The following is a 72,089-nucleotide window of genomic DNA, read 5'->3' on the forward strand; positions in this document are numbered from 1 at the left end:
AAGTTTCTACATTTCCAGTTTGAGACAAATACTTAAATTCATAACTTTTTTTTTTTTGTATTACAGAAAGTGCAAGAGAAGTTTATATAAAGAGACTAATTGCATGACTGGCTGAATTTGGTACTAAGGCTGTCTTCGAGTTGACTTTCTTAGCTCTCCAGTTCAGCAACTGCTTAGGCATTTGATTTAACAATACTATTTCAAGTTACTTAGCATTAACAGAAAAACCTCTGACACATCAGCCATCACCACTGGCCAAGAATGTAGCTGTTACAGTCAGTTATAACCAACTGATTTAGAGATCTGTTAGTAAAGAGGTTCTTTAGAAAAGGCACTGTTTTCAAGAGACTGAGGACTACCTCACATTAATAGCACAGATGCGGTACATCTTTACTCCATGCCTAGATTCCTTGTGAAAAGCCATGATTGTCTTTCTGCTGTCTAACATACTGGAAACATGCCACATTATACCATGTGACAACTCAAACTGAACAACATCAGGGACAATCACTGATATACACATGCAAGAAGCCTATCTGCTTGTTCCATTTGTCTGCCAAGCCACCTTAATAAAAAGGCAATCCTAGTAGATTTCCCTCCCTGAAAAATGCCAGATTAGCACCAAGACAAATTAGTGTCCATGACTACCTCAATGTTCTGCAAGAAGTGTTTCAGCTTATCTGATCCTACAGTGTAGGCCTCTAGTATTCAGGATCCCAGCAGTTCTGTTACAGACTCCACAGTTAATCCCTTTATTACACATTTATGGCAGAATGCTACTTTTACCATTAGTTAAATGGACAAGTATTGGATTTCCCACTACCACCATACAGTTTACATCTTTGTGGCTCAGAGACCAAGTCATATGTCCAGTCACCAATTAGGAGTAGCATCCACTTAACTTTACAACTGGCTGCTGTTGTGATAACATGCAACTGACCTAGTTGTTTAAAGCATGGAGTTTTAGCTACTAATGCAATTCCCTTATGTGAAGGCAGCATTTCTTCCCCAGGTACATTCAGTTCCTATATTTTAGGACAGTAAGTGCCACAGAAAGAGGAATTGTGGTGACCATATTTACAAGACGCACGACTTAATGTTACTAAGCTCTTCTGGGGAAGATTGCTAAGAACTAAAGTAAAATTAACATCCACCAATTTGAATTTGGGTCTTCAGCATGAGTCCAACTTTCCATTTGCTTTGCCCTGAACTATCATCTTCACAGCATGTTCTTTGAGGGTTCATATTTCAATCCACCTGGACATGTTTTAGATTACAGACATCATGGAACAGCAGCAAGAGTGGCAGACAGCAAAATGAAACAAGTAGAAAAGTCATGTTGAGAAGAGGTCCAGTTATTCCATTTGTCATTTTCTGGTTATACCTAGCATAATGAAAAGGACTTAAGGTTAGGATGGCTATAAGTTATAGTTTTATTGCTTAAACTAGCTTAGAGCCACTAAGAGAACAAAACCTAAAGCAATAAACAGCAACACTTGTCTTCTGTTAGAAGCTAGACAGTATTTCAGGGGAAGACTTAGAGGTGTGGCAGAAGAATAGATTTGCTAGTTTGACAGTTCACATTCTCTAGTCAATGGTAAAAAAGTTTGAGTTACATTAGTTTCTAGTGACAAAAGCTCTAATAGTCCTTATCCCGTTTTTAAAGTAATTCACCCAGAGTACAAACCCGTAATATCTAGGGGATTAAACTTCAGAAAGCTGTATAGGGCACTGTGTGCTAACACTCTCCTAAAGAGATATCTGAAAGATTTTAGTCAGCCCCTCTGAGTTTTTCAGCATGTTTACTCATTAACTTTCTTCAAGGAAGGGAAATCTAGATCTATTGTGGCCTTGAGGTTTAAGTCCATGGAAGAATAAAATCTTTATTTCTAAGAAAGCAGCTATATACAACTCTGAATAGAGGTACTCTAGCAGAAGTGTTCTTTTAGGGACTGTTTGCCATACTTCAGAGGAGCATTAAAGTGAAGCCAGTGTAGTTTTTTAGCTAGTTCTTTGCCAAAGGTTTTCCAAATCAATTTTGGAGAATGAAGTAGGTTGTCTTATTAGTGGAAGACTTACCCGATCTATGCAAATGGATTGCCAAAAGGATCACCAAAAGGACCAGAAGGTGGTTTCTGAGATTCCTTTTAAGAAAGGGAGATCATAGACTGTTAGTGGATTTCCAGGTTTCATCATGTTTATTCTGCATGTTTGTATCAGATAGTTCCTGTTCCAAACACCTTCTGGAAAGAGAATACCACAGAGTACCTGCTAAGTATACATTAACTGTGCTGTTTTAACAAGAGAAAAGGGCTCTAAATCCATGTTAGCAGTTATCCTAGTCTGAGGCAAGGTATCTTTCAGAAAAGCCATGTGTACTTAATGAACACTCATTTGGAGTTGAGCCAGTATAGTCATGACGAGGTCTGTTTTAGCCAAGTGCTAGATGTTTAAAGTCAGCATTCCAGAATTGATCCAGAGTTTCCACCAAGGGCTTCAAGTGCTGTGTCCCAAATAGAGTGATGTGGTAAAGCCACTTCCTCCCCCAGGGGGTACTGAATGTGGGAGCCTCCCATTTGTTCAGCTAGAGAGCTGCACAGTCCACACTCAGTCTACTCTGCAGAGAGGTAAGCATAGCCAAAGCAGAAGACTTCTGCAGCTACATTATTTTAGTCTTTTGTAGAAGCTCCCAATACAGGGCTGAAGAACTTCCTGGTAGGGCTTGCAGCTCGGGGAACTGGTTACAGACTCCCCAGGGGGTGTGGGGGGTGGTGGTGGTTGGTTTTTTTTATTACTTACAGATGAGGCACTGAAAAGGTCTGTTTTAGCTTGACTTTCAAACAGGCCATCAGCTGGCAGCACAGTTTGTTGGGGAACAGGCTTTGGTGGTTCTAGGGAAGGGAGAGACATACTGCTATATCACTAAACAGCTTTAACAAGTACCCTGCTCTGTCTGTATAGCAACACCAAAGTTCATCTAATTAGGTGCACAAAAACCCACACAGAAGTTGCTTTGAGTGGCCTCACAATTTTATCTCCTGCTTGCCCCTCAGTACACTTAAGCTAGATGGGACTTCTAGCACTGTACAGACCTAGTTTACCTCAGTCTAGTCAAGTAGTTTAGGCACTAGGTGTCAGTGTTTGGCCACTGACATTGGTCAATTCTTTAACATTATTAGGGGAGATAGTCCTTCAACCCTGTTACAGTAACCATTAAATCACATTTTTTAGTTTCATCAGAAAAGAATAGTGATCAACCATCCCACTGCCTGAGCAGCTATCTAAGCAGACAAAAAGATTTTTTTCAGTCATTTTGGCAGACAGCTTGCTAGCTTCCATGTCATCATGATCTGTACTATCTTGAGGAATGCCTACTTTACTACTAAAATAACTGCCAAAAGATCCAGAAGCACCTGAAAGGCTTTGCTGCTCTCCTCTCCTTGATGGTACTGCAGGTGGCTTTGTCAGCTGGAAATCTTTGAACATTTCCTTGACATCCTTCATCTCTCTATCGCCAAGTGGATCCAGAGCAATAAAAGCATCACTCTCTCTCTTGGATAGCTCCTTCTGAGGTGCAGTTCTAGTTGGTGGCTGAGGTGGGCTAGTTGTTGACATGGAGGGTAGTACAGATGATGTCTGAGCAAGTACTGTTGAAGATGGGAACACACTACTCTGGAAGGGATTTACAGCACTGGATGGCTGTGCCCATGAAGTAGATGGAACTTGTGCTGGCTGTGCCCAGAGACTAGAGGTCTGAGAGGCTGCTGGACCAAAAGATGCAGGCTGGCTCCAGCTTGGCACTGCTTGAGTACCAAAGGCAAGTGGTTGAGTAAATCCTGTAGGCTGAGCAGGCATCATAGACCCAGGAAAGACCGATGCAGCCTGAGTAAAGGGAGGTGTCTGTGCATTCCATGGTGATGAAGTTACTAGCAAGCCACCTGGGGGGAGATTGTTGTTACACAGCACTTCAGTGATCTGAAGACCTCAAGTAGGAACATATAAATTCTACCAAGGGTACCAGCAAAACATTTTTCATGTGCTGTTTGCAAAAGACTGTTGATTTACACTTAAAATTAAGTCATTGGAGGGGGGAGAAGGGAGTTAACATTTTTTACTTGGTTCAATTTTGGTCCTGGAAGAACAGAATTGAGGTTGATAGAACAGGAGTAGGAACATACATCTATCACTTCTGTGCTGGGACTAAGTATTTACCATATAGTTACTTCTGTGTAAATAATTATTAAGACTCTGCAGCAGTGCTACCCTGGCCTCCCAAATTGTGCTTGGCACACTTGAACCTCGTATACCTGATGCAGCAAGCTGCTGTCAAAGTTTAAGCAAAACACCCTGTTCCAGTTAAGGATGCAAAGTTTAGGGCTCTATTCACAGAATTTAATAGTTTAGGGCAGACAGCACATGGGTTAAAGGGCAGGGCACTGCACATGAAGTAAAGGACAAATAGAATCCCTGTGTTGGTGTTAACAGATATCTTAGACTGGGGTGAGCTTCACTTTGTGAACTAACCTAGACCAGCCAATGGAGGTGCTGTGGTAGGACTTGTTTTGAAGAGGTCCAGTGGATTAGTTGGCACAGGTCCTGTCTGTGCCACTGAGGTCAAGCTGAGGCTCTCTGTAGTTGGCACAAACAAGTCTGAGCTAAATAAGTCATTTGATGCAGTCTAGAAAGAAAAAAAGCTGTTGAGATGCATGGCAGAACACATGCTAGCTTGATCAAGACCCTTGTTCAGAGCTACAAGCTTTTATTTCAACTACAGCAGAGCAGGGAACTTTGATGCATCCTTTAGAAACCAAGTATAAGAGTTTCAAACCTCACCATTTTGTTCACACCTACTGAGATGCATGGCATTAAGTAGGTATAATATACAGTAGTTACAAGTCAACAGCAGAATAACAAGTCTTAAAGTGACTGAATTATTTTCTAGCATAATGAGCTCTCTTCCCCCCCCCCCATTCCTGCTCAGTCTGCAGTGACTCCTGCAGTTGTGGCAAGGTCAGCAACTTAGTTTTGCATCATTTCAGTGCAAGACAAATGCAGCTGACCCAGAGCCACCCTGTATCTAATCAGGCAAGTGATTGAGATTGCCCTCAGTAGGCAGGTACTGCAAAACTACATAGGTTTCTGTAAGCTAGTACTAGTACCTCATTGTTATGAAACCACAGGCTGATGGGCATACAACTATCATAACAGGTTCTGACATTATATCAAGTGACAATATACATAGCAGTATACTTACCAGACCTTTACAGAAGTATGGCAGCATTAAGGAAGAAAGTATATAATTTAGTGATCATAGCTACTATGAAGCATTCACAAATGTTAGAATGTACCGTGGCTGCAGAGAAGTTAGAGTAAGCATGGCAGGTGAAAGAGTAGATGTGCTGTGAAGCTGTTTAGCCAGTTACATAGTATAAAGAAAGAAAAAAGAAGCTGGGTGAAGGAAGCTTAAGTAACAACATGCATATCACCATAAATTACTTGAACATTGTTCACCTTGACAGACCTCCTTCCTCTTCCTGGCTTGGTACTTTGTGGTGGTGGGCTAATTGTTATAGACTTGTGTGACACGAGCTGGATATTGCTTTCAGAATCCAGCTTTACTCCATTCTGCAGAGATACTCCTTTGGAAGGACCTTCCACAAACAGGTTTGATGGGGCTTTAAGCAAGCCATTCTGTTCTCTCTCTGGTACCCCATTTGGAGTTCTTGCTGCAGGCAACTTACTCCCAAATGGCCACTGTTTTGTTAGTGCTTCTTGTTTGCCAGTTCTATTAGAAATCTGGTCAAACTGTTTACCAAAGTAGTCAATATCACCATTTGAAGCACCATTACCCACCGGTGGCAAGGTACTCATACTTTCCTTCTTCTGATCAGCAGATTTTAGAGAATCAAATAAAGGCAGTGCAGGTCGGTCTGGCTGTGCAAAAGGATCATCACTGAAAGGGTCTGGATTAGGTGTGGGAAAGAAGCTGAGATTGGTAGAGAAAGAACTCTCAGGCAAGAAGGGTGGCTGTGGCTTTGGTTGTGGAAGAAAGGTTGCGACGCCATTCAAGAAGAGATCCTCTTTTACAAAAGTCTGTTTGGTCTCAATTTCAGAGTTTAGATCCACTAACAGAATCTCTTTAGTTTCCTATTTGTTCAGAAAGAAAAAAGTTAGCTTTATGTATTACTTGCTGCATAGTACACAAGCTCAAGGAAAATAGCTGCAAAAGGAGAGATCCTGGTATCCAACACATCATACCAATAAGTATTCAGTGTCACAATGAAGTTACACTGAAGCTTCATCTTATAAGCCATTAAGACAAGCACCACAAGCTGTGATCAAGTCACAGCTACTTAGTGTCAGAAGCTCAATGTTAAAAGCACCTGTTTTAAGATCCCTTAGTTAAATATCAGATGCTTGTTCTACAGTCTAGAGACTGTAGAGTCATTAAGCACTAATTGTACCTAGGCTTTCACTTGAGTCAAGAAGCCCTGGTTGAATTCTCATCCTTTGTTTTGACAAGTTGAAGTCACACTGCTTTAGCATGACTTCAAATTGCAGTCTCAGCTTTGGAGTAAGATTAGAGAGCTATTTGCAGGTGGAAGAGGTGAACATGCCATCTCTCCACCAAGCTGGCAGCAGAAGGGTAAGACTTGGTCACTAGCTGGACTGACACCTATTGTAGCACCAATTGGATCATGGCTGATGGTGGCTTATAGTGCTAGAACAAACCAGTAGGATTTTTGGGGTCACACTGAACTGTGACAAGCTAAGTGCATACTTTTGTGGAGTTAGGCCACATCTTGAGCTAGGGCCACCCATCTAGAATGGCCAGGAGTCCACTCTGAGGGACTTATTTAAGTATTTGCTTATCCTTAAAATGAGCTTCAGCTTTAAGGGTCTTTAGTTGAGTTTCTGTAATAGCTCTCATAACAGCAGAGGCACGTACTGCTAGTACATATTTCTAAAGGCATCTGACTAACAATACAGGATTATCTGTCACGCAGTCTCAAGTGAACTCTGCTAGATAAGAATGACATTAGCTACTCTAGTTAGTAAGTAGATACTATTATAGCCCTAAGACACTTATACACTGATGATAGCTAAACAGATGTCTCTGTGAAACCAGGACTAACAAAGTAAAAAAAAAAAAAAAAAGAAAACCACAAAACCAAAAAACACCCAAACAAAAAAACCAAAACACACACACACACCCCACAACCCACCAAAACCAAAACAGATCTATTACTAGGATACTAGGACAAAGTTTGCTCTCAAAGCAAGAACCAAGACAGCTAAGCTAGATTCTACTTACTGTGGGACTGCTCACATCAGGAGGCGTTGACATATCCCCAAACAAGTCCATCTGGACAACTCCCTTGAAGCCAGAAATATTGAAAGAATCAGTATCTGTTACGGTTCTTGCAAGAGCAAGAATCAAGCATTATGCAGATCTATTGCAAACACATCTATAAATACCGCATTTCCCACACAATGTGGAGACAGTCAGTTATGAACTCCTTAATGGTATCAGCCTAAAGCTCTAAAATTTAACCTACCCGTTTCAGTTTGTCAGCTTGATCAGCAGATAGTGCTTCACTACCATTCTGTAATAGATGGACAACAGTGTCAATGATAATTGGAATATGAAAACTTGCCTTAAGCAAGCAACTTGCAGGCTTGAAAAAGCAAGTAATGGAAAGAAGTATGAGGGAGATCACTACTTAATATTACTTCTGGACACCCCTTTTACTCCTATTTCCAATGCAATTGGGCATCTGATGTTGCCTCCATAATGCTAGCAGAAAGTCAAAGCTAGTAGCATCACAGCAGCATATCTAATCAAGTGAGGCCGAGTTGGAGTGACTTACCTCAGTCTTGCTTCTTCACTCTAAAGAAGAGAAGGCTTTTAGTACCTAGATATCACATAGAATATCCAAAGCCTCTTTCTTTGGAGAGCTTACCAGATCTAGGAGGTAATCAAACTGCTGGTACAACTACCAACCAATAGCCTCAAATGATCCTGACTCTAGACAGACCTCAGTATCAAGTCTCACAAGAGCCCAAAAACCAAGCCAAAGCTGAAACAAGCTTTATTTCTATGCAAACTAATGCAGTTTCTATAATTTTACTTGCCTTTTTCCCATCTTCCTCTTCCTTCTTCTTCATATTATATATTAGCTGGAAGAGGTCCTTAAGATCAACAACTAGAGGCTCAGCCTGAAAAAGAATGTAGATTTTAGGCCATGTACTACTTCACAGCTTGCTTCAGTAGAAGTCCAGGGAACAGCAAGCCAAACTTTCCTAAATGGTACAACACTAAGGTTGATAACAGGAAAAGTAAGAGTTTAAATGACTGTCTAATCTCTGCGTAAAAGAGCTTATGCAAAATCCAAGGGTAATGGGGCACAACTAGCTTAGAACTGTTGTTAACTCCCCAGGGAAAGTGACTGTACTTGTGCTAAGCCCGCCTTTTTTTTTTTTTTTTTTTTGGTAAAAGCACATAGTACAACATTTCAAAAGTACATAGTAAGTCCTAATCACATTTCCTCAGAAGTGCAAAGGGTATCTGAACCCTCTGGTAGTCTCATGAGAAGAAAAGCAATTTGCATCCCTCTGTTTTCTACCAACTCCAACACTGAACCTGGAGAAAGCTTCTCTAGCTAGTGCTACATTTATTTTAAACACTATGCAAATGGTAAATCAGTGATGCAAGCATAAGGTAAAGATTATCATCACCTCAAATGTGTGGAGCAGACACCAGCTTTAAGTGATATCTGTATCAGGATAGAAATTTAGCGTGAATTAGAAAGGCACTTCATTCCCTGCACACCTGTAGGAGTCAATTATATGGAACTTAGTGACTGGGTCTGAAAGTAGAGTATACGAGAGCATTCCAGACGCCTTTAGGCGGCCTTGAACAGGGTAAACAAGAAGACAAAAAAAGAAAGTTACCAATTAGAAGAACACAGGTGCACATTCCACGATAAAGGGAACTTGGCACAAACAACCTCAACTCGGCAGTTTATCTTGACCAATTAGATTGAGACAAGTCTCGCATGTTTTGATTGATATAACCAATTATGCCTTATGTTTATGCGCGTGTACAGAGTAGTATAACCAATTATGTTTTATGTTTATGCGCGTGGACACTGTATGCTTGCATGCAGCAACCAATCAGAGCTTTTGAGGAACTTAGAGAATTGTATAAGAATGATCTGCTATGCTCAATAAACTGGCGACTTTGATCATCATATTGGTGTGCTGTCATCCGTCCCCGCACGGAATTTCCCTACATCTGGTGACTGCGACGTGATCCGGTAAGGAACAAGAGGGGAACGCTAACGACTGAAAAGGCGGGGGAAAGTGCCGCGGATGCCGGTGGGCTTTTGAGAAAGCGCCGGGCTGCTCAAGAGAGGCAGGAATCGTAAGGTTACGTGATAAAAGGCGGCATGGGTATCGCAGCATCTGCGAAGGAAAAGGCAGCCGTAAAGACATTTATGAGGCTGGCTGAAAAAATGGAGACGGATATTAAAAAGGACCAGTTAGAGGAATTGTTACACTGGGGGCAAAGAAGAGGATTTTTCAAGGATTCTGAGGCTCTCTTTTCGTTGTCTATTTGGGAGAACTTAGGAAGGGAAATATGGGAGTCTGTACAAGGAGGAAACAGAATAGCTGCACGTCTGGCAGCATATTGGAAAAAGTGTTTCCAAATGATACAACAAATAACATCGGAAACTGCTGTGCAGGGTGCGTTAAAACATGCTTTGGCAGCAGAAACTCGAACCATTAATGCTCCTGCTCCTTCGCCGTGTTGTTTGGAGACAGAGACAGTATGCGGAGCACATGAGCCCCCCCGTCACCAACGGCACCCCCATTAGATGAAAAAACACCGATTGCGGCTTTCCCTGTAGAAGAACTGAATTTTGGGGGGGGCGGGAATAACGCCGATGTTCCCATGGCCCCATTGACACCTGAGGAACAGGCAATGGTAAATCCTTCTGCGAAGAAGACAAGTCAACCGCTACTACGAGCGGAGGACATTCCCCTGCCCATGGACTCTGATGATTGGGGGGCCCCACAGGACTTAGAAAATACTGAGGAAACTCAAAATCAGTCACACCCTAATTCAAGTAATGCAAACGAGGATTTGGCCACTATGATACTAGAACAAAAAGAGAAAATGTTAGAATTGCTAGAGGAAATGCGAAAAAGAGACGGGGGTCAGCGTAAGCAACCGTTGACGAAAAAAGCATATGAAAAAGCAGCAAATGCAATTGTAGAAGGTATGGACTCTTTTGCTAAAGTAGTGGGCAAGGCAGAAGAGAAATCCCCCAAGGACAAAATGCAGGAACTGATTGACCTGTGTATACAAAAGGGGGAAGCAATGCCTGAAGAGGGAGAAGGATTTAAGTGGAGATACGAGGGTAAATACAAAGGAATGCGACGTTTAACAGAGCCACCTTCACAAAACACGGAACCAACCCAAACAGGACGTTTACCACCGCCACCCAGCAATCCGTTTTTTTCGCCGGGACAACGATGGCGTGGAATAATTGAGCAAGCCACTATAGAAGGAGTAATACTCCCACCTACTGTCGGATCATTTCCCGTGTTTACTGAACCAGGAGGAAAGCGACAATGGGCGCCTCTGGACTGGAAAATAGTTCGAGAACTGCAAAAGGCCATTATGCAATATGGAATAGACAATAAGTATGTACAACAAATGATACAACAATTTTTTAAGGCACAAACTTTAGTGCCAGCAGATGTAAAGGTCTTAGTGGAGATGTTTTTTGAACCAACTCAGAGGTTGTTGTTTTATGATCGGTGGAGACAGAAAGCAGAAGAAGCCCAGATGAGCCATTTAGACACTGGGGCACAAAATCCGCTTGCATTTGTCAGTGTAGACATGTTACTTGGCACTGGACAGTTCGCCACTGGTCCCGTTCAGGCGGCGTTGAGACCAGAGATCTTACAATTGGCGCAACAATTAGCTCTGGAAGCTATTTCAGAGATACCTCAAGTGGGGAAACCGGCTCCGCCATATTCTAAAATCATACAAGAGGAAGAGGAGCCGTACATGAAATTCCTTGACCGTTTAAAAGCTGCTGTTGATGCATCACCCACCTTAACCCCCGAAGCAAAAGCCGCAGTCAGGAAAGACTTAGCCATTCAAAATGCAAATGCAAAATGCAGACAAATCATCGCATCACTTCCACGAACAGCCACATTAGTAGAAATCATCGAGGCTTGTAATCGCTTACCTATAATACAAGAACAAGAGAAAGCAAAAATACATGCTGAAGCTCATGCTGCAGCACTTGCTGTAGCGTTACGGCCAATGATGCGACAGGGAAAAGGAGTCCGCGGTCCACATAAAGACCTTTTAACGTGTTATCACTGTGGTCAACCGGGGCATTTGAAATGCACATGCCCCCAACGCACAGCAACACAACCCCGATTCATGCCAACACCGGCTGGCAACAGTCAGTCAAACTTTTCCGGGGTCTGCAGCAAGTGCAACAAGTTCGGACACAAAGCCAGTGAGTGTCGATCAAGATTTAAAAAAGACGGAACGCTGTTAGCACTTAACAATCAGGGAAACGGAATGACGAGCGCCAGGATGAGGGGCGCCAAGACATCAAGTGCCTCTCAAACAGGGATGACGGCGTACCTGGCTGTCTTTCAAAATTCAGGGCAGCCACAAGAGGGAGCGCAGGAGTTGACCTGGCCGTAGCTGCCGACACAACAATAGCTAATGATAAAGTTCATATTGTTCCATCGAATGCTACCGGGCCTTTAGGTTTTGGCCTAAAAGTGCGTTGCTTTTAGGACGTTCTTCTGTTTCTAAACAAGGAATATTTGTTTTACCTGGAGTCATCGATGCTGATTACACGGGAAACATTTCAATCATGGTGAAAGTATTCGTTCCTCCTGTGACAATTATGGCTGGAACCTGGATTGCTCAGCTGGTACCATTCAAAGCTAGCGTCCCCCGTATCAGAGACATTGAACGAGGGGACAAAGGATTTGGATCTACTGACACACCATTAGTAGCCTTCACAGAAATAATCGGGACTTCTAAACTCGTTCGTCATTTTAATTTATATGGGCCTTCAGGAAAATCTCTACTCCATAGGTGCATGCTCCTTGACACAGGGTCTGATGTGACCATAATTCCTGAGGAAGAATGGCCCAAGGATTGGGAATTACAAAATATTGACACTGTGGTAACTGGTATTGGAGGCCAGAAGTCCACACAAATCAGTGTGAATTTTATAACAATTGAAGACTGTGAAGACAAAAGAACAGCACATGTAAGGCCTTATGTTTTAAATACTACTGTATGGCTTCTAGGTCGGGACGCTCTAGCACAATGGGGAGTCAGATTATCCACGCATTTTTAGCAGCGGCCATTGACAAGCGACCAACCCTGAGATTGAAATGGTTAACGGATAACCCCGTTAGGGTTGATCAGTGGCCGCTCCCGACAGAAAAGGTCACTGCTTTGGAGCAACTCATAGCTGAACAAGTGGAGGCAGGGCATTTGGTTCCTTCTACAAGCCCCTGGAACACTCCTGTATTTACCATTTTGAAAAAGTCTGGAAAATGGCGTTTACTGCAAGATCTGCGTGCAGTGAACAAAGTAATGCAAGTTATGGGATCTTTACAGCCCGGCATTCTGACCCCTACTATGCTCCCCAGAAACTGGCCTCTGATTGTTGTTGACCTTAAAGACTGTTTCTTCACGATTCCTTTGCATCCGGACGACTGCGAGAAATTTGCTTTTACTGGTCCAACAATAAATCGACATGCACCGGCTAAAAGGTATCACTGGATTGTTTTACCACAAGGCATGAAAAATTCACCGACTATATGTCAATGCTTTGTTGACATCGCTCTCGAACCATTTCGCAAAAAATGGAAAGAGGCTTTGATTTATCATTACATGGACGATCTATTGGTCTGTGCACAACAACTTTCATATGAACAGGTATTATCTGACCTTAAAATGTGCCTTGGGACGTATGGCCTAGTCATAGCTCCAGAAAAAATTCAGCTAACGGCACCACAGAAATATCTGGGTTTGCAAGTTGCAGAAGCCTCTGTTTGTCCACAAAAGTTGTCGCTACACAAAGACATACAAAATGTACATGACGTGCAAAAGCTTGTCGGAGACCTACAGTGGATTCGACCTTATTGTGGTATTACAAATACAGACTTGCAACCACTGCTGGATTTATTGCGGAGTAGCAATAGCTTAACTTCCACAAGACAACTGAGTGTACCGGGACGGCAAGCCTTGGCAGCAATTGAACAAAAAATCACTTCATCCATGTCTGGCAGATACGTTCCTGACTTACCCATAAATTTATATGTATATAATTCAGATAAGGAAGTTGCGGGAATTTTGGGTCAGTGGGATGAACAACAGGAACAAAACCCGTTGATAATAATAGAATGGATATTCTTGCCTGCTAGCATGTCAAAAACGGTAGTCGCTAGAGTTGAAGCCTTGGGGATGTGCATTCAAAAGGCAGGAGCGAGGGCGATACAAATTTCAGGGAAGCAAATGGACAAAATTATTTTGCCTTTATCCCTTGATATTGTGAATAATGCCATGATGAAAAATGATTGCCTTGCAGTAGCTCTGATGGGCTTTAAGGGGGAAGTGGACAATCACTACCCCCCTCACCTATTGTTTAAAACAATGTTGACATTGGAACCACGCTCTATTTGCAGTGAAAACCCATTGGAAGCAATTACTGTTTTTACTGATGCTAGCAGCAGAACAGGTAAAGCAGGATTTGTGTATCTTCAGGATGGATCTTGGAAGTCTGAAGTCATTTTGTCAGAAGTGTCAGTACAGGTGCTTGAGTTATTAGCCGTATGTTCTGTTTTCAAAAAATGGGATAAATCACCTGTCAACATTATTTCGGATTCGCAATATGTCGTTGGGGTAGTCAGACGTATGCACAGATCCTTGCTAAAAACTGTAAGTAACGAGCAGCTATTTATGGCGGTTTTGAAATTATGGACGTTATTAGAAAAACGAACAGACTTATTTTTTATCGATCACATTCGTAGCCATACAACGTTGCCAGGATTTATTGTGGAAGGTAATGCGCGTGCAGATCGGTTGGTAGTAGCCAATGCAGACATTTGCTTAAATACACCCAAACCTGATTTATTTGGACAAGCGCTGTTATCCCATAAATTTTATCATCAGTCAGCAAAAGCACTGAGTAAGCAGTTTGACCTCCCATTGCAGCAAGCCAGAAGTATTATTGCTGCTTGCCCTGACTGCGCGAACATTCCAAACTTACAACCACAAGGGGTAAACCCCCGGGGATTATCATCATTGCAAATTTGGCAAACAGATGTTACGGAGTATCCCAGTTTTGGGAAATATAAATACGTTCATGTATCTATTGACACGTATTCGAACCTTATGTGGGCTTCTGTTCATGTGTCAACTAATGCCAGATCAGTAATTAAGCACCTTTTGGCAGCATTTGCTGCCATGGGAATGCCAACGGAAATTAAAACAGACAATGGCCCGGGATATCGCGCCCAGTCATTAGAAACATTTTTACAGTTATGGGGAATAACTCATACATTTGGCGTACCCCATAATTCTACTGGTCAAGCTATTGTTGAACGCGCACATAGAACCTTAAAGGATCATTTAAATATCTTAAAAACGGGGGAAGACATGCGGCATTGTACCCCCCAAGAATTAATAAGCAAAGCACTATATGTTTTGAATTGGCTACAACCACGCGGTACCGAGGATCAGATCCCAATTACTAGGCATATATGTGGGAACAAAAATATGGATGAAAACCAGCCACAAGTTTCAATATTCAATCCAGTTTTACAACAATGGCAGGGACCTTGCAAGCTATTCATGTGGGGAAGAGGATATGCTTGTGTTTCCACAGGTAACGAGCAGCCCTTTTGGATACCGGCGAAATGGGTCAAGCCATGGATTAAACAATCAGATGTCACAGACAACTCAGGAGATCAAGAGCAGGAGACAGTAGAGACTTCAGCAAATTCTGAAGCCCTGGATAGACTACCTGGACAAACCACGGCGGAGACTGGTAGTCAATACGAAAATCAAGAACGCGTGTGAGAAAAAAAAAAAAAACAAAACAAACAAAAAAACCCAAACCAACCACCACAACAGGGTACGGTGCCAGCCCTGGATATGCATCTCCTGCCCAGGATGTAGGCAGAAGACGCGGAGAGTAGTATGAGTGGGTGAAAAGGATAAACAATTTTTGTGTGATTATTGTGATAGAAATTCAACTAATCAACTAACCTACTAACCTACTAACCTTGCGTAGATGAACAGAGCATTTTTTTTTTTTTTTTTTTTTTGCAATAGATCGCTTGCTGATTTTGGCTTCGTCCATGTTGTTAATTGTATAAGAGAATAAGCAGTTTAGAGCTATTACAGCAAATATATTTGATTTAATGTTGATTGGCTTATGATAAAGACTAAAAAAAAAAAAAAAGATGAGTTTGGAAAAAGAAATAGTAGTGATAATGATTGCGATGACCTTAGTCACGGGATCTGTATTTAAAATTGACCCCAGGCAGAATATGTGGGTAACTTGGGCGAACAGTACCGGACAGACTGATTTTTGTTTGTCTTTAGCTACACCAGGGGATCCTTTTCGTACATGTCTAATTGGGTATCCAGACTTTAACCCTGAATTTTACAGCTCATGGTACAACCAGACCAGCTACAACATAGAATTTAAAAAATTCAACATGATGACGACAAGCGATTCGGCGATGTGCATAAATATTGGCGAAAAGTGGTGGCCCTCTTTGATAGGAGCTAAACAACAGCAATTGTTTGTAGAAAACCTTCTGATTAGTGCGAACTTGCCCCTTCAGGAATTAGATTTAATGTTTTCCTTGCCCCCGGTTGAGGTAACCAATATTTCCCATTTAAAAGATTGTCGATACCTCCGATCACAATTACAACCCTATAATGGCATAGGGGCAATATTTTTTGGGGACACCGTTTTACTAAGGAAGGAGAAAGAGCAACCAGGGTCATACTTTATGGGATGGCAGAACATAACAGGGTTGTCCTTATGGCCTGACGTTGATGCTGCAAGTTTGGATGTAAATACTGCAGGGGGAAAATTGTTGCCCCCAGGAGTGTTTTTGATTTGCAGAGATAGGGCATGGAATGGTATACCATATAAGCCTGTAGGAGGACCATGTTACTTGGGTAAGTTGACAATGTTTACACCCTCCATGAGACAATTGACTAGTAACACCAGAGCACGCAGGGAAAAGAGAGGAGTTAAAAATTTTGATGCAACCTGTAAAGATGAGGTGGAATTTTTGTCCATGGCGAAGTTTGTTGCATTAGCAACGTTTCTTCCTGGTGGAGCGGCAGGAAGAAATTATAGGGAACTAAAAAGATTAGCCTGCTGGTCTGTAAAACAATTCAATTTAACATCATTAATGATATCAGAACTTCTTAACGATGTTGATAGTATCAGGCATGCTGTTTTGCAAAATCGAGCGGCTATAGATTTCTTACTTTTAGCGCAAGGACATGGGTGTGAAGAGTTTGAAGGAATGTGTTGCATGAACCTGTCGGGCCATTCTATAAGCATTCACAAACAGTTAAATCAGTTACGGGAGAACCTAAACAAGATTAGATATTATACTGACCCGTTTAGTGAATGGTTAAAATCATTGGGATTTGGACCTTGGATACAGCAAATATTAAAGTGGTTGATTTCTTTGGTGGCTCCTATATTTATAATCTTGGTTATTATCCCATGTATGATTCAATGTTCGCGGATGATGGTGACTAGATCTGTTAATGCTCTTTTTAAAGAAAAAGGGGGAGATGTAGGAGTCAATTATATGGAACTTAGTGACTGGGTCTGAAAGTAGAGTACACGAGAGCATTCCAGACGCCTTTAGAAGGCCTTGAACAGGGTAAACAAGAAGACAAAAAAAGAAAGTTACCAATTAGAAGAACACAGGTGCACATTCCACGATAAAGGGAACTTGGCACAAAGAACCTCAATTCGGCAGTTTATCTTGACCAATTAGATTGAGACAAGTCTCGCATGTTTTGATTGATATAACCAATTATGCCTTATGTTTATGCGCGTGTACAGAGTAGTATAACCAATTATGTTTTATGTTTATGCGCGTGGACACTGTATGCTTGCACGCAGCAACCAATCAGAGCTTTTGAGGAACTTAGAGAATTGTATAAGAATGATCTGCTATGCTCAATAAACCGGCGACTTTGATCATCATATTGGTGTGCTGTCATCCGTCCCCGCACGGAATTTCCCTACACACACCCGTTAACAAGAATGTTTTGAGTAGTTGAGATAGTGGCAGGTTCAGCTACACTGATTTGGATCTGTTGTTTGAGGCACATAGCAGCTGTGTCTGTATCCAAGAGTAGGACAAGTTCTGTTCAGGCACTACCTTTAGCTCAAGCAGAGAATCTATTGAACAGATCTCACTGTTTACATGTGAGCATCATCCTCTCCTAATCAAGGGTTTTAGACATGCAACTGCAGGAAGAGCCATTTCAAGAGTTATCACCTTTGACAAACAATACAGCTGCAGCAGTCTAGAGCTGCAGAAGTCCTTACTTATCAGCTAGACAAGTTTGTGCTAAAAACAACTAGCAGCAAGTCAAGAGCTTTCTACAGTTTGGCTAAGCTTATAGGCTGGCAAGCAGCACCCCATGGTGAAAAGCTCCAAGAACAGACTCCACTCCAGAGCACACACAGAAGGCTTTTGTACTTGATCTACAGTTCCAGTGAAGCCAGTACAACACAGGACTCTGATAAACTAATAAAATGGGCTTAGGAGAGGGTGTTACAGCTATTACTAAAGTAATAACATGCTCCAACAAGGAACCCTTCAGTCTCACCTGTAGTGGGTCTGAAGCTGCCAACAGTTCCCCAGGAGGACAGGCAGGGATGTATATGAGGAAATCACTAGCTTTGAAGCCTTGGCTCTTCAAGTAATTTTAATGACTATTATAAAGACATTATAATGACAAGCTAATAAATGATAAATATTCAATTTAAGTTCATGTCATTTAGGAAGCTGCATAATACTCAGCAGTAATTCCAAGTACTTGTTTCCAGTACTGCTTATGCACAGCTTCTCTTCAGAGACAGACCCTGCATATGGGTTTCCCCCATGCAGAAATCCTGTAACAAAGATCAGAATCCCTCCCGGAAGTAACTCTAGGAGAACCAGACCTGCCATTCATTGGCCCCAGAAACTCTGTTGCACAAGACAAAGCATCATGAGAACTAGACTAGTGAAGTTCTAACATCTTTCCTGCTAATTCTGAGTGAAGCTCTGGATATCTGACTCAAGAATTAGCATTCTCACTGACAGCAACAGGCCACTGTACAGGAAAGCCCGTGATAATGGCTCCATTCATCTCACTAATGACTTCCATAGTGCATGGACACGTTAAGCAAGATTAATCATAGTAAGCAAGGCTACTTGAGTGTTTTTATTCTGGAGTACTATCCTGGGTTCAGCTGGGATAGAGTTAATTTTTACAGGAACCTGGGAGGTTGGGGGGCATAGCTGGGGCAGCCGACCTGAACTAGCCAAGGAGCTATTCCATACCATGTGACATCATGCTCAGTATATAAATGGGGAGCGGGCTGGGGGGAGGGCTCTCAACTTTCGGTGGTGGAGCGTCGGGTTCCGGGTGGTGAGCAGTTGCAGTGTGCATCACTCTTTTTGTATATTCTTTCATTAGTACCGTTGTTGTTGTTGTAACCTTTTTTTGTGTTGTCCCAGTAAACTGCCCTTGTCTCAGCCCTCGAGGTTCCAGGTTTTTTTTATTTTCTCTCCTCCGTCTCCTCCCTATCCCACCGGAGGGGGGCGGGAGGAGTGAGCGAGCGGCTGCGTGGTCCTTTGTTACCGGCTGGGCTGAAACCACGACAGTCCTTTTTGGCGCCCGACGTGGGGCAGGAAGGGTTGGGATAACGACAGATCTGGCCAGAGCGTGTTGAAACAAATTTGTCATACGCATTTCTTATATTAGATAAATAGATGTTAGTCACAATGTTGATTCATTTGTTTACATGGTGGCGTTTTGTAAGTTCTTATATGCTCTATATGTATTGCCTGTAGTTACATTTCTCACCTCTGGGAGAGTGATTGGGATTATCATTTTGCTGTACTGGGCAATGTCGACTTGTGAAATGATTACATCACTGGTCATGAGGTTAAGCTGGTATCTGTATGAGGCAGTGATATCATTTCCATACTTCGGGCACCTTCTATCAGATTTTATTGGTAATTACACTCACTCCATGGGGAAGTTAGGGGGGGATACTTCCCCCCGTCCCTTCGCCTCCCTTCTCTCCTTCCGACTAATTACAACAGCTTTTGAGAATTTTGAATATCCTTGGGATGCGCAAGCCAGCGTGCTGTTAGTGCTATGCCTCCTGAATATGTTTCAGGTCTTGTTTAGGGCTACAAAAAGGCTCTTTAAGAGTACCACCCAGAGATCTGCCCCAAAGCTGGATATTCATGGGTGGCACGGCATGTGGGAGGATATGGGCAGGTATCTAGAGAACTTCTCACCTCCAGTGGCTTGGAAGTTCACTCCCAAACAACTACAGAACCCTCATGAAGTGGTAGAATATTTGAAAGAAAAATGCTGTGGCTATTCCAAAGATGTACAAGTCACTGCACTGTGCTGGGCCCTGGCCAGTATCTACCAAACACTGCTTGATATTAGGCAGCACCCTCAGGGGGAAAAGGGGGAAAAGATGGAAAACAGGACAACAGGCACCGTGGCTACCCCTACCCCGGTGACAGATACTGCAGCTAAACCAGGGAACCAACCTGTGCCAGTATCAGTCGCCCCTGTACAGAAAAAGAAACACACAAAGAAATCAGTTCGCTTAGTGAGAGATGAAGATGAACCAGGGTCATCGCGAGAACAGGAGGAAGAGGCAGAACCTGAAATAGTTACCCGATCTCTATCCCTGAGTGAGTTGCGTGACATGCGAAAAGATTTTAGCCGCCACCCAGGTGAGCACATTGTTACCTGGCTGCTCCGATGCTGGGATAATGGGGCTAGTAGTGTGGAATTAGAGGGTAAGGAAGCCAAGCAGTTGGGATCTCTGTCTAGGGAAGGGGGCATTGACAAGGCCATTGGGAGAAAAACACAAGTCCTCAGCCTCTGGAGGTGACTTCTGTTAGGTGTGAAGGAAAGATACCCCTTCAAGGATGAAGTTACATGTCACCAAGGCAAGTGGACCACCATGGAGAGAGGTATCCAGTACCTGAGGGAATTAGCCGTGCTGGAGGTGATTTATAATGATCCAGAAAATGCGCAGTCACCCACAGATCCAGATGAAGTCCAATGCACACAACCCATGTGGCGGAAGTTTCTACGAAGTGCACCACCAACCTATGCCAACTCATTGGCAGTAATGTCCTGGAAAGAAGGCTATGGACAAACGGTGGATGAATTGGCTGTCCAACTCCGGCAATACGAAGGAAGTCTCTCTTCCTCCCTACGGGCCTGTGTCTCGGCTGTAGAGGAATTGTCCCGAGAGTTCCAGCAATTCAAAGTGGATATGTCCTCCTCCCCACCTGTACAGGCCCGCATCGCAGCTATTGGGAGTAAGCACTCCTCTGCCCAAGAGAGAGGAGAGAGAAAGTACACACGACGGGCTAACCTGTGGTTTTACCTGCGTGACCATGGAGAGGACATGAGGAAGTGGGATGGAAAACCTACCTCAGTCCTGGATGCACGGGTACAGGAGTTGTGAGAAAAAGCAACCAGAAAAGAGGATTCTTCTTAGAAAGCTGCTGCTCCAGTTTCCCGTGAGCAGTCCCCCAGACGCAGTAGGTGGGCTGATCCCATTTCTGATCCTCTTGAAGGGACTTCTGATTCACGTGTGCGAAAAGTGAGTAACGGATATTCTAACCAGGATTAGAGGGGGCCTGCCTCCAGCCAGGTGGAGGAGAGGGACAACCGAGTCTACTGGACAGTGTGGATTCGATGGCCTGGCACATCAGACCCACAGGAATATAAGGCTCTAGTAGACACTGGTGCACAATGTACCCTAATGCCATCAAGTTATAAAGGGGCAGAACCCATCTGTATCTCTGGTGTGACAGGGGGATCCCAAGAGCTAACCGTATTGGAAGCTGAAATGAGTCTAACCGGGAATGAGTGGCATAAACACCCCATTGCAACTGGCCCAGAGGCCCCGTGCATCCTTGGTATAGATTATCTCAGGAGGGGGTATTTCAAGGACCCAAAAGGGTACCGTTGGGCCTTTGGTATAGCTGCACTGGAGACGGAGGAGATTGAACAGCTGTCTACCCTGCCTGGTCTCTCTCAAGACCCTTCGGTTGTGGGGTTGCTGAAGGACAACACGTGCCAATTGCTACCACGACGGTGCACCGGCGGCAATATTGCACCAACCGAGACTCCCTGATCCCCATCCATAAGCTGATTTGCCAATTGGAGAACCAAGGAGTGATCAGCAAGACTCGCTCACCCTTTAATAATCCCATATGGCCCGTGCAGAAATCTAATGGGGAATGCAGACTAACAGTAGATTATTGTGGGCTGAATGAAGTCACGCCACTGCTGAGCGCTGCTGTGTCAGATATGTTAGAGCTTCAATATGAACTGGAATCAAAGGCAGCTAAGTGGTAGGCCACAATTGACATTGCTAATGCATTTTTCTCCATTCCTTTGGCAGCGGAGTGCAGGCCACAGTTTGCTTTCACTTGGAGGGGCGTCCAGTACACCTGGAATCGACTGCCCCAGGGGTGGAAACACAGCCCCACTATTTGCCATGGACTGATCCAGGCTGCACTGGAAAAAGGTGAAGCTCCAGAGCACCTGCAATACATTGATGACATCATTGTATGGGGCAACATGGCAGAAGAAGTTTTTGAGAAAGGGAAGAAAATAATCCAAATCCTTTTGAAGGCTGGTTTTCCCATAAAAGAAAGTAAGGTCAAGGGACCTGCACAGGAGATCCAGTTCTTAGGAGTAAAATGGCAAGACGGGCGTCGTCAGATCCCTATGGATGTGATCAACAAAATAGCAGCTATGTCCCCACCGACTAATAAAAAGGAAACACAGGCTTTCTTAGGTGTTGTGGGCTTTTGGAGAATGCATATTCCAAATTACAGTCTGATTGTAAGTCCTCTCTACCAAGTGACCCGGAAGAAGAACGATTTTAAATGGGGGCCTGAGCAACAACAAGCCTTTGAACAAATTAAGCGGGAGATTGTTCATGCAGTAGCTCTTGGGCCAGTCCGGGCAGGACAAGATGTTAAAAATGTGCTCTATACTGCAGCTGGGGAGAATGGCCCTACCTGGAGCCTCTGGCAGAAAGCACCTGGGGAGACCCGAGGCGGACCCCTGGGGTTTTGGAGTCGAGGATATCGGGGATCCGAAGCTCGCTATACTCCAACTGAAAAAGAGATATTGGCAGCATATGAAGGAGTTCGAGCTGCCTCAGAAGTGGTTGGTACTGAAACACAGCTCCTCGTAGCACCCCGACTGCCAGTGCTGGGCTGAATGTTCAAAGGGAAAGTCTCCTCTACACATCATGCAACTGATGCCACGTGGAGTAAGTGGGCCGCACTGATCACACAATGGGCTTGCATAGGAAACCCCAGTCGCCCAGGAATTGTGGAAGCCATCACGGACTGGCCAGAAGGCAAAGATTTTGGAATGTCACCAGAGGAGGAGGTGGCACGGGCTGAAGAGGCCCCGCTGTATAATAAACTGTCAGAAAATGAGAGGCAATATGCCCTGTTCACTGATGGGTCCTGTCGCATTGTGGGAAAACATTGGAGGTGGAAGGCTGCTGTATGGATTCCTACACGACTAGTTGCAGAAACTGCTGAAGGAGAAGGTGAATCGAGTCAGTTTGCAGAGGTGAATGCCATCCAGCTAGCGTTAGACATTGCTGAAAGAGAGAAGTGGCCAGTGCTCTATCTCTATACTGACTCATGGATGGTGGCAAATGCCCTGTGGCGGTGGCTACAGCAATGGAAGAAGAGCAACTGGCAGCGCAGAGGTAAACCCATCTGGGCTGCCGCACTGTGGCAAGATATTGCTGTTCGGATAGAGAAGCTAGTGGTAAAAGTACGTCACGTAGATGCTCATGTACCCAAGAGTCGGGCCACTGAAGAACATCAAAACAACCAGCAGGCAGATCAGGCCGCCAAGATTGAAGTGTCTCAGGTGGACCTGGACTGGCAACATAAGCGTGAGCTATTTATGGCTCAGTGGGCCCATGATACCTCGGGCCATCAGGGAAGAGATGCAACATATAGATGGGCTCGTGACCGAGGGGTGGACTTGACCATGGACACTATCGCACAGGTTATCCATGAATGTGAAACATGTGCTGCAATTCAGCAAGCCAAGCGGCTAAAACCCCTGTCGCATGGAGGGTGATGGCTGAAATATAAACAGTGGGAGGCCTGGCAGATTGACTATATCACACTCCCACGAACCCGCCAAGGCAAGTGCCATGTGCTTACAATGGTGGAAGCAACCACCGGATGGCTGGAAACATATCCTGTGTCCCATGCCACTGCCCAGAACACTATCCTGGGCCTTGAAGAGAAAGTTTTATGGCAACACGGCACCCCAGAAAGAATCGAGTTGGACAACGGGACTCACTTCTGAAACAACCTCATAGACGCCTGGGCCAAAGAACATGGCATTGAGTGGGTATATCACATCCCTTATCACGCACCAGCCTCCGGAAAAATTGAACGATACAATGGACTGCTGAAAACTATATTGAGAGCAATGGGGGGTGTCCATATCCATATATATATATATATATGGGTAAAGACAAGGAAAGTGGTAGTAGTTGATTGGAAAATGTAAGATCTGGGCATGATGTAGATGGTATAGAATAAGGGGTGGATAATGTCCTGGGTTCAGCTGGGATAGAGTTAATTTTTACAGGAACCTGGGAGGTGGGGGGGCATAGCCGGGGCAGCCGACCTGAACTAGCCAAGGAGCTATTCCATACCATGTGACATCATGCTCAGTATATAAACGGGGAGCGGGCCGGGGGGAGGGCTCTCGACTTTCGGTGGCGGAGCGTTGGGTTCCGGGTGGTGAGCAGTTGCACTGTGTATCACTCTTTTTGTATATTCTTTCATTAGTACCGTTGTTGTTGTTGTAACCTTTTTTTGTGTTGTCCCAGTAAACTGCCCTTATCTCAACCCTCGAGGTTCCAGGTTTTTTTTTCTTTTCTCTCCTCCGTCTCCTCCCTATCCCACCGGAGGGGGGCGGGAGGAGTGAGCGAGCGGCTGCGTGGTCCTTTGTTACCAGCTGGGCTGAAACTACAAGTACAGAGAAGCTGAACAAGATAAAAGCCACTTGTGATACGGTCAATTCCTACTGCCCTTCTCTAGAAGAACCAATCCATCTGTGCTGATGTTCCCCTACACTTCGTAAAGCTACTAGCAAAACACTACACCCTTATCAGATATTAAGTGTTTACACAATAGCATTACTCACAGCAAGTGAAAAAGGGCCTCTGATCCATACCTGTTGTGCTGTTTTTATTGCAAAAAATTGGTGTTGGCCTTCTCCTCCACAAATATAGCCAAAGGCACGACTGTCTGTTACATCCCGAGCAATAAAGGAGACTTTGTTTACTGGATGCTCACGCTCTATGACCTGGGGGGGGGAAGGAGGATATTAGTTTAAATTGCAGGAGACATAATAGCTGCTCTTCTCTATAGTTAGAATTAAGATTGCTAGAAGGCTCCAGTTCAAGACTCAAATTTATCAGGCTTTGACTAACCACAATAAGATGCAGCTATCTTTCTGGCAGGAGGCTTCAGCTTTACAACCCATTCCACAAGCCAATTCTTATATGCAGAAGGGGGGCATGATGCTATTAATGAATCTAGTTCAGATTGGCCTATCTTCCAAGCACCTCACTTGCTTTAAGAATCACGTTAAGAGAATGAGTCATATCTTACCCCAGTTTTCTCATCTATTATCTTGATACCAGAGAGGGAGATGTTCACCCAGATCTGTTTGTGTTGACCTTGGAAGCGGGCAGCCACTGCCATTCCCTGAAGAGGATGAACATCAAAGTATTGATGAGACTTCTGTTAGACTGAGCTTTAACTTGTTTCCTTACATTTCTCATGAGCCCATGGCTGTGACTGTACTAGTGCTAATCTAGTTATTCCTATGCAACTGTACAATCAGAGCAGCATTCTTCTTGCAACATATGCCTGACTAGGTTAGAAGTGATACCTCAGAACTAGACTGTGTTTCCTCTGTAGATGTTTAGGAACTTTAAAGCTTCCTATCTTAGTTCACAAAACTACTGCAGTAGCAGCATCCTTACCAGCTTTTGTGGCCTGACTGAAGCTATGTGAGGGTTCCGCCCTCCAGAAGTAATCATCTTTGTTGCTGCAGGGTCTCATTTATTCTTTGGCTTATCTATATCTCTTGGTGTCACCATTGCCATAGGATGCCAACTTGTGCTTTGAGTTCTTATGTTAAATTGCACAAAAGTTCCCCCCTTCCTCACCCAAAACCCAAGCTCACTATTTGTGATCAAGTTCATGCTATTAGCATCCATACTGAGTGCCAACAAGAGACCCAAAGGAATATTCCCAAGCCATTAGAGAAACACTGTCCTTTGAGCAAGGGGTTACAGCTTTAGAAGTAATGTCCATCTAGGATGGTGCTGTTATTATGTTACCATTAAGCTGTATTTTAAGTTATGCCAAAGTGACCATTTGATCAGCTTTCTGAAGGCTACCCAGAAGATGTTCCTTACATGCCAGGTCAAGCTTTTACCTTCAGCTTCATCATTGAATCCTGACTCATTTTGTCACCTCTTGCCTCTGGGACATCATCAATGCCAATGAGTTTAGCTTTGTATCTTACACCATCACCTTTGAATCTGGACAAGAGATTTTCATCTGTCTTTTCTGGCCCTAGAGACAGAGAAAGGTTTGTAGTTGGGGTTTTTTTTTGTTTTGGTGATTTTTTGTTTGGTTGGTTTTTTTTAAAAGAACAAAATGTTTATGTTGTGGCTTTGAGAGTTTTTTTTTTTTTTAATATATAAAAAAATACATCATATTAGTACATATTAAAACTGTCCCTTGAGTATAACTGAATAACAACCTTAGTCCTTCCAGTAGTGCATGCACTGCAAGATAGTTACTCCTTTAAGGTTACAATGTTATTACAGAATCTGGCCTCAGTTCAGAGTGGAGCCCAATGCTTAATATTTGGGGACTTCAAGAACAATCATTTGCCACATAAAAGACTACAATATTCATAGGCAACAGCCAAGTAGATCTAAGTGCTAAGCAACAATACCAAGCAAAGTGGTGCTTCCCATGGCCATACAGGATGTTCAATAAGCCTTTTGGATGTTAGCCTCTAGTTCTGGCATAGTCAGATCTCTTCTTGGCATGCAAGAATCACCTAGTCCCTGTGCTAAAACTTTCTATCAATCAGCACCATCATTTCTACAAGTCCTGGTACCCCCATCCCTGTAATTACTTGGTATTTTAGCTATATTTGCTATTTCCACTGTTCCCACTACTTCTCAGAAGTGTTTGGTTTTCTTCTCTGCATGCTCAACATACTCAGAGTGTGTGCCTAGGTATGTACCTCTGGTTGAGGTAATTACATTTACATGACCTAATCTATCAAAAAAACTATTATCTGATCTACAATAATTCTCATTTCATGAGTTTTCTAGCTTCTCTGGACTAGAATCTATATCTGTGTCCAGCATGTCACTCCCTCTCTAAAGGGAGGGGAGAAAGTGAGTTCAGGTTCAGACTGACAGCTACCAGGATGGTCCTGGGTCTGGTCACCTCCTCAGTAGGCTTTCATTTCTCCAGGCTTTTGGTGACTTGTTAAATGACTCATTTGCTGAGTATAACAAGTGGAACCGAAAGCGTCAGAACTTAAAGCTAGAAAAAACCCCTTTCAAACTAGAAGCCTACCTTCTGGTTAGGTTTATTTTATTAGCTTATTTATTCACTCTTCCAGTCAGCTTGAAACCTCAGAATTATTTCAACTATGGTGTGAGAGTGATCTTAGTTTTAGGCAAGTGCAAAAAATTAAAGGAGACTGACTAGAGGAAGTGTTCAAGAGGTAAGTATTCCTTACCTCTCTTTTTTTCCTTCTTTGAAGGTTGTGCTTTCAGTGGAGCCTGTTGCTCAGGCTGGCTGTTGATAGTAGTAGTTTCAGCTTCAGTAGACATGATGAGATGGTGGTCAGCTATTTTTGCTGTAGTTTTTAAAAATTCAAATAACAATCAGTAGGCAGGCATAATATTTTACCTTGAAGAATAAATATTCTCATTAGACCTGTTAGTCCAGGTTTTTTTCTGCTGAACACCAAAGCCCACTAATGCCTGAAGATATGCTCTCTAGGAGCTGAGCTTTAGGACGTTCTGTCCAGTTCCATGCTGGAAAGAAGAAACAGCAACCTCAAGGCAGAGTCCTTCCTGTCAGTGATCCTGCTTCCCCAGTTTAGTTGGCAGAGCTATACCCAGCTCTGGTGTTATACAGCCACAGTAAGTATCTGACTCTGAAGTAAAGTTAAGGGGCAATAACAGACAAATAACCTAGGAAGGAGCAAATATACACAAACAAGACCTCACTTCGGCAACTGTAAAGCAGTAGAACTCCAGATGGACAGTTGTCATCTTTACACTCTAGTCATCCCTCTGTTATTGCCATCTGCCTCCATCCCATGGAAGCCAGATCACTTATTTGCATAGACCCAGACAGCCACAAAACCCCAAGGTGGGGGAAGATGGTGTGGTGGGTTGACCTTGGCTAGATGCCAGGTACCCACCAAGCCACTCTATCACTCCCCCTCCTCAACTGGGCAGGGGGAGGAAAATACAATTAAAAGCTTGTGGGTCAAGATAAGGACAAGGAGACCACTCAGCAATTACCATCATGGGCAAAACAGACTCAACTCAGGGAAATTAATTTAATTTATTACCAATCAGAGTAGGGTAATGAGAAATAAAACCAAATCTTAAAACTCCTTCTTCCCAGACTCAACTTCACTCCCAATTTCTCTACCTCCTCCCCCTGAGCAGTGCAGGGGGACAGGGAATGGGATACACACGTCAGCTTCTCCACAGTAAGACAGGGGTATTTGCAAGGGTTCAGCCATTTGCAAGGGTTCAGCCATTCTCAGTGTTAACAATTCAGTTTGAGAATGTTAATGACAGCTTTCTGGCCAGTTTACAGGACAAACTCTCCTATCTGAGATCTGGCACAGCTCATCTCACCTGGTGAGAGCTCACAGTACATGACAGTTATTTATCATACCTTTGGAGAACTCAGTATCTTTGAGAATCATATCTCTGGAGCAAGAGAATTAGCTGCTAAACTAAGAATGCAAGGATAGATAAAAGTTGCCTTAATACAAGTTCATATTTTAAATAACTAAGATGTCAAGAAGTAGTTAAGCCACTAGACTAGCACAAAATCCCCTCAGGCTTTACTTTAAAATTTCACTGGGGCAGGGAGCAACATTATGTAGCTTGAGCTAGCAGTAATCTAGTGTGCTTGGGGTACAAGAGTCTCAGCCACAGCTAAATTTGTATTCTATGCTTTAGACCCAAGTTAAAGCTGTGCTACAGTGCAAGGTATTTGTCACACTTAAGTTTGGCTTTTCTTAATGGAAAGTGCTGGTATAGTCTACATGCAAGTAACTAAAGTGAAGTTAAAATCTTCTGTTTGCAATTCTCATTCTTGCTTGGAGGCTTCCTTTTGCAGTACTCAGTCCCTTAGTCTTCCCTTAGACTGCAGGAGTAAGGCAACAAGAGACTAGAACTGTTCTATTACACTTGAATTCTGAGTTTATCTGAAAAGAGTGAGCCAGCAGTGTGGCAGGGTTAGAGATGCATGTGCTTTCATGCAGGGACAGTCATGCCTTCAGTTATACTGGCATAGTGAAGAGCAAGATCATTCCCACAGCAACTATGTCAGCAGACTGTTAAGTGATGTTTTTTGAATCTTCTCCATGTAGATAAGTCCATTGCTATCACCAGAGCTTAATTACTTGCTATGCAATTGTATGGCTCATTTTAACTACTATGCTAAATGCACTATTTCAAAAGTCTTAGACTACAGATTTCTGGATGTTGCTACCCTGGGAGAAGTGCCCCAAACTCTTGCCTGTATCAGTAGATACACACCACATTATGCTCACCCACTTTTCAATTTACTCCAGAAAGGGCTTGTTAAGAGGCCACTAGTAGCATCTCCCTCCTTTCCTATAGGGACTATCCTGTGAAGAGTGATTACTGATCACTCCTTAGGGGAAGACCATTTCAGGCCTTCAACACATAGGCCTTGAAGTATGAGCTGTTACCTACTATCTCAAGTCAGGCAACTCTCCATTCAAGCATTGTATTCAATTTCTACACATCTACCCTGGGAAAGTCAGTCTTAAGACTTTAGGCATACTGTACTCTTGGTGTCTTCTCTGAACTCCCTATAAGGAGAGCTGTTGGAAGTGACAAGACATCCTTGAAATACCTGTTTCTTAGCAAGAATTGAAGCACATGCCAAACAATTTTGTTGAGCACCATTTAGTTTCCCTTAAGAGATGCTTTCACAATTATCCCTTATTTAAGCAAGGGGTGGCAACACAGTAGCTACCCTTAATGATTAGATTTTTGTCCTGTGCACAGGGGATTGAGAATCTTCATTATGGCTGTAGTCTGTCACAGGATTTAAAGACTGGACAATAATCTTCACCCAACAGACAGGCTTTTTCCCCTCAGCAAAGATAATTGCCTTAATGTTGATGAAAGGCTGCCTGAGAAGACATTAGGGACACTGAAAAAAGTCAGAGGCAAGACAAATAAACTAAACATCTGCTCAGCATTCTAATACTTTGTCCTTTTCACAGCCCATGCTCCTCCTTTGTCCCTTGATACTGCAAGTACATGATTCAGCTTCAAGAGTTATTGCATGTAAATATTAACCTCAAATTAGAATCTGAGAGGCCAGGAGAGGACAAGAGAAGCTTTTACTGCCAACTGCAATATAGCCTGTTAGGATGAAGTAGTAACCAGAAGCACAGCAATAGTTCAAGTGCTGAACATGCTTCCAAGGCAGGTTGTTCCCTCCCCCCCCCCTTCTTGAAGGAGTTAGTCAGGTTCTTCTGGTTAGAAGGTTGTATCAGGACCTGCACAATATATCCTTAGAAATATCTCTAGCCATCAAGTTCTTGACAGAAGAGCTGTTTTCAGAAGGCTGGTAGACAAGCTGTCCACTTGAGTGGATTCAACACTTTAGTCTGTTTCTTCAGCCTGAAAAAACAAAGGCTAACAGCAATACATGCAATGACTAGCAAGAGTCAAAGCTGTAAAGCCAGATACATTTACCAATAATGGACAATCTTGACTAGCAGGATTCTACCCACATTAGAAGTATAATAGTGTATTTGTGTGAGCCCCTGTATGACTGACTGACATTTGCATCTAACATCCCTATGTGCATAACTGGCTATCATATTCTCTGCCTAGTTCCTGCTGCAATGATAGTGCCCCAAGTAGCCTCAAGAAGCACTAGGAATGCATTAATGAATCAGAAACATGAAAGTGCTATTCAGACTTTTACCTTTTAAACAGGGTCATTCATGCTGAGGAGTCAAAATATCATAAGTGTTGTTTCACTACTAGAACACCCATTGCCCTAGCATCTGACAGTGTCTGGATTCAAGTTAAATAAACCTCCTGTAACATGACACAAGATTACTATGATTTAGATGGAAAATTCCAGCTGCTTGCTCTGATGCAAGCACTACCATTAGTTTGTCTCCTCTATGAAAATAATCAAATTAGTCTGTTAAGAACTGGCATAGTCAGTGACTAATACACATGAAAGATATTAGCCTTACCTACAGGTAGGGTTATACCTGATATATATTGTTCACAGTAATACATAACAAGTACCTGCTTGAAGACAAGTGGTGGAAGAGTTCATAGACAGCTTGGGAACTGTTCCCCTCTAGTTTATGCCATGTCTGGAATGCAAGAACAGCATCACTTGCCAGAAAGTTGACTAAATACAGGCTCTTATTCTGCCAAGTCTAACCCAAGCTCCTGTGGTTAGTCTTGTAAGAGACAACTGAAAAGGATATTGACCTACCTTACCTGACAAGTGAAGCTAGCTATCATTCTCTCAGTCAGTAAGGTCTAGATTAATGATGCTCTCACCACTCAGTTTCTCCTGTGATTCCTTGATAGCAGGGAAACCAAGATCAGCGTTTTTAACCCAAGTTAAAAAACCTGTTCAGCTGTCCTGTTTAGGCCATAGGTAGTTAGAAACCAAATTTGTGGTTAAGAGATCATTTGCTTGGTATCATGGCCTTGGTTAAGCCAGACGCTTGGCCTGTTGGCCAGAGTATTTCCAGATTAACAGGATTTTACCTTAGGGAGCCGCCCCTACTTCTTTCATGCAACTTCCTTTAAGCCCTGTTTGATGTCCTCTCACCTAGAAGAGTATGGATCAATACTTTGCAGAGGTATTAAGGCAGCCTTATGCCAAGGGCTTCCCCTGCCAACAGGAATACCCTTTTGGAATAAGCTACAGCTGTACTTACATATTGGAGAATAGGGCACATGGTCCAGCCGTCTTGATCATATACAGCCAGTAATGAGAAACAGGGAAGGGTGACATTCATCTACTTAGCAGGATAGAAGTGTGGTAATAGACACCACAGGGAATGCCTCCTTCATGCTGCTCCCTTCCCCCCAGTACCTACTGTGAAGTATAGAGAGATTTTATTACTCTAATTAGTCATGTCAGCTACAGATGTTGGCATGTACCATTGCTGGTACAGGATCATACCTGTGAACCACTACCCAGACATCTTACCATTTCAGTCTATTTGCCAACTGCCATTTCATCAGTTGATCAGAACAGTGTTCTCATCATCAGTGCATCAGTCTCTTCTGAGCTGTTTGGGTTTTAGCAAGAACACAGAAATTTAAACTAGGTTCCCAAAAGTGCTTTCTGCACACTTGAATCACTGGAATTACAACCAAGTGAACATCACTAAGTTAATAGCTGGAACTGAACAGATCGCTCAGTTCAAGTGGTGCAATTGGACCAGTACTTTTTACCATTGTACTATGCTTTTGAGCACATCATTACTGATGAGTACCCAAGGGTACTGAGGGAGCTGGCAGAAGTGCTCACTGTCGTGGTTTAACCCCAGCCAGCAACTAAGCACCATGCAGCCGCTTCCCCCTACCAAGTGGGATGGGGGAGAGGATCGGGAAAAAAAGTAAAACTCGTGGGTTGAGATAAAGACAGTTTAATAGGACAGAAAGGAAGAAAATAATAATGATAATAATGACAATAATAATAATAATAAAAGGATTGGAATATACAAGTGATGCACAATGCAATTGCTCACCACTCACTGACCAATGCCCAGTTAGTTCCTGAGCAGCGATCTGCCCCCCCCAGGCCAACTCCCCCCAGTTTATATACTAGGCATGGCATCACATGGTATGGAATACCCCTTTGGCCACTTTGGGTCAGCTGCCCTGGCTGTGTCCCCTCCCCACTTCTTGTGCCCCTCCAGCCTTCTTGCTGGCTGGGCATGAGAAGCTGAAAAATCCTTGACTTGAGACTAAACATTACTTGGCAACAACTGAAAACATCAGTGTGTTATCAACATTATTCTCATCCTAAATCCAAAACATAACACTATACCAGCTATTAGGAAGAAAATTAACTCTATCACAGCTGAAACCAAGACAGGGAGCACAGAAGATAGTCTGTAAGGTAGAAATGCATGTTGCAATATTATCACTACATCCTTAGTGTTCCCAATTTGTCCTGTCCCGTCCCTTCCTAGGAAGAAAGTCTCATCCCTAAGTGTTTTAGCCATAGGGCAGGTGTATTCGAGTTCTCATAGGAGACTTGTAGTTGTGTGACACATCAGCATTAAGAGTTCAGTATACTTTGCTAGAGGAGCCAGTTCCTAGCTGACATCGTCATGAAGCCTCCTGAATGCCAAGGTAAAGGTCTATTATCCCATCTCTGACCTACTTGTTCTCTTCAAGAGATAATCCTCAAACATTTCACTTACCTTATTGCTTAAGGATGCAACATGAACTGACAGAGCAGCAGGAAATTCAGCTCCAAAGCCAATAGTCTGTCCTTAACTAGCCCTGTAATGTCTGAGCTTTGAGCTTTAAGGCAACATGTACCAGCTATGAAGCTTTATTAGAAGCTTTTAAAAACCCCACAGATAGTTGGGAGTAAAGGTCTGCAGGGCATTTCAGCTGAGACACTTCATCCTCAAGCACTTCATAGCATTTACAAGGCACATCCCTTCAGCAGAAGGGAAACTGGAATGGTCTATGTCCCCATCAACCAGGGCTGACATGAGTTAGATGGAAGAAGATGCTTTGTTCAGCACTCAGCTGCCCAGCTTATATAAACAAACTAATCCTGTTAAAACTGGTACCTCTTTGTTTATTGACTAGGCCTGCCACTATGCTTCAACTTCTTTATAACCCTGAGACCCTTGAACCCAGACACAGCCTCAAAACCAGGTTCCTAAAGTCAGTTTGTTTTGTCAGTTATGGTACTTCGACACCTTATTCTATTTGATCCTTCTAACATAACCCCAAGTTGTATTTCTGTGGAGTCCATGCTGAGGCAGGGGTGTAGTGGCTTATTCTTGGTTGTGTTTCACAGCAGAAGCTCATTAAGACCTCTTAGCATTCCTACTCCAAAATTTCCCAGGGATGGGGGGGGTGTCTTGATTCTACTAATAATCCCTTAGTCTACATGCAAGAACTAGGGTTTTTCTCCAAAATCCTTGCAGATTACAAGGTACCTTCATCATTTCTTTTTAGAATCTAGCCAGCAAGCAGGATTCGTACCATCAGTACTGTTTCCAGAGGAAGCTGGCTTTCTCTGGATGTGAAATTTATTGCTTCATTGTCCAAGAAACTTCTTGCTTCTGAAGTGCTCGCATATTGCTAGCCTTGCTGAATAAAGTCCACAAGTATTCCCAAGAACTGGGTTAACCCAGCAGGCCACACAAACATCCTAGCAGTGTAAAGGTCACCAGGCGAAAAGAGCATCAATAGGAGAAAGAAAAAAATCTGTAGGTTTGGCAACAATACTCAGTGACTACAACATATTATGTGCTTTTCTTTACTTCATATCTCAAGCTGTCATTTTTATCCTAAACATCCTGTCCAGACACCAGCCCTTGACTCCCCCTTCCTTGACACCAAGTACATTTATTTGCTTTTGCACAGAGACAAAAAATCTAAAAGCTCTTTTTGCCACCCTTTGCATCTATCATATTCACCTATTTAGAGTGCTTCTTTCTATATCTGCTCATGAAGTAAAGGCCTTAAGCAAGAAGTATATCCATAGCTGCTACTGGCCTGTAGTGTCCAATAATAGGGTTATGCAGGCACTTTGACAAGTAATACTCCTCTCAATGAGAAAGTGGGTTGTGTACTGCAGATGTATAGAGATACTTAGAAACACAGCAGAAGGCACACATTAGAATGGATAGCCATCTCTACCTTTACAAGAGGAAGCTGATGCTGGATTTTTGGTATTTGGCTCATCCTTCCAACTGATAGAGCTGAGCACAACTACTGATGCTCAGCCAATAGCTTTGTTTGAAGTAAAGGCACAATAGATTACAAGTATCATAAGTCACAGGACTATCAGAGTAGTGCTCATCATTCTCCCAGTCTCCTGTCTGCAGTGACAAGCACAAAAGACCCTGTTAGATTCCCCTCAACAGAACCATCTCTTTATTTAAGACTTGGAGCACCTGCCATTCATTCCACTTTACCCTGAACTTTCCTAAGCTAGTAAACTTCATGACTTGGAGTAAAGCCTCTGTTTTGATGGTTCACCTGACATTCATTTAGCACTTACATACTCCTTACTATTTCTACCACTTGGTTTTCCTCCACCAAATGCAAACTCTAGTGAGTTACTACTAATAGAAATTTCTCCTTTAGACTTGACTGTGTCCTTGGACCATTCAGGGAATTTTGGAAGCCCAATTATGCCTCAAGAGCAGTTCTGTTTGATGGGACTGCAGTGATTCTTTAAACATACATGGTGGATTACTCCCTCAGACAATCCCCTTCTCAGCTGAAAAAGATTTCCTTTGGTATTCGATTTGCCACCTACTGCCTCACCCACCTACTGGAAGGTTCTATAATCACCTAATGGAAACTAATCTGAAGACCTACTAGCATTATAACTGCTAACAGGTCACCATCAGACACCAGGACATGTTTACAATTTACCAGTGCCTGATAAGTCTTCACAGCCAGCTAGAATACATAGCTTCAAAATTATTTTTCTCTAATTGAATCTGCATCTCTATTTTGCCTATCTACACAGGAGTTCCCATCCCTAAGCATACCTATGCCCATTCCTTAGCCTACTGTCCTGGTTTCAGCTGGGATAGAGTTAACTGTCTTCCTAGTAGCTGGTACAGTGCTATGTTTTGAGTTCAGTATGCGAAGAATGTTGATAACACTGATGATTTCAGTTGTTGCTAAGTAGTGTTTAGTCTAAAGTCAAGGATTTTTCAGCTTCTCATGCCCAGCCAGCGAGAAAACTGGAGGGGCACAAGAAGTTGGCACAGGACACAGCCAGGGCACCTGACCCAAACTGGCCAACAGGGTATTCCATACCATGTGACGTCCCATCTAGTATAGGAACGGGGAAGTGGGGGCAGGGATTCGCCGCTCCGGGACTGGCGGGGTGTCAGTCGGAGGGTGGTGAGCAATTGCACTGCGCATCATTTGTACATTCCAATCCTTTCATTATTGCTCTTGTCATTTTATTAGTGTTATCATTATCATTATTAGTTTCTTCTTTTCTGTTCTATTAAACCGTTCTTATCTCAACCCACGGGTTTTGCTTCTTTTCCCGATTTTCTCCCCCATCCCACTGGGTGGGGGGGAGTGAGTGAGCGGCTGCGTGGTGTTTAGTTGCTGGCTGGGGTTAAACCACGACAGTCCTTTTTGGCGCCCAACGTGGGGCCCGAAGGGTTGAGATAACGACAAACCTGACCAGAGCTTGTTAAAACAAATTTGTTACAAGCATTCATTATATCGGTCTAATAGTCGCTGGTCATTATGTTGATTTATGTGTTCTTAGAGTTGTTGCTCTGGTTTTTAAAGTTCTGTTATGTATCACCTCGCTTGCTGTATGTAGTCCCTCTTCTGCTGCTTATCATCCATGGGAGGTGGATTAAGGTTTTCGCTTTGATGTATTGTATAACACTGGTTTATGGTATGATAAAGTCGTCGGCTGTGGGATTAATCCGGTACTTGCACTCAGCATTGTCACCTACACGCTCTCAGATTTGGTCTGTTTTGGACAGTCTTGTTTATGGAAGTTACAAAAGACTTCTGAGGCAAAAATATAGCCTTTTAAGGCAAACTAGCTTCATTAAGAGAAGATGCAAACAATTCCTTCCCCCTCCCCTCCCAAGTTAATCCTACCTTACCAGTGGATTTACATGCTTCCCTAGCAAGTGCTCAAGTAACCAGCCTCAGCTTATCCAAGGGGTAGAAGCTCTGCTATTGAGAAGTCTAGCTGTATTAGCAACACTTGCATTTATCTTACTGCTCAGAGCACAGACACTACCCCAACATGTGTTATCATATGATGATCATTAGACTTGAAGTCTCACCAAATGAGAAGTTAGTTTTTCCTGATGAGATAGAAGACTCATTTCTGTTAATCCTGGACATCTTTAACTATACTTATTTACTACAGACACAAGTAGCATCCTGAGATTCACCAGCAGATAGAGGGGTGCCCAGCAAGGATGCTCTATCCAAAACAAAACCCCACCCCTGCTTCACAGCATCCTAACCCTTTCCTCCTCTCTGCTACTAGAGAGACTCTTTCATCTCAGTTATTTATGTGAAATTTTGTGCTTATATACGTGGTGGGGTTTTTTCATGTCTTAATCCCCTTCTCTCCATACACACAGAAGTGAAAACGCATATTTAATTTGCTTTGCGCTCAAGCTTCCTCAGAGCGCCGGCCCTGCTAGAGTCCAGAGCAGGATGCGGGCAGTTTCCACCCTGTCTCAGCCGGGACACGCTCCCCCGCAGCCCGGCTCAGGCAGCGCCGAGCTCCCCCCCCCCGCACGACGCGGCCCAGCCCAAGCGCTCCCGGCACCCTCCCCCCACCCCTCCGCGCTGCCAGCGCCGCAATCTCGCCGGCTTTCAGTGGAAAAGTGCAGCCCCACCGGCACCTTTTGCCTGGGGCTGCAGTAAGAGGCGAGTTGGAGCCCCCCCCCCGGCGCCCCCTCTTTGTTAGCGCCCACCACCCGCGGCCCGGCCGCTCCAGGGAGCCAGTGGCCCGGGCAGCCCCCCTACAAGCACCAACTCACCAACTGTCACGTCCTTGGTGGGAAAAAGCTTTCTCTTTTCCCCCGATGACAGCCCCCGCATGCTTTGCGGGAACCGAGCCCCACTCGCAAAGCTACTTACAGGCTAAATCCGTGCCGCTCCGTGCATGATCCGACGACTGCAGCCGGTAGCCTGGTTGGGACTGAGGGCCCGGTTAAATATTCAGTTGTACTCTCGCCTTCAGATTAGTTAGCCACTCACAGCGAGAGATATGGTTTTATTCAGATGCTGGCAGCTGAGGACTGCCCAGGAATGTGCTATGATGTTTTTGCTGCTTGATCTTGGCTACTCCCCCTCGACGTGTCGGTGCTCACAAGCTTAACCCCTTGCGAGCCGCCGCTTCGGCCCCTGCTGCGGGTGGGAGGGAGCTGGGGCCCGGGACAGACTCCTCCCAGGAGGGGGTCGGAGCCCCCCGGAGGACACGCTGGGAGGGGAGTGGGGTGGGAGACCGGGGGACCCTGCAGGGGCACGGAAACGTGTGGCGCCCACAGTTTGCAGGTCACAGGTATTTATGCTTAGGCAGCAATGGGCCTGAAACGCTCTTCTAGAAAATGGGTCCCCCTCATGTGTCTGTATAAACGTGGGTGCAGTGATGGTGTTAAAAAGTCCAAGTCTAAACCAACAGCTTTTTTTTTTTCTTCAAAAACACCAAAACCAAAATATCACCCTCTCCCCTCCAAATCTGTGGCTAGCTGAACCAAAATATTGGGCCAGTGCAATTCAGTTTCTGGGTCACATACAGACCTGACCTTTGTATTTCCCACTCATCTTTATTCAAACATCTATCACGTTTTGTTTCCCAGTGCAGTACAGCTGTTTTCCAACTTGTATGAAAGAGCCTCTGATAAAAAAAAAATCACATTTTTGTCCTTGTAGCAGAGCTTCTTATCTTTTTTTCAAGGCTGTAAACTTAGCCTAACATTTATTTTCTCAAAACAGTGCAAAATATTTCTGTTCAAAACTGTGATATTGCCCTCTACAGCAATATCCAATTTAAAAAGAGAAAAAAAGAGCAATATTTTCCCTGCAGTTTTAATACATTTGTTTGATATTTCTAAGTGTTTTAGAAGAGGGAAAGATTTAATACAAAATTATTTTACTACCAGGGAGTTCAGGGCTCAAAACTGGTGGATGCATTTGGTCATCATCCACATACAAAGCTGCCAAATGATATGATACGTTCCTTGATATGGTGTGGTACTCTTTTTTTTTTTAATGACTGACCACTCAGGCCTGGAATAGCAAAAGTGGTAGGAGCCCTGTGCCTGAGGTGGCTAAAAGCTAGTAGTTGCATCTCACTTGCCTATATCTGTCATTTCAGAAGTGCTAATTTTAACGAAAAAGGACTCATGAGGGAGATGTTTTTATACACTAGCCTAGTGTTCACGGAAGGAAGTGCATGCTACATAAGTAAAGAGGCATTTGCTACAATTAACAGGTTGCTGGCTACACACATGTCAGTATTTGCAGGATTAGATCTGATTTCTTTGGGAGACTGTTGTATTCATGTTTAACAATGTTGGTTTTGTACAGCTTGCACTGCACTGTACATTGTTTTGAATACCTTGCGCTTAGAGACCTACCAGCAGGACTGGAGCTTCTTGGTGCTGGGGCAGTATATATTTTAAAGAATAATACTTTGCTCAGCATGCTTTGTGGAAGTGAGTTACACAGACTGCCTAACATGAAGGATGAGATTGTGCCTAGTTTAAACATGGTGCGGTAGCAAAGCAACTTCTATAAAGCAGCCCAGCCTGGTGCTGGCATAAGCAGGATTAACATTTGTGCTTTGCCTAACACAAAACCTAGGCACATTTCACTGAAATACCTTGACTAGTCGCACTAATGGTTACAAATATGATTTATACTATTTGTTGTTAAATTTGGAAGAGATGAAAATGCTTTTCATTTGCCAATAGAGAGCAGTTTAAGAGCCCTTTCGAGGTGCAATGAAATTACATCTATTACAGAAATGCCAAGAGGTCCTTCACTATCTACCAGCACTTGGGACATCACTAATAATCTCACAGAAAAACTTTTTTACTGATAAATGGTTAATAACTAACTGGAAAAAAATACACTTTTCTTAGAGAATAAAATGTCTCAAGCCTTGAAGGACTGCACTATCTATTTTGTAATTCAACTTAGAACAGCTCCCCTGCTGTCCCACATTGTTGAGCTAAATGCTAAAATTCAGAACTGTTACATTAAACATATGTAATAGGATTGCCTTCTGAACGTGGGAGGAATCCAGGCAGAAAGCCCCACAGGAATTCAGTTATTTCATCTATACTGCACTGCAGGACTTAAAGGGCATGCTTTACACTTTATGAAAAGTAAAAGGATGTTTATTTTGCTACAGTAAAAACAAAATCAAATGGACAATGGCTGTTATGACTTTAAGCCTGACTATTAAAAAATTATAGCAGAGGAGTGCTATGTTTTCCAAGATGATGACTTTTTTTTCTCATATTTGTTGTGTCTGATCTTACTATTGCTGGCATAGGTTCAGTGCCCTACCCAAGTTTTTTGTTTTAAGTTAACTGCTTATTATACAGAACAGTATCAGTCTCAACACTTCTCAAACACAAGCCATTTTTCAGCAGGTCTAAAATTATCTTGAAGTTGCAGCTGGAAACCTTCACCTCAGTGAGTTTTTCTATTGCTTTTCCAGACATTAACTCTGCCCAAACCACAATATGTCATTAGGATCACTGGGATTCCAGTCTGGGTGGAAACTGGAGTAGCAGAGTGAAATAAAAACACCAAAGTGCAGAGACCTTTGGAAGACATCAACTTTAACTTTAGAAACATGAGTGCCTTGAAAGCAGTGTCAATAACAGTTTGTGAAAAATCTGCTTGCAGCAAAGCAATGTGGTAGCTAATCCTGCAATGGCTTGCTCAAGAATGCATGGTTTATTATTAAAGTAATCTTCTAAGATTCTATTGGAATGTGCTTCCACAGCAGTGTCGCTGCCTTTGTGGGCTTTACTATGTGTGTGTCATCTTGTCCATAATTAAACTTTTCACTGACAGACCTGGGACTTTTTTTTGTTAAACCTCCCACTTTGAATGCTGGAATTTCATTTGAACTTTAAATACTGCCTTGGAATTTGCCATAAGGTAAACTGTCCACTCCTGGAAGCTTCCCTGCACTGCTACAGATGTTGTAGACACACAATAAGTGACTGAATGTAAGAGGACTTGCAAACTTGTGTCTTAGTGTTAAAAAAAGGCCAACAGGAATGAAGTAGTTGTTCGGATGCTGTGATGGGTTAACCCTGGCTGGATGCCAGGTGCCCACCAGAGCTGTTCTATCACTCCCCCTCCTTCTCAACTGGACAGGGGAGAGAAAATATAACAAAGAGCTTGTGGGTCGAGATAAGGATAGGAGAGATCACTCACCAATTACCGTCACAGGCAAAACAGACTCAGTTTGGGGAAAAATTAACTTGATTTATTACAAATCAACCGGAGTAGGGTAATGAGAAATAAAACCAAATCTCAGAACACCTTCCCTCCACCCCTCCCTTCTTCCCGGGCACAACTTCACTCCCGGATTCTCTACCACCCCCCCAGCGGCACAGGGGGACGGGGATGGGGTTTACGGTCAGTTCATCACACGTTATTTTCTGCCGCTTCATCCTCCTCAGGGGGAGGACTCATCACACTCTTCCCCTGCTCCAGCGTGGGGTCCCACCCACGGGAGACAGTCCTCCACGAACTTCTCCAACGTGGGTCCTTCCCATGGGCTGCAGTTCTTCACGAACTGCTCCAGCATGGGTCCTTTCCACGGTGTGCAGTCCTTCAGGCACAGACTGCTCCAGCGTGAGCCCCCCACGGGGTCACAAGTCCTGCCAGAAAACCTGCTCCGTGGGCTCCTCTCTCCACAGATCCGCAGGTCCTGCCAGGAGCCTGCTCCAGCGCGGGGTTCCCACGGGGTCACAGCCTCCTTCGGGAACCCACCTGCTCCGGCGTGGGGTCCTCCACGGGCTGCAGGTGGATATCTGCTCCACCGTGGACCTCCATGGACTGCAGGGGGACAGCCTGCCTCACCATGGTCTTCACCACGGGCTGCAGGGGAATCTCTGCTCCGGCGCCTGGAGCATCTCCTCCCCCTCCTTCTTCACTGACCTTGGTGTCCGCAGGGTTGTTTCTCTTACATGTTCTCACTCCTCTCTCCGGCTGCCGAATACCGCCGTCCGAACTTTTTTCCTTCTTAAAAATGTTATCACAGAGGCGTTACCACTATCGCTGATTGGCTCGGCCTTGGCCGGCGGCGGGTCTGTCTTAGAGCCGGCTGGTATGGGCTCTGTCGAACACAGGGGAAGCTTCCAGCAGCTTCTTACAGAAGCCACCCCTGTAACCCCACCCGCTACCAAAACCTTGCCACACAAAACCAATACAGATGCTCAGGTTGTTCCTAGAGGATTCTTACTTTGGAATATATGGGAATGAAAATTAATGGAAAACTGGCCTAGAAAGTACATTTTCAATGAAGCTTCACTGCTGTCAACTGAGAGAAGGTGAACTATGTCAAAGGAAACATGAAGGAAGAATTTGTACTTCAGCCTTTGGACTTCTCGGCCAAGTTTCTCATATGACTTGGACTTGCTGACCACTTCTTTTTATAAATTCAGTTAAAGTCCACTGAATATCTGAAGCAAAAAGCATCCTTGCTATTTTAAAGATCTTAAATTACAATCTATAGTTCATTTTAGTACAGCTCTAGGAATATCTCTGGGAAATGCACTCCACAGGTAACAGCCTTGGTACCCAAATGCTGGATCATCAACAGACCTCAAATCCGTCTTGAAAAGAGTTTCTTCTAGAATCAAGAATAGACTTGAATAATTATTTAATCCAAGGCATGTTTGTTGAGGCCCAAGTTTGGGCATCTCAGGCTTAGACTGCCACAGGGATTTAAATTGGTAATATGTTCAGCCATTTAGAAGTGGTTAAGAGAAGTGTAAGAGCTATTGCCCCTCAGCCAAGGTACAACAGCTCTCAGTCTGTGCCTTAACCAGCTGCAATGCAAGGTAAAACCAATTATTTTAAATTGCCTTCAGTGGTATTTTCTAACAATCTAAGCTAACCTCTCAGCTGATGACTGCTAATATTTGGCTGAGAAAGGATGACTTCCCATAATACTTTACCCTCTGTCATGCTTCAGGCAGGGATATTTCGGGAGGAGATGGTGAATTTTAGGACTGGAAGCTCATGCATTGCTATTATAGCTCTGTGGCTCTCCAGACCTGAGGTTCTACCTGTCCGATATGGTCACCAGCACAATGCAGGCTTCCAAAACAGGAGAGACATTGCGGGGCTGTTAAGCATTTTTTCATATCTCCTCTTGTCTGCAGCCATAGTTTGCCTCAGGCCTGTGTGTGGATGTGTGCCAACATGGAGGGTAGGCATGCTCTTATGTCACACAACGTGGTCATGGTGTGTAGCTTACACAGTGCCTCTGTTCCTAGCACGGCTGTGCTCGGCTCAATGGCCAGTTGAAGCAGCAGTGACATTTCTGTCACTGAAACCCAGTGCTTGGCCACTGGTATGGTCAGTCAGGACCATGAATTCATCTGAGCAAAAAATATGCTGGTAGGCAATATCATCTCATTTGAAAGAGTACACTGTCCCCACTCATGTTAAATAAACAAACACAATATTTTGTTTGGCAGCCCTCAAGATGAAGAAAGGCCAATATCCAAGCCATGTTCTCTGACTGTGAGGGTACTCTGTAAAAGGTGGGAGGTGACCACTCTCTGTCTTAAAGGAAGAGCAGCCAGTATCTGTGGCCCAGATGACAGTGCATGTGCATACAGGAAGGGATTTTGGCTGTGGTGCACTTCATCCCTGGAGAGGTGCTATGTCCAGAAGAGAGGGAGAATTTCAGATGCATCCCTCTTGCCAGTGTTTCATGTTGGCTGGCTGTAGCTCTCTCTGCGCACATTTGTATTGGGTCTGGCTGAGATGGGGTTAATTTTCCCCATAGCAGCCCTCATAGTGCTGTGCTCTGCATCAGTAGCTAGAAAGGTGTTGATAACACACCAGTGTTTTGGCTACTGCTGAGCAGTGCTGGCACAGCATCAAGGCTGTCTCTCCAACATTCCCTCCCCCACCCTCAAAGGCCAGTAGGCTGGGGATGGGCAAGATCTTGGGAGGGGACATAGCCAGGACAGCTGACCCAAACTGGCCAAAGGGATATTCCATTCCATATGACATCTGCCCAGCAATAAAAGCTAAGAGAAAGGAGGAGGAAGGGGGGCATTCGTTATTTACGACATTTGTCTTCTGGAGCAACTGCTACGTGTACTGAAGCCCTACTTCCCAGGAAGTGCCTGGACATCGCCTGCTGATGGGAAGTAGTGAATAAATCTTTTGTTTTACCTTTGCTTTTGCACGCAGCCTTTGATTTTGCTTTATTAAACTGCCTTTATCTTGACCCATGAGTTCTTTTCCATCTTTCTCCCCCCCATCCTGCTGAGGAGGGGAGTGACCTTGGGGACCAGCCAAGGTCAACCCACCACAGCGTTATATGTTCTGGCTCTATTTTTGGAGTCCACAGCTGGTGCCTGACTTTTGGGCTTCATAATATTTAGCATCTAAACATGTGAGCCTTTTCTGGGGTCTGGCCCATCATTCCTAACCTGTACAGATTGTTAACTGGAGTTTGACAGTTGACCTGCTTAGCTGTGTTTGCAAATTCTACTAAAAATGCCTTGATGTTTTAGGCATCTAAATAGCTTTATAAACCTGCCTTTGGCATGCTGTACAATTCCCTGCCTATATGTATCAACACGAAATCTTGTCCTTAACCCTAGTGATCTATAAAGTGAAGTTTGCATAAATTACACATTGTAGATGATTTAGATCTAAGCAAATCCAGAAGAATGTATTAAACCCCACAGAATCTTATTTGATGTAACATAATCAGGTGTAGACATCCTTGCTAATATGGTTTCTATTGCATTTTCAAAGATTGGCTCTGTAGTTATAAAGTAGATTGAGCAGAAGGGAATCTGAGATAATATAACTTTATCTGCAATTCTAAGAATTAAGCCTCACCTTTGAATTTGGCCAAGTAAATGAGTATTGCAAATAAGGAGCCCAAAAAGTATAAGCTAGTACCTGAAAGGTGTCAGGTACATCTACTTGAGATTGTGACATTAGCTTTGTGTTTGGCTCAGAAATAGTCAGAGCCAGGAAACAACACTGTTGGGATCAGTCATCCAGAAGAAGAAACAAACATGGTTCTTTCTTCTACTGTATGTAGAGAAGCTGCTTTGGTTACAGCCTTTCTGTGTTCATGTACTTTCAGAAATCTTCCTCAAATGGTGTTTGCTATGTAGATTAAGTCATCCTGATTCAGTTAGTGCATCCTAAAGAAGTATATCGCTCTGAAGGGCCAGCCCTGGCATATTTATGTAACAAGACTCAAAAGGAAGTATAAATACTTTCCAAAAACATTTTTGGATGAAAATATGCAATGTAGTCCTGTAGGGAGTTTTGATTTAAGGAGTTTGTTTATCTGCTCATCTTCTTTCACTTATCCCATGTACCTTGTACTTCTAAGTTAGAAACACATACTATAACATACTGGAATAAATTTTGGTTACTTTCTGTGGAGCTCCAATTCCATTCGAACATAGAACATAACATTTGTATTTTTTATTCACAGAGCCCTTCATAGGTAAATTGCTTTTATTGCCTGAACTTTAGATAGAGTAGGGTTCAGAGGTGTAGTTTATGCTACAGAGTAACTTCACATTCAAAGTGCAGACACATCTCACATCAATGACAAGTGCACATTTGGAGACCATCTGCACTGACCCATCTCTTCCTTTGTATGTGTCATTTCATTTATTCTAACATTTACAAAATTTCATTAATAATATTTTGGTCAAGTTGACCCATCCTTACTGCCACCTAGAAATTTTTATATTTCACCCAGAGTTAATATTTTTGGGTTTAGTTTACAGAAAAGGACATAGAGGATCATTATGCAAACTCCTATTACATGTTCCTGACCTGTACCAAAAACCTGAAGCTCAGCTTTGACATGCTTTGCCTGTGAGGGAAAAACAGTGATCCTTGTTGTTCTTTTAATTGATACTAATTTTACAGGAGCCCATCTGGGCCCTGAAGATCCAGGCTCGACAATACTGGGTATAGAAGACAAGAAACAGAAATAGTTCAATACGATCGCTGTCAAATATGCAGGCTCCACACCCTCATTTCACTAGGTCACCTCATTCTCCCCATTTTGTAGGTTGAAAGTCTGAAAAGAACAGGCCTTTTATGACTTGTCTTCAGGGCACTGAGCTTTAACAGCCTAAGATGATTCCTGTTTCATTTGAGATGTTTTCATCTTAGACACCTGAGGTCTTGGAGCTTTGACACTCACTTTGTGGCTTTGACCATGTCAGTTTGTCTTTGCTTTACTCAGACTGGTAAGAAAGTTGGGGCAAAACCATTTTGTGAGTTCAAACTAAATAAAGTTTTAGGGTACTTGTAAGATCAGCATCACATGACTTACTTCCCAGACTTTGCTCATTCCTCTAGACTTCCTGTTTGCTAAAGGTTTTTTCATGAAAAGCTTCCTCTTGCTGCTTTTCAGAGTTTGATATTTTTACAAGTCAAATTAGATTTTGTGCTTCCATTTGTCATAACTGATGTAAAACACTGTTAAAAGACATTTGCAATGTCATAAAATGATTATGATTTGACAAATCTGAAAATACTCAAATTTGATTGCCTCTCCCCAGCTGTAGCATTCCAGCAGCCTGGAAGATAAGAACACGCTGTTGTTATTAGGAGACAAATGGTTTGTAAAATGGATTCAGGTTTTTCCTATTAAATGCAATTTACTAGACAACTGCTTTATGAAATAAATTTGAATTTCTGATAAACAGTGTAAAATATTAGAGAAACATGGAACAAATTCATCTACATAAATCTGACCATAAAAATGTATGAGGTTTAACACAATTTGCTTGTGCTTGGGAAAATGATTACCGCATATACTGTAGCTCGTACTGAGGAAGTGACACTATAGACCATAAACTACTATATCAATGATCTCTCTACAGTGCATGGCACTAAATACTCAGAAGATAGCTTTGTTTTGTATAACTTGGCCTAGAGGTAAATACAAAGATCACGGTAGACTTATTTTCTGTACTAATAGCTACAGAATTCCTCACGAAAAAGTTTGCTGGCAAGAAGCCTCACTTCCCTTAACCCCCTTCCCATACTTGCTTCAATTTGAGCTGACAGAAGTTATATTTTTTAAGAGGGGGCATCTATCCAAGTTCTGTCACATCCCATCATGCAGCAGTATATAAAACTGATTTGCTAGTATGAGAGGCCCTCTTTTTCTTTAGGGCACCTTTGTTTAAAATATAAATTACTGAAATAGCCCAGGAACAATCCCTGTGTTATAAGTGTTTGGTAAAAATGTGTCTTCTTTTTATTTTAGTTTTCTGTTAGGAATGTTCCTTTAAGGGTTACTATAGCAATGCAAGCTGCTATTGAGACTGTAAACATTAATGACGACTTGAAGTTGACACCCTGCAAAAACATTTCAGTCATTCTAAGTAAGACTTCCAACAGCACTGTCATGATATGCAACTCCTACTGAGAACAGCAGGATTCAGAGTTTTTTTTAAAAAAAGTCTATATACTAGACAGCAAAACTGCAATGAAGAGAAAATAATATATTCTATTTTTGCAACAAACCAAAATTCCCATTTCAGCATATTCTGATGCCATATTTGTTATATTTTGGGAGGTCTGTCAGGCCACTTTTAAATCAACATTTGCCTGCAAGTCCAAATTGGCTCTACATCTCTCTGGAATCAAACTCTTGTTGCTATTGTTGTTGTTGCCTTTCTTTTGCAAATGCAATAAAAATATGTGCTAGTTTACATGTGACCATGGATATAATTTATCACATAGGAAGCACAGAAACAAACCAACCACCAACCCAACCACATGCTCATAGGATATTTTGAGAGCGCAAAATCCAAATTTGTGCTTCACTCCAAATTTGGGAGCTTTAAAAATAGAAAAGGAAAATCACAGGTTTGTGTCTTAAACACATTTTCTGATAGGTTTTCACAAATACACTTTGTAAGATAGGCCAAAGAATGCTGTCTTCAGTTGCTACTTACAGGGAAGGATACTTTAGTATATCAATACCTATATTTGTAATGGTCACTAACGCACAGCTCCTTCAGGAAGCAACAGAATAGTAGTTAACAAGGCTGAGACAAAAGGCTAATAATTTTAGGGACTCATGGCTATTTAATTTTCTCTTCCTAATGAAATAAAATATTTGGGCTTATTTTGCAGCTTATTTTAGGTATCTAGTAGAAGTTGAAATTTATTTAACTAACAATTGTCAAATCAAAAAGGCACAAGCCTAGACAAATTCACAAAATTTTCATATCCCAGGAGCATTGCTTTTGCAGAGGCCAAAGATACTGGTGGTAAACTGAATCTTTCCTGCCCTCTTCCTGTGACACACTGGAGTCTTTGTGGCTTTTGGTCTTTCACACCATAGGCTTGCTAAAGAGCATTGGGAAGTATTTTGTGGTTTGTGGGGACCCTTCTGGACTAACAAACTCTTTTTACATTTGTCCTGGGTTCAGCTGGGATAGTTAATTTTCACAGGAACCTGGGAGGGGGCTGTTACAGATGCACGACTAACCAAATCCAACAGGTGTTAAAACTCAGATTTATTCTTCAGCAAAAGTTAGTTTGAAGTCCAGTAACATTTTATAAAACCACAGGCTCAATGATGTAAAGAGAACTAATACTACCCGGCCGACTTAAGAATCACCAAGATTTAAAGTGATGGCTCAAAATGTGCATATCATTCACCTAAAAGCTGAGGGCTCTCTCCCTCGAGGAGTTACCTCGGGCAGTGCCCCGGCCCGAGGGGGAGTCCTCGACTGCAGACCGGCTACTCCGAGGAGGACTGCCAACGTGTCCTCCGGCCGGACCCCGTTTATACCCCTGTCAAATCTGACCTGTGGTCATTTAATTCTATTGGCCAGGAGGGTCACCTCGGTGTACCTGGCGCATCTCGACTGGCCAGTTCAAATTTCAACCTGCAGCCTCCAGGGTTTCCTTCCCCTTCTCCCTTCCTGGAGAAGTTTCGTTTCCTGCTGGCGGGATGGGGGGGGGGCGGGATGTACTGCCACAATCCACCCCGTGACCACAGTCATGATTTGACCGGTTTCTTTGGAGTGGTGGTACAGTCACCTCTTGCCTCCAAAGTTAAAAGGGGTTGCAGTTTGGTGAATTTGACGCTCATTGTGGGTCATTGTTCCCTTCTGGTCTAGAACTAAAGTGGAATATCGAACACAGGAATATTCAGTGTATGGACAGTTTAAAGGAGTATACTTAACCGTTAGTACAGGCTTCCCTACCAAGCGTTTGATAGATCTTATTGCAATATAGATTACAGTAATCATAATTACAAGCATTATTAAAGATTAGAGAAGGCTGGTCGCCCACCCCGTGAAAGAAAAAAATCCGAACATATCAAAACTTTTCCCAACCAGTTGGTCCCTGGTGCAGAAGCAATTGCCTCCCGGTCTCTTGCCGTATTCTCTCGTTGATTTAGTCTTGAAGCCACATTGACACATTTGGAGTGAACACACCAGTTGTCTATTGACATGTTCAAAACTTTACATATACCCTTCTCTTCCTTTGGCATTTAATCCAGTACAGCCCCATTTTTGTTAGTCATTTTAACCGATTGTTTGAGAGTCCCTAAATTGTTAGATGTAGCGTTGGCTAAGGTTGATAGCTGGAAATTCAGTTCTAGGGTGCTCTATCAATGTTTCCTGAGTACCATACTGTCCTGGTTTCAGCTGGGATAGAGTTAACTGTCTTCCTAGTAGCTGGTACAGTGCTATGTTTTGGGTGCAGTATGAGAAGAATGTTGATAACACTGATGATTTCAGTTGTTGCTCAGTAGTGTTTAGTCTAAAGTCAAGGATTTTTCAGCTTCTCATGCCCAGCCAGCGAGAAAACTGGAGGGGCACAAGAAGTTGGGAGGGGACACAGCCAGGGCACCTGACCCAAAGTGGCCAACAGGGTATTCCATACCATGTGACGTCCCATCTAGTATATAAACTGGGAGGTGGGGGCGGGGAATCGCCGCTCGGGGGACTGGCTGGGTGTCAGTCGGAGGGTGGTGAGCAATTGCACTGCGCATCATTTGTACATTCCAATCCTTTCATTATTGCTGTTGTCATTTTATTAGTGTTATCATTATTAGTTTCTTCTTTTCTGTTCTATTAAACCGTTCTTATCTCAACCCACGGGTTTTGCTTCTTTTCCCGATTTTCTCCCCCATCCCACTGGGTGGGGGGGAAGTGAGTGAGCGGCTGCGTGGCGCTTAGTTGCTGGCTGGAGTTAAACCACGACACATACACAGTTGCCCCCATGGAATTTTAGGGTGTAGTGTAGTACTGTTGCAAATATTCTGGTAAAGAAATCAAAATTTAATCACATAAAAGAGTTTGGTTTGATTAAGAAATAGAAAATTGTGAAGCATAGGTATGGGAGTGTTAAGTTTGAAATGTAGTCATAGGAACTTAGGAACTTTAGAAAATGTACTATGTGTAACCATAAGAATTCAAGTATTGTCTAAAATCAGTTAACCACAGAAACTTTGACAAAGATTTGTTGATTTGTAGTGTTTTGTTTTAGGAAACTAAGGAAACCGTTATGGACACCAGTTTGCTGCTTGGAAACCCCTTACCCTTCCCACCTCGATCTAATTATCGAGGATTCCAATCAGTAGAGTTAAGTGAGATTAACCAATGATTGGTTTAACATAAGAATATTAATAAGATGGTGTGACTGAAGGACCAATTATTAGAAAGGTTAAATTTAAGAATAGACATAGTATGCATTTTTATGTAAACTAATATAGATGATGGTGAGAATCGTACTGCGCAGAAACACCTAAGAGAGGTCAAGAAGCGGACAAGTGAGGAAGCCTATGAAAGACCACCAGAGGGCTCCTGAAGACCACCAGAGACCTTCACTGACATTTACATATGCTAATGATTTATCGGAAAGTTAATGATTATGTATAACATTTTCTAGAAATTTAGTGGATATGTGTAACAGGTGTGTATTTAACCTGCACAGTTAGACTAGACAGGTGCACACGATAGGTGGAGCGATCCCCCATGTGCCCAGCGCTGCAATAAAGGAGTGCCTGCTTCTTAACTTCTCATTGCTGTTAAGGAGTTTTATTCTGGATTTCGGTAACAGTACCATTCCAATTCCACCCCATGATCCCATGGGTTAGTTGGAGGATATAGTCACATCTGGTGACCAACTATAAACAACATGAGTATAACCTCCTCCCCCATCCAATCTGAACCTCCAACTATAATTGTTACATTGCTCTCATGCGAGGTCAAGGACTCGTGATATATTAATGTCCATCGTTTTGCCATGACATTATCATCCAGATCTTCACCATCCACGCCTGTCACCGTCATCACTGTCAGCAAAAGGACTGGAATGACTTGTTCCTTCATGGTCCTGTAAAAAAGCACAAACTAGGCCTCGGTCTTAAAACCGGGTCACAGGGTTAGAAGTCCGGGATTATCCACCGGGCACTGATGTGGTGAGTCTTTCCACTCCCATGAGATGGTCTCAGAAGACCAATGTAATCAACCTGCCACGTGCTCCAAAGAGCCTTGCCTTGTCTGATATGCTGGGCCGGAGCTTGGTTTGGGTGATTAGCTTTAAGCCTTATTCGGCATTGTGGGAAAGCTGTAAGAATTGCTTCACAGGTTTTCATAGACACTGGCCAACCCCGAGATCGACATTCATAATAGAGATCTGCTTTCCCTGAGTGGCCTCGTTTGATATGCAACCATTCTGCTAGTCTGTCCCAATCTTCCTTCTCACTGGTGACCATCCTGATTTGGGCCAGGTGGTCCACCTGCTGATTCCATTTCACAGCTGGGGTTCCATCCCAAGCATGTCCCTTCACCCATCCCACCTTTAAAGGTCAGGATCTCCCTATTGCCAGTCCTCTGTCCTCCACACTTTCACATGACCTACTTCCCACTTACTAGATTCCCACTGACATATCCACTCTGTAGCACCCTTAAAGGTTGCATAAGAGTCAGCATAGACGATGGTAGCACCATTCTCTATGGCCAGTAATAAAGCCCGTAGTTCTCCTACTTGTGCACTACCTTCACCCTCTTCCTCGACTGTCTTCCCAGCACCAATTTCCAATGCCACTGCTTTATATTGCCATTTTGATCCCACTCGACGGGCAGATGCATCCATGAACCACACTCCTTGCACATCTGAGCCTGCCATGAATTCGGGTGCCTCCTCAATTGGAGAAGGTTTAGAAGGTTGACCCAGCAAGGTCGGATCAGGGTTTACAGGTTGCTGTAGTTTGAAAACCTTAGTCAGACCCTCCTTTAGTGGGAGCAATTGGCTTATCCCTTCTAGGTATGCATACCATTTCCTAGCTGTGGCCTTTTGGGCTACTCCCTCCAGAGGAGGTGACCCATTGAGGATTGAATTTAAGAGAGGGAAAGGACCCTGTACTATAACATCCTGTGAGGTACGCAGCTTTTCAGCCTCTTTAACTGCTCTAGTGAGGGAAAGAATCCCTTTCTCCCATTCTGAATATCGTCGCTCCATCTCTTTAAATGCAGTGGAAGAGAATAATAACAATCTAGCTGGTCCCTGTGGCCCCTTTTGAAACACGGCACAGTATGAGGCATGTGCGGCAAATCCCCATTCCACCCTTAAAGGATCTCGTGGGTGCAATGGGCCTAGTCTCTGATAAGCCTTAAGCTCATCTTTCAGAGTGTTAAATGTAGGAGTCAATTATATGGAACTTAGTGACTGGGTCTGAAAGTAGAGTACACGAGAGCATTCCAGACGCCTTTAGAAGGCCTTGAACAGGGTAAACAAGAAGACAAAAAAAGAAAGTTACCAATTAGAAGAACACAGGTGCACATTCCACGATAAAGGGAACTTGGCACAAAGAACCTCAATTCGGCAGTTTATCTTGACCAATTAGATTGAGACAAGTTTCGCATGTTTTGATTGATATAACCAATTATGCCTTATGTTTATGCACGTGTACAGAGTAGTATAACCAATTATGTTTTATGTTTATGCGCGTGGACACTGTATACTTGCATGCGGCAAGCAATCAGAGCTTTTGAGGAACTTAGAGAATTGTATAAGAATGGTCTGCTATGCTCAATAAACTGGCCACTTAGATCATCATATTGGTGTGCTGTCATCCGTCCCCGCATGGAATTTCTCTACATCTGGCGACTCCGACGTGATCCGGTAAGGAACAAGAGGGGAACGCTAACGACTGAAAAGGCGGGGGAGATTGCCGCGGATGCCAGTGGGCTTATGAGAAAGCGCCGGGCTGCTCGAGAGAGGCAGGAATCGTAAGCTTACGTGATAAAAGGCGGCATGGGTATCGCAGCATCTGCGAAGGAAAAGGCAGCCGTAAAGACATTTATGAGGCTGGTTGAAAAAACAGAGATGGGAGGATCCTGACTGAAAGACCGGCTGCCCCGGCTGGTGTGCCCATAGAGGCAGATAAGACAGCGCTGTCGTCTTTTTGCCCGTTGAGGTGAGGACTCGCCTGTAAAGGAGGTGAGCGGTCGGGGGAGGAGATGGGGTCTACGCTTTCCAAAGAAGAAGCAGCGGTAGTTAAGCTCCTCCAACATATACTCTCAAAGAGAGGCATAAAATATGATGAAGCTTGTTTAAAGCGGCTTTTACAATGGAGCAAGTACAGAAACCTTTTAATTAGTGTGGGTACAGCTTTTGACCTTAGTACCTGGGAAGCTATCAGAACCTCCCTATGGGATGAAATTAGTGATGGGTCTAAAGAAGTTAAAGGTCTTGCAACTTTATGGAAAGTAGTTAAGACAACTCTGCAAGAAATGAAAGCAGATCATAAAGCGGCTGCGTCTGCTTTTGCTGCTCTCTCTCCCACCGCAAGCGAAGGAGAAATGCGGGGAGAAAAACATAATGCAGCGAGAGAGACTTTTGGCTTCCCTGGAGCTTGTCCGCCTGCTCCTGTGCCCTTGACTTCTGCTCCACTCCCTGGGACTGCCGATATTAATCAGCTATCTGACAGTTCCCAAGCCTCCCTAACCGTACACTTAAAGGAAACCCTACAGAATCAGGAAGCAAGTAAAAATCTGCCTACGAGAAAACAGCCCCCAGAGATCGCCGCTCAACATGAACAAATTATACCTAGCATATACCCTCCGTTGCCTCCATCTACGCCTGGATCGTCTCAAGAGCATGAAGAGGGGCCGGAGCCTACTTCGCAGCAGTTGCAGTCAGTAATAGAAAAGCTGGCACAGCTGGAGGCTGCTGTGAAGCGAGAAAAACCGCCAACCGTATCCTTTGATGCACCCCCTTTCCCCCCCCCCCCTCACTTTCCTCCTCCTCACTGCATTTGGCCTGTTATGCGTGACACACATAAGTGAAGAATGGCCCGAGGGGGAGTCCCCGACTGCAGACCGGCTGCTCCGAGGAGGACTGCCAACGTGTCCTCCGGCGGGACCCCGTTTATACCCCTGTCGAATCTGACTTGTGGTCATTTAATTCTATTGGCTAGGAGGGTCACCTCGGTGTACCTGGTGCATCTCAACTGGCCAGTTCAAATTTCAACCTGCAGCCCCCAGGGTTTCCTTCCCCTTCTCCCTTCCTGGAGAAGTTTCATTTCTGGCTGGCGGCATGGGGGCGGAATGTACTGCCACAGGGGCACAGCCGACCTGAACTAGCCAAGGAGCTATTCCATACCATGTGACATCATACTCAGTATATAAATGGGGAGCGGGCTGGGGGGGCTTTCGGTGGGGGAAGTGGCAGAGCGTTGGGTTTCGGGTGGTGAGCAGTTGCACTGCGCATTACTGCTTTTGTATATTCTTTTATTAGTACCGTTGTTGTTATTTCTCTTTTTGTGTTGTCCCAGTAAATTGTCCTTATCTCAACCCTCGAGGTTCCGTGTTTTTTTTTTTCTTTTCTTCTTTCTGATTCTCCTCCCCATCCCACCGGAGGGGGGCGGGAGGAGTGAGCGAGCGGCTGCGTGGTCCTTTGTTATCGGCTGGGCTGAAACCACGACAACATTGTCGTCTGTGACTGTAGGAGCCTGGACTTATGGTCTTTTCCAGTACTGTAATTCTGGAAACTTTGTTTTCATTTGCAACAGAGTTGATCTCAAGGGTGGATTGTGTTCCCCTGCTAAGGTTGGTATGTGTGGACTCTTGTAAATGCAGCAGCCATTAATTTTCTGACTTTCTCTGATGTTATACTGCCCTTTCACAAGACTCCACATAGGGGCTGTGCTGGGGAAGATCTATATCTTGATCTTGAGAATGATCTAACTCATGGCATGGCCATTTCAGCTTTTGAGAATCCCCAAATCTGGAAGGTACAAACTATTCAGTCTTGGTTATGGGCTAAAAAAATTGGACAATTTCATATTTTAAATAACTCTATTTTTTAACCCCTTTTCAGGGACAAAAATATAAAATTTAAAAATTCAAATTCCAAAAGTAAAAAAATTAAAAATTTTGAAAACAACAAATAAATGTTTGTCTTCCCCTAGTTTCTTACACTGAGCTGTCATCTTACATCAGGCCATCTCTACTGAGCCATGTACAAATACCCATGGTCCCTGCTCTCAAGATCTCACAAAGCCAATAGCCTAGTGTACCAGAGCATGGGAGGTGACCAAGGGCACAAAGAGTCTGCTGTAACAGTGTCCCATGCAGAACTCGCGTTGTTTTAGTGACAGGACAGACTAAGCTGCTTCCATCTGCTCATTTTTAAGCATGTCCATCTTCTACAAGGATGGAATTTCTTCATAATTTGGAGAAACCTGATAATCAGAATTTGAAAACACACTGGAAGGTAACTTGGAATCTACTGATATAGCTCCTATAAGGTATGTTGTTGTCCTGGTTTTGGCTGGGATAGAGTTAATTTTCTTCCTAGTAGCTGGTATAGTGCTATGTTTTGGGTGCAGTATGAGAAGAATGTTGATAACACTGATGTTTTCAGTTGTTGCTAAGTAATGTTTAGTCTAAAGTCAAGGATTTTTCAGCTTCTCATGCCCAGCCAGCAAGAAGGCTGGAGGGGCACAAGAAGTTGGGAGGGGACACAGCCAGGGCAGCTGACCCAAAGTAGCCAGTAGTGGTGAGCAATTGCATTGTGCATCACTTGTATACTCCAATCCTTTTATTATTGTCATTTTATTATTGTTATTATCATCATTATTATTTTCTTCCTTTCTGTTCTATTAAACTGTTCTTATCTCAACCCATGAGTTTTACTTTTTTTTTTTTTTCTGATTCTCTCCCCTATCCCACTGGGTGGAGGGGAAGTGAGTGAGCAGCTGTGTGGTGCTTAGTTGCTGGCTGGGGTTAAACCATGACAGTTGTTTTAAGTATGCAGGCTGACACAGTGGTGATGATGCACATTAATGTTCCTAATGGTTGTTAGAAGAACTACAGTAGGAATGGCTCTGTTACCCGACTGAGATATGAACTATGTCTTCAGCTGATCCTACTAGACCCCATTTTGAACCTATATAGCCTGTGCTGGAGGGAGATCTTCCCCCATTGCCCATACACACCTTGTGTACTGATCCAAAGCAGGCAGCAATTTTATACCATAATGCCCTATCTCCATCTCTTCCATGTTTCTTCTTCCTCTTTCCAACCTTCTCTAAGTATGTCCTTAAATGTTTCACAATACATTCAAACAATCTGGATACAGGACAACACTAGCCCTTAGAAGTTATCTAGCTACTTACCACTTAAATCATTAGAGACTATACTGACCAAACGGTCTGTTTTGAGCTTAGAAACACCTTTATCGGCGTTTAAGCCCAGCTGGCAACAAAGCACCATGAAGGCGCTTGCTCACTCCTCCCCCCTGGTGGGACGAGGAGGAGAAAATATAAAGAAAAGTTCATAGGTCAAGACAAGGACAGGAAGGGATCACTCACCAATTATGGTCACAGGCAAAAGACAGACTCAACTTGAGGAAAAACAAAATAAATTTAATTTACTACCAAATCCAAACAAGGATAATGGGAAGTAAAACCAAATCTTAAAACACCTTCCCTCACCCCTCCCTCCTTTCTGGGCTCAACTCCACTCCCGATTTTCTCTACCTCCTCCTCCTCAGTGGTGCAGGGGGATGGAGAATGGGGGTTGTGGTCAGTTCATCACACACTGGCTCTGCTGCTCCTTCCATCTCAGGGGGAGACCTCCTCACTCTTCCCCTGCTCCAGTGTGGGGTCCCTCCATGGGAGGCAGTTCTCCATGAACTTCTCCAACATGAGTCCTTCCCATGGGCTGCAGTTCTTCACAAACTGCTCCAGCATGGGTCCCTTCCATGGGCCACAGTCCTTCAGGCACAGGCTGCTCCAGCGTGAGCTTTCCCACGGAGTCATGGCCATCTTCGGGGGCATCCAACTGCTCCGGTGTGGGGTCCTCCACGGGCTGCAGGTGGGCATCTGCTCCACTGTTCGCCTCCATGGGCTGCAGGGGGACAGCTTGTCATGTCACCACAGGCTGCAGGGGCATCACCTCCTCCGGTGCACCTCCTCCCCCTCCTTCCTCACTGACCTTGGTATCTGCATAGGTGTTTCTCTCACATTCCACTCCCCTCTCTGCTGCAGGTTTCCATTCTTAAATATGTTATCCCAGAGGTGCTACCACCGTCACTGATTGGGTCGACCTTGGTCAGAGGTGGGTCTGACTTGAAGCTGGGGAAGCTTCTAGCAGCTTCTCACAGGAGCCATCCCTGTAGCCCCCTCCCCGCTACCAAAACCTTGACACAGAAACCCAAAACAATCTTCCATGTCTTAGCTTCTATGCTCCTCTCATTATTGTCACAGGCTTCATGTATTATCCTTAACAAAAAGTACCAGTAGAAAAAGATGTTTTGAAACACAAATTTTTTAGTATTGCTATGCTTTTTAATTTTTGGTGTTGGTTGAGAGCTCTTCTCCTGTTGTTGACTGGAAAATTAATTTAACTTCTACAGGAAAAAAGTGGCCAGATAATAGTAAACTAGTAATATAAATTATGAGGAATGCATGCATCTATTTCCTTCTAGGAATGGAGTACTCTCTGAAAGACACCTGCCAAAAGCTAGCAGGTCTCTCTAGTGCAGTTGTGCATTAGTATGTTAGATATTTTTCTGTAGATTTTCAGCATATTGAGGATATAGTTTGGGATTCAGTGGGGACATTGCATGGAAATACCCTCTGTACCTATTCACATTTCTACCTAACTATTTACCAGTGGTAGGTGCTGTGCTGGTGATGTTGCAATTCTAAACTTATGTGACATCAAACAAATGCAAAACTATTGCAGCCTGGCTGGACCTCAGGGCCTAGTCCTGTGTTCCTGTTGATATCACCCTGCATGGCCCAGGTCAGCTGCAGAGTACGGGGGCCAATAATGAAAAAGAGAAAGCCCTCAGTGAAAGCTGCCAGAAGCCTGCCAGGATGCTGAGTGCACCAACCAGAGCTCTAAATTCTTCTTCCCATCCTAGGAAGCTGTGTTCAAGATCAGCTTTGATATGGCACAGCCATGTAACCTTGGATCAAGCTGCTGTGAAAACAGTTGATTGTCAGAAGTCTTGTCTGGGGGGGCCCTCAGCTTGGGAGCTGTATTCAGGATCAGGTCCTTGCTCTTGGTCCTCTCCTGAGCTATGCTGCAGGTGTGCTGGGCCTGCCCTTGTGCTCTCCTGATTCTCACCTTGCCTGGCCAGTCTGACTTTTTGGCTTGACCTCAGACCTGCCTTATCCCTACAGACATGTCCAGCAGTCAGTGGGCTGCCACTGGACCTGCTCTGTTCATCTTGTTTGGGCACTGTGGGAATGGGCCCCTGCTGTGAGGCCACGCTCCTGCCTGCCTTGCCATCCCCTTGGCTCCCAGCTTGCCCTGCCATGCAGAGCAGCCCCACTATTGTATCTCCCTGACAAAACAGTAGGGCTGTTTAAAAGTGTTATGATATTTGGATTCGCATATGTGGATCATGATTTTTTTTTTTTTGGCATTAGTTTCACTAACGATTCAAAATATGGCTCCCATCGCAACTCCCTAGCTACCTACTTACTGTTTTATTTTGGTAGGGACTAGACAGTTGAGCAAAGATTGAGAACTCTTGTTGTAGGTAGGATAAAATGCTTCAAAAAGCCCTGTCATCTACTGCCATCTATCATCAGCAAAGTACCTCAGTATCCTGACAACAGGTCCTTAACAGTACAGCTAAGTGTGAGAAAATCTAAGAGTAGGACTCAACATCTCAGTGTAATACTACTATAATAAGACCAGACAGAATATATGGTACAAATTATGGACAAGAAAATGGTATACGAATGTTGTTCAGATAGGAAAGAAAAATTTCAGTTAGTATAAGGCCAACAACAGAGGGAAAAAAGAATTGGGAGGCACAGAGAAGACTAAAATCCACAATGCTTATGATGAGATTTGAAAAGCCATGGAAATGTGATGACAGAGGACAATACAGGACACGGGTTGTCAGAGCTGTTGTTAAGTGGTACAATAACCTAATTTTATCCCTGCAAACTAGAGTGATATAAACTGCATCCATGTCATAGGATAGGTAAATGAGCTCAAAATGGACCTGCAATTGAATTTGCCTGCCATTCAAATTCAGCAAAAGTTGCAGCTTGCATGCATATTTCCATCTGGAAGGTTTGTGGCCAAGGATGCTGGGGCAAGCTGAACACTGAACTTGAGCTACACTGCAGGTGTGCTGGGCCAGCACACTGAGTCGGCTGGTAAAAGATCCTTCTTGAAAGCTGCAATTGCTGCCTGTCAGCTGTGTAGTCTGTATGTCAAATACTGTGACTGGTCTCAGTCTAATTCCTAGTAGATACTCCCAAAATTTCTATCATCAGAATTATTACTAGTGAGCTATAGTTCCAGAAGAGACGACACCACAGGAGGACCATGATGACAGCATAGCTCTCCCTGGCAAGGGGTAATGTACACTTGCAAGTTGTGCTTAAGGAGCTGAATGTATCTGCTGTGTAGATAATGCACTTGTTGCTGTTTGCTGCTATCATCTTGGCACTTGCAGAAGTATGAAGTACAAGCAAAAAAAAAAATGTGTTTCAAAGAGTATTGGAAGACTTCATTTTATTTGCTGTCTTCTTGCATGAAGTGACAAAACTGCACAAGTTCCCTTCCAACTTTCTGAAAGGAACATCCAAGTTCAGTGCAGTAAAAATATCCTGGAACCCAATCATCAACTTTTGAAAACAGGAGTTTGTAACTGAAATGGGGAACTGGGAACAGAAGTTGACAGGGGCTCCTTTGTTTTATATATACAGCACGAATTCCAGAAGTATAAACAGAGAGTAAGAGAGGGAAGTGTGTCATCTATCTAGATTGCAATTTTACATAGTGGATCTGTGTCAGGAGCAGCCCATCTCTTGCTTTCCTGTTTACCCTTCACTTGGTTGTCAGGGTGGAAAAGCAGGGTCCTTCACTACATGGGGTAGGTGATCTCACAGCTGCTGTAGCCATATCGGAAGTAAAGGGAAAAGAGGAACGGGGAGTAAAGTGTCCTTCCATTTACTACCTCTACCTATTTCTTTCCAGTCTACTGACTTGAGAAGCATTTACACTCCTCCACTGCTGTCCAAGTCTCTAATAATTAATTCAGCCAAGGGTACAAGACAAACTCTGGGGCCCCATGGCTTGTCTGCATGGAGAAGTTAAAGTCAAGTAAGACTCTGTACGTTGATTTTCTGCTAAATCAGTACATAGTCGTGATGAGTGATATACTTGAATTCTTTTCAAAACCAACACCAAAAAAGTATTGCAATACCACAAAGTATTGTGAAACTATTAAACTAGCTATAATTGGGGTGAGGGGAGGCTGTGGGTAGGGGCAAGGAGGCTTTTTTTCCATTATTTCACTTATTCCACATTATTTCCATGTTCTCAAAGCATCTGATTTTGTTGTGGGACTCCACTATCTGTTTCTCTGGTTTCTGGGGCCCCCACCCAGACCTCCTCAGCATACCTCCCTCCTTTTCCTACCCCTTCTTCTGGGGGCCGTGGATGGTACGTGCGTGGCAGAACTTCTCTGTTGGGGAGCTGGAGGACCTCTGCCAGATAAGGTAATGGAGATGTGTTACCTCCTGCTAGACCTTTCCTACCACATTGCTAGAGTGGAGCAGCTACATTCAAGGTCCCCCTTGAATGTCCCCCTGCCCCAGTGAGGACAGACTTCAGAATTCAGTCCAAGCCAGTTAGATCCCCCTCTTACATGTGCAACTTTATGAATGTTACTGACCCTGGGAAATGCAGAGTGACTCACACGCCACTTCCAGGACTGAGACTAAATTTGGTTCATGGAGAAGTAAAAATGGAGTAAGATAAGTATGACACAGGGATATTTGTTTGTTAACAGTTCAGCATTACAGCTGTGGCAATATGGGGAACTGAGTGTTCCAAATTTCTGAATTATCTTGCTTGTGAATATTTTTCTTTTCTTTCCAGGAGAGTTGAATTACTTAGACAATATTGATTGTAGACTGGCTATTTTCAGTGTGTTACAACTCCTGTGTACTGCTGCTTTTCTGTATGGCACAAGGTGCATTACTAACAGGAAAAAGGGTCCAAAGAATGTAACTGTATGCTTGGAAACTCATATTACTTGAAGTGACGTGATTAAGTGCAAGTATGCATGTGTTCATATGTATGTAGAGAACTAGAGTGCACCTGCACATATAATGAAGACAAATTAGTATAGATATACAAGGAAGATGTATTTGATAGTAGAGTTTAAATGAGGACCAGTGATCTCAAATGGAAACTTGCATTCGCATAACAGGAAAACAATTCTTCTAATGTATATAATTAGTGACTGAAATTCAATAGCTAATGAGATGAAGTAGATTTATCTTGGTTTATTACCAAAAAAAATTAATTATAATCAGTGTGTTTCATTTAATTGCATCAGTAGCTGTAGTTATGACTTTTAATTTGGTATTTTATACTAATTTGTTACCTGTGTTATTCATCCTATGCATCATCTATTAGGGCGATCTTTCATTTGTATGGCAATGAAGATCTAATCTGCATTCAGTTAATAACACATACAGAGAAGTAATTGACATTCTGCAAGGAAATCCTGCTATAATCTGATGTAATTGGAAAACAACACAGAAGTTGCATAAATGGAACTCATAAAAATGAATCAGCATATGCTATGGCACCTAAGGAAAAAAACCCTACAGGTTAGAAGTGAATGGGGTTTGGACAGATGTGGTTATACATTTGTGACTAACTATAGTAGCTATGGTAGTTGTCAGGGCAAAAAAAAATCTCCACTTCTTTGCCAGCATACTGGTGACTCTCGATGTGTAAGCACAAGTTATACTTACAGATGAGTCCTGCGCCAAAGCTTCTGTTGTTCAGAGATATGGTTTAACTGTGTCCCTACAAAATATTTGCAATTAAAGATCAAAGAAAAATTGGCACGCATGTTGGTAAGGGAAGGGTTAAAGCCATCCGCAGCCTGGGAAGAAGAGGGGGACTTATTGCATTTTGTGGCAGGTCTGACTCTGCTGGAGGGTGTGCCTAAATGAGCTGTATTCCCTAGATTAAGGGTGGACTGGTTTACCCATCATGAGTGCAGTAAAGCAGCATTAGCACATTACCTACTTACCTGTGGCTAGTTCTGGGCTCTGCGTGCCTGTGGGAGCTGCTGGAACCTTCTGCACAGCTTGTGGAGCTTTGCGATAGATGTTGCTATGATAGGAAGGCTGCAAATCTTTGAGTTTTCTTGGAAAGTTGGAGATCTTCTGGAGATTTCCTCTTTTCTCTCTGTTTAGGATGATAAATCCGTCTAGACTAGATATTGCAGCAAATCCACCTGCTTTTGCAGAGGGAGCTCTGTGGATAAAATATAATGGGCCTCTGTCTTGGGCAGCAGAGCTGTAGGAATATTGCTGCTTCATGGGCTTCAGTTTGCAAAATTTAGTCTTAATCTCCCCGTGGCAGGGAACTCTGTGGTTGGTCTGTGGTTATAAGTGTCAGCACCTATGCAGCACCCCTCTGTGGGCAATGACAGGTAGGAAAATGTCTTATGTAACAGCAGCAGAGTGGGTACCTGCAGCTGCACCCTGTCCTACATGTCTCTGTTGATGTCAGGCCAGTAATTAATATTTTTAAGACTGTCATTATCTCTGCTGTATAAGGAGGCAGGTATCACATGGCACAGACAGCATTCTCATTGCAGGCATCTCTGAAGTACTATTAAAGAATTATCTGCAAGTGCTATGCAGCCAGGGTGGTGCCAGTCATCAGCTGAGTGGTGTTCAAAAGTAGGTGACAGAAAATCTTTGTGAGATAAGTGTAGAAATAAATCCTGATGAATGTAACTGGGTGGATCAGATAATACTTGGGATTATTCCAAAGCTTTCAGTTATGTGTCTCTACAGCTAGATAAAATGTGTCATCTAGGGTGTAGTGTACAAATTGAACAGATAATTCTGTGCTTGCCATGAATCTGGGTTAATTAGACTAATATATGCAATTACTTAGCTTACTAAAAGACAATATGATAAGACCCAATTTTGCAACTCAGTATTTACTTATGCTAAAAAGCTTTTTGCCTGAGGAGGTGTTGGCAAGCGTAGCTGAAGGAGTAGTGTAAAATCCAGTTTGTTCCCCGGAGGCAGAAAGAGTCAAATTCAGCCCTCCTATATTTGGGCGTAATTCTCCTTGACTTCAACCAGAACACCCTCCACTTGTACAGGGCACAAATTTTGTCCTCAGTCTCATGTTATTTGTGAGGCTGTAATGATGTAATTGTCTGGGTATTGGTTTTCTATACTGCATCAAATTAATCTGCTTGTGTATATGAGAAACTGCTCATTGTGAATTTGTGTGGATTGTGAGAGATACCATACTCTGTCATCCTGCTAGAAAACTGTAGGTATATTTATTATTCAGTAAGGCTTTAGAAGCAAACACAGATACTTATAGACCAGCTCTAAGTATGTACATTGCATCAAGGAAGTTGAATAAAACATGGTGGAGTCAGAGGGCAAAAGTGATGAACTTCCACAGGTAGCTGAGGAGCATTTACATTGAGGATAAACTCAATTTCCAGACATGTAGACTACTCAGTATTTAGAAGCATGCATATCTTGTTGTCATAAAAATATGGGAATGTCTTAGTAATCCAGCATTCTTTGGTGTAGAAAAGAGATGGCTGGGAGATACACTAGTCTACAAAATCATGAAAGGCATGGAAAGGGTGAAAAGGGCTCACTCTTTCTTTCAGTAAAAGAACCAGAGTATTTCAAGTGAGGTTGGTATGAAGTAGGCTCAGACAAAATAAGGTGGTTCTTTACACCACAGAGCTCCTTGCCAAAGGGCAGTATGGTAGGTAGGAGCTTGCCTAGGCTCAAGTGATGCCTCAAGTGATGGACAAGTTCAGGGTGGAAAAATCCAGTGAGGGTTACTAAGTATGTGGAAACCACATCCATCTCAGGAAAATCCTGAGGTGAAAAGTATTGGAATCTAGGAGAGTATTAATGGGAAATACTATACACTTGCTTTTCTTTTATGCTCTTCCTTAGCCATCCACTTATGACTACTGTTGGAGATAGGCTACCGAGAACTCTGAGCTCATTCAGAATTGCCATTCTTCTTGTGATGATGACAATGATGGGGTAAGTGGTTTGTGTTTTTTCATAGTGGAGTGGCCAATATAGTGGTTCAAAAGAATCCCAGGAGTCTGATAAGTCATTTAGATCATTGTACAAAAGAAAAAAAAAATGTAACAATCATCATTTTTCCTCTACTTGTAAAATGTAGATAAATGTAAAACAGTTTGTGATTTTTGAAACCATTGGAAGGAAAGAAGCAGCGTTTTCTATTTTGGGTTTTTTTGACTTTTTTGTTTTGCTTTTTGAGGAGGTAGTTGGAGAGTGCATATTTGCATGATTTATGAAGATGGTCTGAAACTTTAGGGTATTTTGTTTTGAAAGTTATTTGATTGTTGCATAGGAAAAATGCAGTAGTGTCTCTAGAAGTGGCTGATAGCAGACTGCAGAACTGGTGCAGCTCTGGTGTCTCCTAAGTCAAACAAGTGAAAGAGGAAGGAATTTTAGTGAGACTGTTCAAAAAATCTTTCCAAAATGAGAGAGTTGGCATAAAATTTAGGAGAACCAACTGAAGACAAGATTTCTCATTTCAAGTATTTAAAAAAAAAAAAAGAAAGAAATAAGGAGAGCAAACTAAGAAATGCAGACATTCCTGGGCCATCAATGTGAACAGTATATTAGCACAAACTCTACAAGCGAGGTTTCTTAAATTTATCTCAAATTATCCCAATTTGTCATTTGAAAACTGAATTGACAGGATATGAAAGGTCTGGACTTGAGTAAAGACAGTCATCTGTTGATTTCGGGTGCACTTGTGTGTTTCCTAGAAAACATCGTGTTAAATTGCTGTCGTTCAAAGAGAAAGACTAAAAGGCAGCCAGGGCTTAACTAAGAAAAATATTCAAAGCCATGTTGATACCGAAATTCACGGCCTGTAAAGGAATACTTTCTAAGACTCGTTTTGGAGTTTTAGAAAGCAGGCATTCTTTATTGCAGCGCTGGATGCACGGGGGATAGTTCCACCTAGCGTGCATGCCACAGCTCCAGCACAAACAGGTTATATGGAGTAACTAATTACATATTAATCAGATTAGTATACATATACATAAAAATTATTGTAACTGATTATCATAGTACTGCCTACATCTGATCATGCGCAATGGTTCTTCATTTGAGTCAAAGGGCTGCTTTTGCGACCACCGACCCATTTGAGATTCTGTTGGCTGACCTTCAAGTCTTTGTTCATCATCCTTGTTCTTTGATCTTGGAGCTTAACATGGTTTCAGTCACATATGGTCAGTTTCAATATTATTCTCATCTAGCGTACAGGAACATCCAGTCATAAGAGCCAAGAACTGCAAAACTTATGAGTAACTACCTCTACTAGTTAATTACTTGGCTACACTTTTGTCTATTGTTTCAATCATAGTGTTAGTATAAGATTTCTAATAATTATTTACCAAATCTCACCTTTACAGTCATCTAGCAGCAAACCAGTTTCCACGGCTGGTACAAAATATTAAAACCATCAAAATATTTAGGCATACCATACAGAATGTATGGAAATATGCTATCAATTCCCTCCTTTCTGTTTGAGGCTACTAATTCTTTTAGTACTCTCACTTGAACATAGATCGTGTCACAGTTCATTTCAGACAGCCAAAAGTGACACAGATTATAACAATGATGATAACTACTTCTCTTGCTTTGTTGGTGCGACAAGGGAAAGCCTCAGGCTACCCAGTAAAGGTATCAACTAGAACTAGGATATATCAATATCCCTCTTTTCGAGGCAATTCTGTAAAATCAATTTGCCAATATTTTCCTGGAGAATTTCCTTGTTTAGTAATTCAAAAAACGATTTTATTACTGGTTTGGGGATTATTATGTATACAAATTTCACATCTACTTGTAATTATTCGAATAATTTTTGTCATATCTCTATTCAAAATATGCTTTTGTGAATGTTTAACAAGGTTTTCTGTTCCCCAATGTACTTTGTTATGTTCAGCTCAGGCAATTTATCTCATTATTGTGGGTGGGACTATTGTTTGACCTGTTGGTGTTACAGCCCATCCTGTTTCATTTTCATTAGCCTGAAATTTAATAATTAATTCTTCATCTTTTTCATTATAATTTGGAGCTTCTTTAGGCAAATTTACACTTTTCTCTGGAACTAGTGCTAGGATGCCTTTTTCTGCAGCCTCTTTAGCAGCTCTATCAGCCAATCGGTTACCTGTTTCAGGGACAGTCCTACCTGACTGATGTGCTTTACAGTGCATTATCGTGACTGCTGTTGGCTTTTGAATGGCTTCTAACAATTTCAGCATTTGTTCTGCATTCTGAAGGGTGATTCCTTGTGCAGATAACAGTCCTCTTTCTTTCCATATTGCTCCATGTGCATGTACTACTCCAAAAGCATACTTTGAGTCTGTCCAAATGTTGACTCGCTTTCCTTGACTTAGTTCCAGTGCTCGAATAAGAGCTATCAATTCAGCCTTTTGGGCAGATGATACATTCGAAGGCAAAGCTCGTGATTCAATTATTCAGTAGTAGTTACCGCATATCCTGATAGACGGTTTCCTTCATGGATGAAACTGCTTCCATCGGCATATAGTTCCCAATCTGTTTCTTCCAGTGGCGCATCTCGGAGATCCGGTTGGCTGGAGTAAACTTCTTCAATTGTCTGCAGGCAGTCATGTTCCAGCTCTCCTTGAACTTGATCAGTTGTTAAAAACACAGCAGGGTTAACGATTGTAGTAGTTTTTAAGTAAACATCATCTTGCTCCAGCAACACCACTTGGTATTTCAGCATTCTGCTAGGGGATAACCAATGCCCCCCTTTCTGTTCTAGCACAGTAATTACCATATGGGGAACATACACAGTAATTCTTTGTCCTAGGGTGAACTTACAAGCTTCTTGGATCAATAGCACAGTTGCAGCGACGGCTCTCAGACAACCAGGCCATCCCAGACTCACATTGTCTAATTGCTTCGAGAAGTAGGCCACAGCTCGTTGACTTGGTCCCAGATATTGGGCCAGGACACCCAGAGCTATACCTTTTCTTTCATGAGTAAAGAGTTCAAATGTCTTTGTGAGATCTGGCAGGCCTAGAGCTGGCGCCTCCATTAAAGCCTGTTTTAGTTGTTTGAAAGCAGCTTTCCCGGCATCAGTCCAATCTATAAATCCATTGTTTGAGGTTTTGAGCTGCTCGTATAAAGGTCGGACCAGCAAGCCATAATTTGCAATCCACAGGTGACACCACCCAACCATTCCCAGAAATGCTCGCAATTCTTTTAGAGTCTTAGGCTCAGGGAGATGACAAATTGCCTCTTTTCTCTCAGTTCCTAATTGTCTCTGTCCTTTCAGGATTTCAAAACCCAAATAGGTTACTTCTCTCTGGGTTATTTGGGCTGTCGTGGTTTAACCCCAGCCAGCAACTAAACACCACGCAGCCGCTCACTCACTCCCCCCCACCCAGTGGGATGGGGGAGAAAATCGGGAGAAGAAGCAAAACCCGTGGGTTGAGATAAGAACGGTTTAATAGAACAGAAAAGAAGAAACTAATAATGATAATGATAACACTAATAAAATGACAACAGCAATAATGAAAGGATTGGAATGTACAAATGATACGCAGTGCAATTGCTCACCACCCGCCGACCGACACCCAGCCAGTCCCCCGAGCGGCGAATCCCTGCCCCCCACTTCCCCGTTTCTGTACTGGATGGGACGTCACATGGTATGGAATACACCGTTGGCCAGTTTGGGTCAGGTGCCCTGGCTGTGTCCTGTGCCAACTTCTTGTGCCCCTCCAGCTTTCTCACTGGCTGGGCATGAGAAGCTGAAAAATCCTTGACATTAGTCTAAACACTACTGAGCAACAACTGAAAACATCAGTGTTATCAACATTCTTCGCTCTGAACTCAAAACATAGCACTGTACCAGCTACTAGGAAGACAGTTAACTCTATCCCAGCTGAAACCAGGACAGTATCCACCCCTTATTCTATACCATTGACGTCATGCACAGTTCCCATACCTTTAAGACATATGAGCAATGATATATATATATATGTATACACACACAGAGATATCATTCCTTTAGTTCATGGGTCATGTTCATAAAATGTTCATTGAGTTCATTTAGTTTCCGACTCTGGGCTCCATCTGTCATACCAGTCTTTCTGGGCAGGAGGGATGGTGCAAAGTCCTCTCAGTCGGTAGAGCAGAATTGGGCTTCAGTGCAGTGTGACAAGCAGGTGACATTTGGCGCAGCAGGAGGATGGTGTGCACCGTTGGATTGTTGCATGCTGGAGTCAGTTCTGGTTCCATCACTACTGCGCTTTGCTCAGTTTTATCACAGTTCTTTTCTTGCTTGATCTAAGTGATTCTTACTATAGTACTATGGATATAGCACATAATTATAGTAAGGATAATATACAGTAGCAGGGTTATATAGCAACTAATATACAGTTTAATTCTGGCTGTTCTCACCTAAAATTAAATCCCCTTGAGGCACACATCGGACTTCCCCATCTTTTCGCATCACCCACCAAGTGCACCCAGGCCCTTGAGCAAAAGCAATCCCACGAATGGGTTTACCTTTGCCTGAGGCAGGAGTAACCCAGACTGTCTTCCCTAACATATTTTTTATGTGCACTACAGGGACTTTATCCCCTTCTACAGTATGTAAAAATTCTGACGGGGCAGGGCCACCCCGATTGGCAGATCCTCTGGTGTTGACTAACCAGGTGGCTTTTGCTAAATGTGTATCCCAATGTTTGAAAGTTCCACCCCCCATTGCTCTCAATGTAGTCTTTAACAGTCCATTGTATCGCTCAATTTTCCCAGAGGCTGGTGCATGATAGGGGATATGATACACCCACTCAATGCCATGCTCTTTGGCCCAGGTGTCTATGAGGTTGTTTCGGAAATGAGTCCCGTTGTCTGACTCAATTCGTTCTGGGGTGCCATGTCGCCACAAGACTTGCTTTTCTAGGCCCAGGATAGTGTTCCGGGCGGTGGCATGGGGCACAGAATATGTTTCCAGCCATCCAGTGGTTGCTTCCACCATCGTGAGCACATAGCGCTTGCCTTGGCGAGTTTGTGGGAGTGTGATATAGTCAATCTGCCAGGCTTCTCCATATTTATATTTCAGCCATCGCCCTCCATACCACAGGGGCTTTAACCGCTTGGCTTGCTTAATTGCAGCACATGTTTCACATTCATGGATAACCTGTGCAATAGTGTCCATGGTCAAGTCCACCCCTCGGTCACGAGCCCATCTATATGTTGCATCTCTTCCCTGATGGCCTGAAGCATCATGGGCCCACCGAGCCATAAATAGCTCACCCTTATGTTGCCAGTCCAGGTCCACCTGAGCCACTTCAATCTTGGCAGCCTGATCCACCTGTTGGTTGTTTTGATGTTCTTCAGTGGCCCGACTCTTGGGTATGTGAGCATCTACGTGACGTACTTTTACAACCAGATTCTCTAGCCGGGATGCAATATCTTGCCACAGTGCGGCAGCCCAGATGGGTTTACCTCTGCGCTGCCAGTTGCTCTGCTTCCATTGCTGTAGCCAGCCCCACAGGGCATTTGCCACCATCCATGAGTCAGTATAGAGATAGAGCACTGGCCACTTTTCTCTTTCAGCAATATCTAATGCTAGCTGGATGGCTTTCACCTCTGCAAACTGACTCGATTCACCTTCTCCTTCAGCAGTTTCTGCAACTTGTCGTGTAGGACTCCATACGGCAGCTTTCCACCTCCGATGCTTTCCCACGATGCGACAGGATCCATCAGTGAACAGGGCATATTGCCTCTCATTTTCTGGCAGTTTATTATACAGCGGGGCCTCTTCAGCACGTGCCACCTCCTCCTCTGGCGACATTCCAAAATCTTTGCCTTCTGGCCAGTCCGTGATCACTTCCAAAATTCCTGGGCGACTGGGGTTTCCTATGCGAGCCCGTTGTGTGATCAGTGCAATCCACTTACTCCACGTGGCATCAGTCGCGTGATGTGTAGAGGAGACCCTCCCTTTGAACATCCAGCCCAGCACTGGCAGTCGGGGTGCTAAGAGGAGCTGTGTTTCAGTACCAACAACTTCTGAGGCAGCTTGAACTCCTTCATATGCTGCCAATATCTCCTTTTCAGTTGGAGTATAGCGAGCCTCGGATCCTCTGTATCCCCGACTCCAAAACCCCAGGGGTCGGCCTCGGGTCTCCCCAGGTGCTTTCTGCCAGAGGCTCCAGGTAGGGCCATTCTCCCCAGCTGCAGTATAGAGCACATTTTTAACATCTTGTCCTGTCCGGACTGGTCCAAGGGCTACTGCGTGAACAATCTCCCGTTTAATTTGTTCAAAGGCTTGTTGTTGCTCAGGGCCCCACTGAAAATCATTCTTCTTTCGGGTCACTTGATAGAGAGGGCTTACAATCAGACTGTAATTTGGAATATGCATTCTCCAAAACCCCACGACACCTAAGAAGGCCTGTGTTTCCTTTTTATTAGTTGGTGGAGACATAGCTGCTATTTTGTTAATCACATCCATTGGGATCTGACGACGCCCATCTTGCCATTTTATTCCTAAAAACTGGATCTCCCGTGCAGGTCCCTTGACCTTACCTTCTTTTATGGCAAAACCGGCTTTCAGAAGGATTTGGATTATTTTCTTCCCTTTCTCAAAGACTTCTTCTGCCGTGTTGCCCCATACGATGATGTCATCAATGTATTGCAGGTGTTCCGGAGCTTCACCTTTTTCCAGTGCAGTCTGGATTAGTCCATGGCAAATGGTGGGGCTGTGTTTCCACCCCTGGGGCAGTCGATTCCAAGTGTACTGGACACCCCTCCAAGTAAAGGCAAATTGTGGACGACACTCTGCTGCCAGAGGGATTGAGAAAAACGCATTAGCAATGTCAATTGTAGCATACCACTTGGCTGCCTTTGACTCTAGTTCGTATTGAAGTTCTAGCATATCTGGAACGGCAGCACTCAGCGGTGGCGTAACTTCATTCAGGCCGCGATAGTCAACTGTTAGTCTCCACTCCCCATTAGACTTTCGCACGGGCCATATGGGACTATTAAAAGGTGAGCGAGTTTTGCTGATCACTCCTTGGCTCTCCAGTTGGCGAATCAACTTGTGGATGGGAATCAGAGAGTCTCGGTTGGTGCGATATTGCCGCCGGTGCACCGTCGTGGTAGCAATTGGTACTTGTTGTTCTTCAACCCTCAGCAACCCCACAATCGAAGGGTCTTGAGAGAGACCAGGCAGGGTAGACAGCTGTTCCGTGCCCTCCGTCTCCAAGGCAGCTATACCAAAAGCCCATCGATACCCCTTTGGGTCCTTAAAATACCCTCTCCTGAGATAGTCTATGCCAAGGATGCACGGAGCCTCTGGACCAGTCACAATGGGGTGTTTCTGCCATTCATTCCCAGTTAGGCTTACTTCAGCTTCCAATACAGTTAACTCTTGGGATCCCCCTGTCACACCAGAAATAGAAATGGGTTCTGCCCCTTCATAACTTGATGGCATTAAAGTACACTGTGCGCCGGTGTCTACTAGAGCCTTATACTCCTGTGGGTCTAACGTGCCAGGCCATCGAATCCACACAGTCCAATAGACCCGGTTATCCCTTTCCTCCACCTGGCTGGAGGCAGGGCCCCTCTAATTCTGGTCAGAGTATCCAGTATTCACTTCTCGTAAAATTGGCTCAGAAGTCCCTTCAAGAGGATCAGAAATAAGATCAGCCCTTCTACTCTGTTTGGAAACCGGAGCGGCATTTTTCCTGGTAGAATCCCCTTTTGTGGTGTTTTTTCCTCGCAGCTCACGTACCCGTGCA

General features: G+C 43.5%; 1 protein-coding gene across 1 annotated transcript; it reads right to left on the bottom strand.

Annotated features, from left to right (window-relative positions):
- Positions 1–2,078: 2,078 nt before the first annotated feature.
- Positions 2,079–27,328, bottom strand: LOC128136186 (disabled homolog 2-like). The gene is made up of 12 exons (XM_052775370.1): positions 27,215–27,328; positions 25,883–26,022; positions 25,048–25,143; positions 24,608–24,739; positions 8,137–8,220; positions 7,560–7,607; positions 7,316–7,378; positions 5,512–6,147; positions 4,525–4,678; positions 3,414–3,938; positions 2,800–2,891; positions 2,079–2,144 (listed from the first exon to the last, which is right to left on the bottom strand). Exons 1-12 carry the CDS (start codon positions 27,306–27,308, stop codon positions 2,085–2,087), a joined length of 2,124 nt encoding a protein of 707 aa, XP_052631330.1. The 5' UTR covers positions 27,309–27,328; the 3' UTR covers positions 2,079–2,084.
- Positions 27,329–72,089: the final 44,761 nt, after the last annotated feature.

The sequence above is a fragment of the Harpia harpyja genome, chromosome W (genome assembly GCF_026419915.1).
Source record: "Harpia harpyja isolate bHarHar1 chromosome W, bHarHar1 primary haplotype, whole genome shotgun sequence".
NCBI classification, from domain to species: Eukaryota; Metazoa; Chordata; class Aves; order Accipitriformes; family Accipitridae; genus Harpia; species Harpia harpyja.

Excerpts from the sequence above, each read along its gene's own strand:
- LOC128136186 (XM_052775370.1), bottom strand. The coding sequence starts at position 27,308 with ATGTCTACTGAAGCTGAAACTACTACTATCAACAGCCAGCCTGAGCAA. Across the intron at positions 24,740-25,047 it reads TAATAGATGAGAAAACTGGG|GTCATAGAGCGTGAGCATCC; the intron begins GTAAGATATGAC and ends TCCCCCCCCCAG. Across the intron at positions 8,221-24,607 it reads CAATAAAAACAGCACAACAG|GCTGAGCCTCTAGTTGTTGA; the intron begins GTATGGATCAGA and ends ATTCTTTTTCAG.